The following is a 72,089-nucleotide window of genomic DNA, read 5'->3' on the forward strand; positions in this document are numbered from 1 at the left end:
TCGTTTTGTTGTGCTTATTATCACTGAAGATAATAAAGTTCAGTATGTTCGTCTGCAACGCTGCGCCTTGGTCTTCATCTCTGTTAGACGATCGTGACAGAAGATCCCACCAGAACTGGACCAAGCAGCCTAGTGAGGAGCAGAGAGGGTGGACTTGGGAACAGTGGAGGAAGAGCTTCGACTGGGTCAAGCCGAATGAGGAGCTGAATGGCGGGAATTGGAAGCAGAAGAGCGAGAGTTGGGCGAGAACCATAGAGGCCTGGCCCACGGGGAAGAGAGACTCCCATAAAATTTTTAGGGGGGGGCTCACGACGTCGGGGCAGCAGGAGGCCGCGATAGAGCGGCCCAGCGGGTTGGCAGAGGAGGCCGCCAGGTTACGGGGGCCACTGGTCGAAGAGGGGATGGAAGGTGTAGAGGCACGGCGAGAGGTACTGGGGTGTGTTGCCAGTCCGGTCCGGCCTGTTCCTGATCCCCACGTAGGGCCAGTGGTGTGTGTTCCCAGTACGGTCCGGCCTGTTCCTGCCACTCGCACCAAGTCTACGGTGCGCGTCGCCAGCTCGGCCCGGCCTGTTCCTGCTCCCCGCACCAAGCCTGTGGTGCGCTTCGTCAGCCCGGTCCGGCCCGCTCCTGCTCCCCGCACCAAGTCAGTGGTGCGCTTCGTCAGCCCGGTCCGGCCCGCTCCTGCTCCCCACACCAAGTCAGTGGTGCGTTTCGTCAACCCGGCTCGGCCCGCTCCTGCTCCCCGCACCAAGTCAGTGGTGCGTTTCGTCAGCCCGGCTCGGCCCGTTCCTGCTCCCCGCACCAAGTCAGTGGTGCGCTTCGTCAGCCCGGTCCGGCCCGCTCCTGCTCCCCGCACCAAGTCAGTGGTGCGTTTCGTCAGGCCGGCTCGGCCCGCTCCTGCTCCCCACACCAAGCCAGTGGTGTGCGTCGTCAGTCCGGCACGGCCCGTGCCTGTTCCACTGGTGGCTGGTCCGGCACCGGTCAGATGCTTCACGCCGGAGCTAGAGCAATCCGCTCCACCAGTGTGCAGTCCAGCTCCGGCCAGCGGGGCCAGACCGGACCAGGGGTACTTTGGGGGCTTGGAGAGGGAGCGGGGATCAGGCCCGGAGCCGGATCCGCCGCCTAAGCGGAGTGCCCACCCGGTCCCTCCCCTGTGGTATTTGGTGGGCGCGGTCGGAGTCCGCGCCTTTAGGGGGGGGTACTGTCACGCCCTGGCTCTGGGGACTCTAATATGTTGAGCCAGGGTGTGTAAAGTATATGTGTTTTGTTCTAGGTTTCACATTCTAGTATTGTTTGTCTATGTTGGACAGTGTGGTTCTCAATCAGAGGCAACGTGATTCAGCTGTTGCTTGTTGTCTCTGATTGAGAACCATACTTTAGCAGCCTGTTTCCCCACAGAGTTTGTGGGATCTTGTTTCGAGTTGGTTTGTGTTAGACCGTGAACTGTCACGTTATCGTTTTGTTGTGCTTATTATCACTGAAGATAATAAAGTTCAGTATGTTCGTCTGCAACGCTGCGCCTTGGTCTTCATCTCTGTTAGACGATCGTGACAATTGTGGAGGCCAGGTCATCTGCAGCACACCATCAATCTCCTTCTTGGTCAAATAGCCCTTATACAGCCTAGAGGTGTGTTGGGTCATTGTCCTGTTGAAAATCAAATGATAGTCCCACTAAGCCCAAACAGGATGGGATGGCGTATCGCTGCAGAATGCTGTGGTAGCCATGCTGGTTAAGTGTGCCTTGAATTTTAAATAAATCACAGACAGTGCCACCAGAAAAGCACCGCCACACCATAACACCTCCTCCTCCACACTTTGAGGTGGGAACTACACATGCGGAGATCATCCGTTTACCTACCCTGTGTCTCACAAAGACACAGCGGTTGGAACCAAAAATCTCCAATTTGGACTCCAGACCAAAGGACACATTTCCACCGGTCTAATGTCCATTGCTCATGTTTCTTGGCCCAAGCAGGTCTCTTCTTCTTATTGTGTCCTTTAGTAGTGGTTTCTTTGCAGCAATCCGACCATGAAGGCCTGATTCACACAGTCCCCTCTGAACAGCTGATGTTGAGATGTGTCTGTGAAGCATTTATTTGGGCTGCAATTTCTGAGGCTAATAACTCTAATGAACTTATCCTCTGCAGCAGAGGTAATTCTGGGACTTCCATTCCTGTGGCGGTCCTCATGAGAGACAGTTTCATCATAGCGCTTGATGGTTTTTGCGACTGCACTTGAAGAAACGTTCAAAGTTATTGAAATGTTCCGTATTGACTAACCTTCATGTCTTAAAGTAATGATGGGCTGTCTTTCTCTTTGCTTATTTGAGCTGTTCTTGCCATAATATGGACTTGGTCTTTTACCAAATAGGGCTATTGTCTGTATACCCCCGCCCCCCTACCTTGTCACAACACAACTGATTGGCTCAAATGCATTAAGAAGGAAACAAATTACACAAATTAACTTTTAAGAAGGCACACCTGTTAATTGAAATGCATTCCAGGTGACTACCTCATGAAGCTGGTTGAGAGAATGCCAAGAGTGTGCAAAGCTGTCATCAAGGCAAAGGGTGGCTATTTGAAGAATCTCAAATATAAAATATATTTTGATTTGTTTAACACTTTTGTGCTTACTACATGATTCCATATGTGTTATTTCATAGTTTTGATGTCTTAAGTGTTATTCTACAATGTAAATTTTTTTTTTAAATGAGTAGGTGTGTCCAAACTTTTGACTGGTAGTGTATATACTCACATAATATAAATGAATGTTTATTATGAACCATGAATCAGGCTGGGAACGAGACTACCATGTAATCAATATGTAAAAATAAAAGAATGCAACTGACTATTGGTAATTACATTTAAAAGGTGAGATAAACCTAAAGAGAAAATCAATTATGGAGTTACTGTATAACATATTCAAGTGTCAAGAAGAAATAAAACCACAATTCTGTTGTGAAATGAGGTGATGTTATGTCATTCCTGAATGAAAAAAATAAGAATCTATAAAACTCTGCAATATAGTGTTTATACCATCTCAACCTTTTTTGCACCCATTGAACTTAAACATTAAACCCAATCCAGCTGTGTTGTTCTCATCAGAGACTACAAGAGAAGAGATCTACAAGCAGTGTACCACACAGCTATGCCTTTTCATGTGGTAGAATGCTGCATTTGTAATGTGCTACAAGATGGTGCATCTAATTTAGAAGCACATTACACATTCAAATCAGGTTTTCTACGCTGGAGTCATGGCAGTTAACCTGTTTGAAATCATCTCCAATAACCATGTTGTTTCATGTGGTTAATCTTCTATGTGGGTAGCCAAGCACAAGAGCAGTCTATTTGTTAAAGAGATAATTTATCCTATTGGTTAGACATCCAGTCTCTGGGGCAACAAAACGGCATCGTAGATGGTTTTATGTTGGTGTTCTCTGTTGTGTGTCCATGTAAATAGCCAGTTTTTTGTATTTTTCGTATATATTTCCCTATCACACTTTTCATCCTTCTACTAAATATACTTTCCTGCAACCCGCCTCACTCAATGTGGAATGGATTCTATTATTTACTCACCTTTATCTAGAATCTCCAGTTAAAACTAGCTAGCCAGCTAACTAGCTACTTGCTATTAGCCACCGTTAGCGGTTTTCACCCAGAACATCAGATTTTCTGCCGGAATAACTGAATCATGGACCTTAACACCGGATCGCAACTAGCTAGCCGCAACCGAATGGATGTTGCTGTAAGCTAATCACCACTGCCCCCGAAGCAAGCACCAGTTAGCCTTGAACTAGCCTCGAGCCAGGCCCATATCCCAGCAATCTACCTCTTTGTCTACTGGACGGGAGTAGCCAGCTAACTAGATACTTGCTATTAGCCACCGTTAGCGGTTTTTTACCATTGTCCGTGGCCTGCACTACCTACCAGCCAGCTCTAGCCTGGACTATTATCGGCCAGTCTGCACTGTCTGCACAGCGTGTTATCGACCCAGAACATATCAGATTTTCTGCCGGAATCACTAAATCACTGGACCTTTAACACTGGATCATCGCAACTAGCTAGCTGCAACCAAATGGATGTTGTTGTTGGATAATCATCATTGAGCTAGCCTTGAGCTAGCCTCGAGTCAGGCACATCTCCCGGCTATCTACCTCTCTGTCAACCGGATGGGACCTCCTAGAGTCGACACGGAGCCCCCGTCGATCCATCACGACTGGTCTGCCGACGTAATCGTCTGTGGTTTCAACAGGCTTCCTGTTGCAACGACTACAAAGATCCATCTGCTAGCCCCAGCCCGCTAGCACACGCAAACAACAGCCGTGCTTCCTGCTCGCTGTGCTGTAGCACCAATTCGAACTGCTCTCGGACTCACATATTGCTGTTCACTGGACCTTATGATCACTCAGCTGCACAGCTGATGCCTGCTGGACTGTTCCTTTACACAGTACCCTGTCCTGTTTATCTGTTTAGCCTCAGCCCAAACTTTCATCGACATTAGCAGTTGTTGTCTTAGCTCTCTCTAATAACACCTGTGATTGCTTTATGCCTCTCTCCCATGTCAATATGCCTTGCCTATTGCTGTTCCAGTTAGTTCTTATTATACAATTTCACTGTAGAACCCCAAGTCCCTCTCAAACTGCCTCAAATAGTTCCTTTGATCCACTCCCCATACACGCCGAGACCGGCTCAATCGGTGCCTCCAGTGATGCTATCTCTTTCATTGTTACCTAACGCTTAGGTTTACCTCCACTACTCATATCCTTCCATATCCTTGTCTGTACATAATGCCCTGAATCTATTCTACAACGCCCGGAAATCTGCCCCCTTTATTTTCTGTACCCAACACACTAGAATACCAGTTCTTAAAGCCTTTAGCCGTATCCTTATTCTAGTTCTCCTCTGTTCCTCTGGTGATGTAGAGGCTAACCCAGGCCCTGCAGCCCCCAGTATCACTCCTACTCCCCAGGAGCTATCATTTGTTGACTTTTGTAACCGTAAAAGCCTTGGTTTTCTGCACGTTAACATCAGAAGCCTCCTTCCTAAGTTTGAGTTATTCACTGCGTTAGCACACTCTGCCAACCCTGATGTTCTAGCAGTGTCTGAATCCTGGCCTAGGAAGGCCACCAAAAATGCAGAAATGTCCATCCCCATCTACAACATTTTCCATCTAGATAGAACTGCCAACGGGGGTGGAGTTGCAATCTACTGTAGAGAGAGCCTGCAGAGCTCTATCATACTATCCAGGTCTGTGCCCAAACAGTTTGAGCTCCTACTTCTAAAAATCCACCTTTCCAGAAATAAGTCTCTCACTGTTGCCGCTTGCTACAGACCCCCCTCAGCCTCCAGCTGTGCCCTGGACACCATATGTGAATTGATTGCCCCCCATCTATCCTCAGAGTTCGTACTGCTTGGTGACCTAAACTGGGATATGCTTAACACCCCGGCCATCCTACAATCCAAACTAGATGCCCTCAATCTCACACAAATTATCAAGGAACCTACCAGGTACAACCCTAAATCCGTAAACATGGGCACCCTCATAGATATCATCCTGACTAACTTACCCTCTAAATACACCTCTGCTGTCTTCAACCAGGATCTCAGCGATCACTGCCTTATTCCCTGCATCCGTAACAGGTCAGCGGTCAAACGACCACCCCTCATCACTGTCAAACGCTCCCTAAAACACTTTAGCGAGCAGGCCTTCCTGGATGGATATCGATCTCATTCCGTCAGTAGAGGATCCCTGGTTGTTCTTTAAAAGTGCTTTCCTCTCAATCTTAAATAAGCATGCCCCATTCAAAAAATGCAGAACTAAGAACAGATATAGCCCCTGGTTCTCCTCAGACTTGACTGCCCTTGACCAGCACAAAAACATCCTGTGGCGTACTGCATTAGCATCGAAAAGCCCCCGCGATATGCAACTTTTCAGGGAAGTTAGGAACCAATATACACAAGCAGTTAGGAAAGCAAAGGCTAGCTTTTTCAAACAGAAATTTGCATCCTGTAGCACTAACTCCAAAAAGTTTTGGGACACTGTAAAGTCCATGGAGAATAAGAGCACCTCCTCCCAGCTGCCCACTGCACTGAGGCTAGGAAACACTATCACCACCGATAAATCTACAATCATCGAGAATTTCAACAAGCATTTTGCTACGGCTGGCCATGCTTTCCACCTGGCTACCACTACCCCGGCCACCAGCTCTGCACCCTCCGCTGCAACTTGCCCATGCCCCCCCCCCCCCTGCTTCTCCTTCACACAAATTCAGACAGCTGATGTTCTGAAAGAGCTGCAAAATCTGGACCCCTACAAATCATCTGGGCTAGACAATCTGGACCCTTTCTTTCTAAAAATAGCCGCTGAAATTGTCGCAACCCCTATTACTAGCCTGTTCAACCTCTCTTTCGTAACGTCTGAGATCCCCAGAGATTGGAAAGCTGCCGCGGTCATCCCCCTCTTCAAAGGGGGTGACACTCTAGATCCAAACTGTTACAGACCTATATCCATCCTGCCCTGCCTTTCGAAAGTTTTCGAAAGCCAAGTTAACAAACAGATCACCGACCAATTCGAATCCCACCGTACCTTCTCCGCTATGCAATCCGGTTTCCGAGCTGGTCATGGGTGCACCTCAGCCACGCTCAAGGTCCTAAACGATATTATAACCGTGATCGATAATAGACAGTACTGTGCAGCCGTCTTCATCGACCTGGCCAAGGCTTTCGACTCTGTCAACCACCGCATTCTTATTGGCAGATTAAATAGCCTTGGTTTCTCAAATGACTGCCTCGCCTGGTTCACCAACTACTTCTCAGATAGAGTTCAATGTGTCAAATCGGAGGGCCTGTTGTCTGGACCTATGGCAGTCTCTATGGGGGTGCCACAGGGTTCAATTCTTGGGCCGACTCTTTTCTCAGTGTATATCAATGATGTCGCTCTTGCTGCTGGTGACTCTCAGATCCACCTCTACGCAGACGACACCATTTTGTATACATCTGGCCCTTCATTGGACACTGTGTTAACAAACCTCCAAATGAGATTCAATGCCATACAACAGTCCTTCCGTAGCCTCCAACTGCTCTTAAACACTACTAAAACTAAATGCATGCTCTTCAATCGAACGCTGCTGGACCCCTACAAATCATCTGGGCTAGACAATCTGGACCCTTTCTTTCTAAAAATAGCCGCTGAAATTGTCGCAACCCCTATTACTAGCCTGTTCAACCTCTCTTTCGTAACGTCTGAGATCCCCAGAGATTGGAAAGCTGCCGCGGTCATCCCCCTCTTCAAAGGGGGTGACACTCTAGATCCAAACTGTAACAGACCTATATCCATCCTGCCCTGCCTTTCGAAAGTTTTCGAAAGCCAAGTTAACAAACAGATCACCGACCATTTCGAATCCCACCGTACCTTCTCCGCTATGCAATCCGGTTTCCGAGCTGGTCATGGGTGCACCTCAGCCACGCTCAAGGTCCTAAACGATATTATAACTGTGATCGATAATAGACAGTACTGTGCAGCCGTCTTCATCGACCTGGCCAAGGCTTTCGACTCTGTCAACCACCGCATTCTTATTGGCAGATTAAATAGCCTTGGTTTCTCAAATGACTGCCTCGCCTGGTTCACCAACTACTTCTCAGATAGAGTTCAATGTGTCAAATCGGAGGGCCTGTTGTCTGGACCTATGGCAGTCTCTATGGGGGTGCCACAGGGTTAAATTCTTGGGCCGACTCTTTTCTCAGTGTATATCAATGATGTCGCTCTTGCTGCTGGTGACTCTCAGATCCACCTCTACGCAGACGACACCATTTTGTATACATCTGGCCCTTCATTGGACACTGTGTTAACAAACCTCCAAATGAGATTCAATGCCATACAACACTCCTTCCGTAGCCTCCAACTGCTCTTAAACACTAGTAAAACTAAATGCATGCTCTTCAATCGAACGCTGCTGGCACCCGCCCACCCGACTAGAATCAATACTCTCGACGGGTCTGACCTAGAGTATGTGGACAACTACAAATACCTAGGTGTCTGGTTAGACTGTAAACTCTCCTTACAGACTCACATTAAGCATCTCCAATCCTAAATTAAATCTAGAATCGGCTTCCTATTTCACAACAAAGCCTCCTTCACTCATGCTGCCAAACATGCCCTCGTAAAACTGTCTATCCTACCGATCCTTGACTTCGGCGATGTCATTTACAAAATAGCCTCCAACACTCAGCAAATTGGATATAGTCTATCACAGTGCCATCCGTTTTGTCACCAAATCCCCATATACTATCCACCACTGTGACCTGTACGCTCTTGTTGGCTGGTCCTCACTACATATTCGTCGCCAAACCCACTGGCTCCAGGCCATCTATAAATCACTGCTAGGCAAATCTCCGCCTTATCTTAGCTCATTGGTCACCATAGCAACACCCACCCGTAGTATGCGCTCCAGCAGGTATATCTCACTGGTCATCCCCAAAGCCAACACCTCCTTTGGCCGCCATTCCTTCCAGTTCTCTGCTGCCAATGACTGGAACGAACTACAAAAATCTCTGAAGCTGGAGACTCTTATCTCCCTCACTAACTTTAAGCATCAGTTGTCAGAGCACCTTACCGATCACTGCACCTGTACACAGCCCTTCTGAAATTAGCCCACTCAACTACCTCATCCCCATATTGTTATTTATTTTGCTCATTTGCACCCCAGTATCTCTGTTTGCACATCATCTCTTGCACATCTATCATTCCAGTGTTAATACTAATTGTAATTATTTTGCATTATGGCCTATTTATTGCCTTACCTTCATAACTTGCTACATTTGCACACACTGTATATATATTTTCTGTTGTATTTTTGACTTAATGTTTTGTTTACCCCATATGTAACTCTGTGTTGTTGTTTTTATCGTACTGCTTTGCTTTATCTTGGCCAGGTCGCAGTTGTAAATGAGAACTTGTTCTCAACTGGCTTACCTGGTTAAATAAAAGGTTAAATAAAAAAATTATAAAAATAAAAAAATAAGAGAGGTGGGTTTTATTTTTATGTTTTCTGAATGTTCCTGTCTGCTTTTGCCACAGTACCACCAATGAGGTGCTTTTATGGAGGCGTAGGTTAATGTTTAATGGCATTGTAATAGTTACACATTGAGAGCTATTGCCTACATGGTGCTATGTACTGCTCAACTTGCTCAGAGGACCGTGAGAAACCCACTGGCAACCAGTCTGTTCCAGAGGCCTGAGAGACACCAAGGTAAGAGAAGGATCTGATCTTGTACTATTTGGGTGATGGACAGCTCAAAAAAATGCTATAAAGTGTGAGGACATGGAATAATTCAGTCTGATTGGTTTGTGTATTTTCATCAACTGCACCTGTGCTGCATAAGCTAAATGAAGTGTCCAGAGATGTTACATGCATTGAACGCTGTTGCTTTGAAAGGCTGAGGAATTTGCATGGCAGTAAATACATAGCACTGAAGGAAGGTATTATCTTGCTGAGAAATTCCAGTCTTTTGTGTTGCTGGTTAAATTGTGTTGGCCGCAGGCAGCACAAGCTTCACAGAGAGATGTGCTGCATTATGGTGTGCTCACGTATATTGTAGCTACAGTTCTGCAGTGAGGTAGGGTTTGATGCAGGCAACACATCAGCGCTTTGTAACAATGAACAGGTCTCTCTGTTACTGGGGAACAGTCAAGTCAATAAATTCTTCAGTGTCAATATATTTACCAAATGTCCTTAACTAAATTGCTAATAGTGGCAGTCAGTCCTTGTAAAAATTCTGCATCTCAAAGTGGAAATATTCTTCCTTAACAATGATGGGTAATTAGTAGCTTGTGATATGACATTTGTAAAATTAAATGTGTGTGGAAACATAATGTGTTACTATGTTATGTAAAGCATTGTAGATTACAATATTTAACTATGGGGATTGTGTATGTGAGTTGTGAGCATGTGCAATGGTGATAGTTATGGTCAGCTAGAACGGGTCAGATCTTTTGGCAACACTAGATGGGCAGGTTTGTGCGTGGGTGACTGTGCAGTGTTGCCCACTGTAACTGAGATGTGTCTGTATGTGAATTTATCATTCTAGATTCAACAGTAACTCACCTACACCTGGTGCTAGTATCTACTGATGAATGTGACACACTGGCGTGTTAATACACTGGGGTGTTAATTCAGTGACAAAGAGCATATCATTTTCATCGACTGTTGTTGTTAAAGTATCAAATCTGCTCTGTATTCAACACAGACACAGACATGCGCCATAAATGTTGTTTATTGCATGTTGCTTATAAAATCTTAATTAAGAAAAATGCTTATCACATGTTGCTTATTATATGCTGCTGATTGAAATGATATAAATCAATCAAAATAATATAATTTATTCGCAATTCAAAAGTAATGCTGACCAATGTTCTTCAAAGAGAAACACAGTAAACCACACAAAAAACAACACATGTTACAGAATGGGCACAGAACAAAATGATTCTTAGTTTTTTTTTATCTAATCTCTTGTTGGTCAGCCTTGGATAGTATGGGTTATGACTGGTGGATTTGTAAAAGTCACACTTGGAGAGTGCCTGTTTTTTCTCATCTTACTTTGGCCTACTTATTCTCTCTGCTATTATTACTTACACTAAGTGTACAAAACACCTTCCTAATATTGAGTTGCACCCCCTTTTACCCTCAGAATAGCCTCGATTTGTCATGGCATGGACTCTACAAGGTGTCAAAAGTGTTCCACAGGGATGCTGGCCTATGTTGACTCCAATACTTCCCACAGTTGTGTCAAGTTGGCTGGATGTCCTTTGGGTGGTGGACCATTCTTGATGCACACGGAAAACTGTTGAGCGTGAAAACCCCAGCAGCGTTGCAGTTCTTGACACACTCAAACCGGTGTGCCTGGCACCTACTACCATACCCTGTTCAAAGGTGCTTACATATTTTTCACCCTCTGAATGGGACACATACACAATCCATGTCTCAATTGTCTCAAGGCTTAACCTGTCTCGTCCCTTCATCTACAATCTTTGATGTGAATTTAAAAAGTGACATCAATAAGGGATCATAGCTTTCACCTAGATTCACCTGGTCAGTCTATGTCATGCAAAGAGCATCAAAGGGGGGACTGTAAGATTTAGACTTATGGAATACCAGGAAATACATTTGGAGATGGTTTTGGATACTAAAGTAAAGATTCCTAAAATCAAGAAGTTGCTGCCGTCAAGAAATTGTTGCAGCTCTATACAGTACTGTATGTCCAATATCTGTACAGAACAGTGCAAGCTCTGGAACATTCTCATTAAGGACATCAAAAGGCTCTTATCTGAATTGAAATTGCCAACCAGCTAGATAAAAAACAAACAACAAAAAAACACATGCAGATCTCCTTTTCAAAAGGTAGAGACTACCCTCTCACCCCATGGCACATCTGTGTGACTGTACAATACAGTATATATATATTTAACTTTCTTATCGCAACATGTCAAAGCTTGCTATTAGCGTTACTCCAAGGTCAGAATCAAACGTTATTAAACATTCTGCTGACTGGTATCAGTAATAAATATGCCTGTTTTTATTACATGTTTTAGTAAAGTGAACCTTGCCCTCAGTAGGTGGACCTCTAAGGTTACGTTTACACAGGCAGCCAAATTCAGATCTTTTGTCAATAATAGGTCTTCTGACCAATCAGATCAGATCTTTAGAAAATAATTGGGCAAGGAAATCAGAGTTGGGATGCCTGCGTAAACCCAGTCTCAGATTTCAACAAAATAAACTATACTGAACAAAAATATAAACGCAACATGCAACAATATCAACGATTTTACTGAGTTACAGTTCATACAATGAAATCAGCCAATTGAAATAAATTCATTAGTCCCTAATTTATGGATTTCACATGAATGGGCAGAGGCACAGCCAGTAAGAATTAGTTTTTTTCAGACAAAAGGGCTTTATTACAGACAGAAATAGTCCTCAGGTTCATCAGCTGTCCAGGTGGCTGGTCTCAGACGATCCTGCAGGCGAAGAAGCCGGATTAGGAGGTCCTGAGCTGGCGTGGTTTCATGTGATCTGCGGTTGTGAGACCGTTTGGACGTACTGCCAAATTCTCTAAAACGACGTTGGAGGCGGCTTATGGTAGAGAAATTCAACATTCAATTCTCTGACAACAGATCTGGTGGACATTCCTGCAGTCAGCATGCCAATTACAAGCTCCCTCAAAACTTGAGAAATCTGTGGCATTGTGTTGTGTGACAAAACTGCACATTTTAGAGTTGCCTTTTATTGTCCCCAGCACAAGGTGCACCTGTGTAATGATCATGCTGTTTAATAAGCTTCTTGATATACCACATCTATCAGGTGGATGGATTATCTTGGCAAAGGAGAAATGCTCACTAACAGGGATGTAAACAAATTTGTGCATATGGAACATTTATGGCATCTTTTATTTCACCTCATGAAACATGGGACCAACACTTTACATGCTGCGTTTATACTTTTGTTCAGTGTAGTTAGGAGAAAAGTGTATCTTGTTGGGTTGATATACTGAAAGGAGTACTATTGCGTTTACTCTCTAGATAAGGTTAGGACACACTGTTGAATAGTAGTAGTATTAGTATTTATTAGGATCCCCAATTAGCTGCTGCCGAGGAAAACAGAACTCAAAACACAACAAATAAAATACATAATATACTGTACATTGCACTACTTTTACATAATTTAGCAGATGCTCCCATCTATAGCGACCCACAGCTAGTGCATTCATCTCAAGATATCCAGGCGAGACAACCAAGTATCACATATCATTACATAGTACAATACATAATAGAATACAAAATACATAAAGGTATCTGTGTCTCTTAACAGTCCCCGTCATGCCGTAAGGAGTTATTTTATCTGGTTTTGAATCTGGTTTTATTGCTAGCTTGAGTTACCTGGGGTGACAGAGTTTCATGTAGTCATGGCTCTATTTAATACTGTGCGTTTCCCAGCCTCTGTTCTGGACCTGGGGACTGTGAAAAGACCGCTGGTTGCATATTTTGTGTGGTACAGATGAGTGTCCAAACTGTGTGCCAACTTCTTCAACAGACAGATAGGTACCTTCAACACATCAACACGTCTCACAAAGAGCAATAGTGATGCAGTCAATCTCTCCTCAACTTTGAGCCAGGAGTTATTTACATGCATGTTACTGACATTCGCCCTCCGTGTACATCTAAGTGCAATAGATGCTGCTTTGTTCTGCATCAACTGCAGTTTGCCTATGTCCTTCTTTGCCACACTTGACCACACAGCTGGGCAGTAGTCCAGGTGTGACAAAAATAAGGCCTGTAGGACCTGTCTGGTTGACTGAGATGTGAAGAAAGCAGAGCAACGCCTTATCATGGACATAACTCTTCTCATTTTAGCAACCATTGAGTCTATATGACATCTTGCCATCTAGGGTTACACCCAGCAGTTTAGTCTCCTCAACTTGCTCAATCATTATTCAATAATAGACCTAGATGAGGTTTAGGGTTGAGTGAGTGATTTGTTCCAAAAACGCTTTTAGGTTTTGAGATATTTAGCACCAGCCTATTGCTAGTTACCCATTCTAAAACTGACTGGAGCTCTATGTTAAGGGTGTCAGTTATATATTTTACACAGGTCAGTGGAAGGTCATTAGTAAAAACAGAAAACAATAATGGCCCAAGCCTTCTGCCCTGCGGTACACCACACTCAACCAAATTTGCATTAGATGGACTTCCATTAAAGAAAACCCTATGTGCTCTATTAGCTAGTTAACTCTCAATCTATGATAAGGCAGAGGATGTAAATCCATAACACTTAAGTTTTGTTAACAATAGGTTATTATCAATGATATCAAAAGCCGCACTGAAGTCTAACAAAACAGCTCCCACAATCTTATTATTATCAATTTCTTTTAGCCAATCAACAGTCATTTGTGACAGTGAGGAGTGAGGTGAGTAGTAATGGCATGGTTTCATATCTGAACAGAATGTAAGAATTCATCAACAACTCACATTGTGTAGTTGTGATGCACTGTCTTTTGTCTTTGCTCATGTGTTTTGCGATTTTGAGAGTACATTTGTGTGGGGGTGTTTCTATGTGTTTATACTTGTCTAACTCCCTTCAATTGAGATTGACTGTAATATGATGTCCTGTGTTTCCCTGACAGAAAGATGGTCCATAAGTCCATAGTTGTGGGTCTGGTGGTGCTGCTGGTGGCAGCCGTAAGCACGTTTGTGGGTGTCTTCTTTGGGCTGGGGAGCAGGTCGACCTCAAATAACCATTCCTACTCCAGGGCTGCCGTAGCAGCCGATGCTGGCCCATGCTCAGAAATCGGCAGGTAAAAACTCTCACACAAACACATACAGTATATGCAGTACTAGTCTCAAACATTGCCACACCAAGGAATTACTCATTTAAATGTTTTTGTAGACATCCAGATACAATGATCCCTGTTTCAAGGCATGCTGTTCCAAACAGGCCTAATAGCAGAAACCAAGTTTTTCTTGGTCAGAACATACAAATATGCTCCTGCTTCTGAGTCTATTTATGTTCATCCATCATCTCAAATCCTTCCCATTTTGTCATCATAATTCATTCTGTCTGTGTAAACTTCCTGCTGTCTCTTTATGAACTAGTGCATTTGTATGCAAATCAGGGCCACTGAATATAAACTTTTGTCTGCGTGGGTGTGTCTGTAAATTTCAGAGACACATTGCAGAAAGGTGGCTCTGCAGTGGATGCATCTATTGCTGCCTTGCTGTGTGTGGGGCTGATGAACGCCCACAGCATGGGCATTGGAGGAGGACTCTTCTTCACTATCTATGATGCCAAAACTGGTACAGTCTGAGCCCTAATCATTGTATTAAACCTGTAACATATTTATTGATGTCAACAAATCCAACAATGACACCTGAACTAAAAACAGGAAATGTAAAAACTTGGTGTGATGTTGTAAAGTTGATTTTGACTTCCTTCAAAGGAAAGGTAGAGACCATTAATTCCAGGGAGACGGCTCCCGCCAACGCAACAGAGGACATGTTTGGGAATAGCACCCAGTTAGCTAAGAAAGGTAATGTTTTACCAGTTACCTAACACCAGAAAATGGATGAAAGATGTACGTTTACGACGAGAGATGGCCTTGCGATAGAGTCAAAAGATACAGAGATAAGAGCGGTACAGTAACGTTTGGCAGTAGGGTTTGGCAGGAGGGTTTGGCAGTAACATTTGGCAGTAACGTTTGGCAGGAGGGTTGTCCATCGCCATACCAGGGGAGATCCGTGGGTACGAGCTGGCACACCATCGCCATGGAAATTTGCCATGGAGAGAGCTGTTCCAGCCTGCAATCCAGTTGGCACGGAAGGGCTTTCCTTTGGGCAGGGCTTTGGCCACTGCTATCTCCAAGAACAGAGAAACCATCACTGGTGACACAGCTTTATGGTGAGAATGCCAAGAAGGGAGACATGATATGGAGTGGTGATCTGAGTTACTGTACAGAGGGTCAAGTTTTCACATGAGGAGATACTTTACCTCCCCTTTTAAGATGATTTTCGCCCTTATTCCCAAACATGAGAGCTCAGTGTCTCATATGTTGTCTCTGACATCTCTGTTTTTGGTCTCTCTTTCAGTGAGGTGTTTTGTGACAAAAATGGTGCCATCCTGAAGGAAAACGACATCATCACCTTTACTAAACTCGCTGACACCTATGAAACAATAGCAAATGAGGGGCCTAATGCTTTTTACGAAGGCCCACTGGCAGAGAACCTTGTGAGGGACATTCAGTCAGCAGGTTGGCATCGCCCTTATTTCTACCAAATATTAACAAACTGCAATTTTGATTGAATTTCATTCAGGGTCTGCTGGCTGTACATGTTAACAGAAACAGTGCCTTATTGTCTGTTTACCGGTATGTGTTTCAGATGGTATCATCACACTTGATGACCTAAAGAACTACAAGCCTTTTTTGGATGAGAGTCCTCTCAATGCTAGTGTGGGGGAGTACATAATGTATGTGCCCAATGCCCCAGCCAGTGGCCCTGTCCTGTCCCTCATACTCAACATCCTGGATGGTAAGCCTTCAGCCTGATGACACAGAGTTGCATTCAAGATCAAACTGTGGCCGTTTTTTTTAAGGAGGTTTGGAAAACTATTTGAGTCACATTTGGTCACCCTGTCACTCTCGTGCTATGGTACAAGTGTATAAGAGAGGTGGCAGCTGCTCCAGATAGAAGTAATTAAGAACCAAAGATAATCGTTTTCCCAGCCATCACACCCGAGGCGCCCTGCTCTGCAGGCCTGGTACCTCGTCAGCACTGTTAACTTCGGAAAATGATGCTGAACTGTTCATTTACATTATAGCAGCCCTGGTCTATCTCATCCAATTACTGTATGCACCATATCTCTCTCTTGACAATGCATATTCAGATAGATAACCACCTTCTGTTCGGTGGTGGTGGTGCAGCTGACTGACCAGTAGTTGGGGTGTACATCTCCTCTTCTCATCCCCAGCTCTGTTTCAGCTTCACATTAATGCCTGGGGGTCTATTGGATATCTAGTCCATAGAGTTTCTCCTCCAGACTTCCTCTCTCTGCTTGTTCCCAGTACAGTAGCTATATAATATGACAGTGTCTGTCAGGGGATTAGATGGAAACTTTATTCCAGAGTATTTAAACTCCCTAATTAAACTAAACCATCGCTTCCTGTGGCTCCTCTGCCTGGCCACCCCACTTACTGTGTCTCTCTGCCTCTACTGCAAACACTAATCTGACCGATTTACCTCTAATTGGACACAGACGAGTGGTGGGGGAATCACATAACACTAGCATGCCAGGGCCCGCTCAAGCCCTTCATCCTGACAGTTCACCATGACTTCTGCTACTGCCTGTCAGCTGAAATTCATCAAACAATTCCATTCAGTTACAGTTCTCTCTCGTGTCTCCCATCCTCTACAGCTGTGAACTAAAACAGTTCTAACACTGATAGTCTGGACCTGGGAAACAGAATGAACAGAAGTTTTAAATTGATAGTAAAACCCTTTGAATGTCCACTTCACCTGATCAAATTGAATGTACTGTATTATTGTTTAATAACTGTAATGATGGTGGCTATGGCTACCCTGTTTTCAGGATACAACTTCACCTCAGACAGTGTCTCCAGCACTGAGAAGAAGGTCCTCACGTACCACCGCATGGTCGAGGCCTTCCGATTCGCTTATGCCAAGCGAAGCATGCTGGGAGATCCAAGCTTCCTCAGCATCTCTGATGTAAGTCTCACCCCCATCTTCCCCAGAGTTTATATTCAATAGTTCTCTCAATCACTTACTAATCATATTCAATCAACGGCTCATAGTACTGTATGTATTAGAATGTCATGGGTCAATAAGTTCATGTTCATTGGAGACAGAGTAAATATGGATATGAGTTCAGGTAGGCCTCCGAGCTACAGCAAAAAAATAAAAAGGTAAGAGGGATGCTCGACAACAATGACAAAAAAAATCAAACAAAAGGGCTTGCCAAGAAAAACTTCAAAAAGGACTCATTCGAAGTAGAAAGGAGTTTGAGCACTCAACAAAAAAGGAATTCATTTATTTTTCTCAGCATTAATCCATTGGATGAGCAGTTACAGGTGACTGACGTTTCAACGTCAAGCTAACGTCTTCTTTAGAGTGACCCGACAATTGCACTCAACTCCTATTTATAGCCTAGTGGCCTATTGAGACACAACAATGTGAAATTAAACATAAGTGTCAATGGCTAATAATAGCACAAAATAATAATAACAAATATCAGGTATCTCGTCGATTAATAGGCCATACCAAAATAAACAAAGTATTTACATAGGTGATATTTGTTATGGGGATGTAGCTCAGTTGGTAGAGCATGGCGTTTGCAACGCCAGGGTTGTGGGTTCGATAAAATAATGTATGTGCTAACTGTAAGTCGCTCTGGATAAGAGCGTCTGCTAAATGACTAAAATGTAAATGTAATATTTGGGTGTCTGTGAAAATGGCAGCAGAGAGACCCAAGAAATCATGGCAACATTCTAGAAACGAGGACAATGAAAAATCATAGTTTAGCCCCTATTCCTGCACCACAGGAAATGCAGATGAGCGTCGTGATTTACATAGATTCACTGAAAACCCACACTAACACACAGTTATATTAAAAGTTTTGCACTTTTAAAGTAGCCTACATTTGGCCAGCTAATAGCCTAACCACCGATCAAGCAACATTACGTACTTAATGTTCAAATCCTGTTTTCTTGGTAAGCCATTTTATTAAATATGAATATGCTCAGATAAGAGTTGATTGGATTATTGATTGAAATGGACTTCAGTCTTCCAAGAAACACTATTTGTACAGCTGCTATGTTGACATTTCTGTAAACCATTTCTGTAAACCAGTACAGCTTCATCATTCTAGACTGTTCTAAATGGTTGCTTTTATTAATGGGCATTCATTTGAATGGCAGAGACTCATTTTCCAGTCCCCTCTTCTCTTCAGCTCATCCACAACATGACCTCAGATTACTTTGCCGATTCCCTCCGTCAGAAGATAACAGACGATACCACCCATCACATGAACTACTATGAGGCAGAGTACTTTGTCCCCGAGAACCACGGGACAGCACATCTGTCTGTGGTGGCAGAGGACGGGAGTGCAGTGGCAGCCACCAGCACCATCAACCAACTGTAGGAATCAAGTTCCAGTTAAACATTTGATTAGAAAAATGAACTGGAGCTAGTCCTCATTGTCATTATTTCCTATTTCCTTGCTAGTTTTGGCTCCAAAGTCATGTCGCGCTCTACAGGAATCCTCCTCAACAATCAGATGGATGACTTCAGCTCACCCCTCATCACAAATGGCTTTGGAGTGCCTCCTTCACCAAACAACTTCATCAGACCAGGTGAGGGCTACATCTGACTACAGACGCCACACTTTTCAGTTCACCACCCGGCTCTGATAGCCAGAAATTGGTACTTGATGGTGGGTATGGATGGGCCTAATTCCCTTGTTATCTCTCCCCAGGTAAGAGGCCCTTGTCTTCTATGTGTCCAGCCATTCTCTTTGACAAGGGGAGCAAGGAAGTCAAGATGGTGGTGGGGGGCTCAGGAGGAACAAAGATCACCACGGCAACTGCCACGGTAAACCAGGCTGCAATGCCCTTTCGTTGCTGTGTGAAAATACTCATACTTTTGTCATCTGTGACTGAATTGTTGGCTGTTTATTCTGCAGGTGATTCTCAACACGCTGTTCTTTAACTATGACCTGAAGAAAGCTGTGGCAGATCCTAGAATCCACAACCAGCTGAGTCCCAACACCACACTGGGAGAGCCTGGGTTTGACGAGGTAGGTTAGATGATTGATGACAGTGAATTCACATACCCTACAGTGCATAAAAAGGAGTGTCACAATGAGTATGCTTTCCTTACAGAGGGTGATGGCAGGTCTGGCTTTGAAGAACCATGAGACAGAGTTCCTGACAGCCACAGGGGCTGTGGTTCAGGTAGTGGTGCGCCAGGGGGACCAGCTCCATGCTGAATCCGACCCCAGGAAATGGGGCTACGCTGCTGGGTACTGAGACCAACCACAGACCCCTGCTCCCACGAACTGAGGCCAACCACACACCTCTGCTCCCACAGACAGGCTGGCTGATTGGGCTTCTGATTCAGATGAAAGCCACCTCTACAATAGGGCTGTGACAATACCAGTTTCGCAATATTCTTTCCTTAGCAAAAATGAATACACAAAGAAGACCTCTCTTTGGTCCTTTAAAAACCTGTTGTATGTAAAATATTGTGTGCTGTAGCTTGGAAAATATATACGTGACTTTGGATGACAACATAGCCCTAATGTTGGAAACAAACATGATTGTTTTTCTAAAGAAGTTAATCCGCTTCGTGTTTTGTTTTCTTGCCACAATACTAACAAGTATTGCGATACTGGTATAGTCCTGGCCCTACTCTACAGACTATATTTCAAACCAGGAGAAACACATTCAGATTCCTGTCATCGCAGCAATGACCTACGACCTACAGTATGACCTTAGTCCTCTCTGGTAAACCAGGGTCACCTTTCTCCCCTCATTGGTGTCATAAGAAAGTGGAGAGAAGCTACCATCCAACGTCTCCTATCTCATCCTGTTTTTGATGACCAAGTGCCTCAGTCTGAGATCCAGATGCTGAGATAGAGCTATTCATTCTCCACTCTGCTTTACTTAGATTATTATGCAGTACTGTCTGTACCATCTCAATATTTCTTATTCAAAGTACCTCTATTCAATGTTTTACCTTTCACTGCAATGGATTTTCAGTCAGAATAGGAAGGTGCTTTCATTGAGATAGATTATTAAAAACACAGTTTGCCTTAAACCAAATGTTATTTTCTGTAAAATTATTATTATTTGTGTTGCTTTTGAGAAGACTTGCTATTTAAGATCAATAATTCACAAGCCATACCCAAAGAACAGTTGTATGATGTAATTTTTACATGACCGCAACAATCTTATAAACATTGACCAACAATGAAAACACAGGAAGACAGAAACAAAGTTTCAAATAATAAAAAGAGGGCTTACTTCAGGGTTCAATTGTTCTCATGACACGACTGCAAAGTGCAATGTTTGTTTGCATTTGTTAATTTATGTTGGTCAAATACACCATGTAGGCTATACAAATAAATAGAAAGTATTCAGACCCCTTCCCTTTTTCCACATTGTTACGTTAAAGCCTTATACTAAAATTGATTAAATAAAACACAATACCCCATAATAACAAAGCGAAAAACAGGTTTGTGTAAATGTTTGAAAATGTTTGTTTTTTTTAACAAACAGAACTACCATATTTACATAAGTATTCAGACCCTTTGCTATGAGACTCGAAATTGAGCTCAGGTGCATCCTGTTTCCATTGATCATCCTTGAGATGTTTCTACAACCTGATTGGAGTCCACCTGTGGTAAATTCAATTGATTGGACATGATTTGGAAAGGCACACACCTGTCTATATAAAGGTCCCACAGTTGACAGTGCATGTCAGAGCAAAAACCCAGTCATGAGGTCGAAGGAATTGTCCGTAGAGCTCCGAGACAGGATTGTGTTGAGGCACAGATCTGGGGATGGGTACCAAAACATTTCTGCAGCATTGAAGGTCCCCAAGAACAGTGGCCTCCATCATTCTTAAATGGAAGAAGTTTGGATCCACCAAGACTCTCCCTAGAGCTGAGATGGGAGAACCTTCCAGAAGGACAACAATCTCTGCACCACTCCACCAATCAGGCCTTTATGGTAGAGTGGCCAGACGGAAGCCACTCCTCAGTAAAAGGCACATGACAGCCCACTTGGAATTAGCCAAAAGTCACCAAAGGACTCTGACCATGAGAAACAAGATTCTCTGGTCTGATGAAAACAAGAAGAAACTATTTGGTGTGAATACCAAGGGTCACATCTGGAGGAAACCTGTCACCACCCCTACGGTGAAGCATGGTGGTGGCAGCATCATGCTGTGGGGATGTTTTTCAGCGGCAGGGACTGGGAGACTAGTCAGGTTTGAGGGAAAGATCAATGTTTCGGCATCACATTGCCTATACCATGTCAACATATTTATTGATGATAATCTTTTACCTTGTAAGTCTGAGTGTTACAACTTTTTTTACACAATTGTTTTTTTAAAATATATACAGTGCTATGAAAAGGTATTTGCCCCCTTTCTAATTGTCTCTACTTTTGCATATTTGTGATACTGAATGCTATCAGATCTTCAACCAAAACCTAATATTAAAGAAAGGGAACATAAGTGGACAAATAACAATTACATATTTATTTCATAAACAAAGTTATGCAACACCCAATTCCCCTGTGTGAAAAAGTAATTTCCCCCTTACTCAATAACTGGTTGTGCCACCTTTAGCTGCAATGACTCCAACCAAATGCTTCCTGTAGTTGTTGATCAGTCTCTCACGTCGCTGTGGAGGAATTTTGGCCCACTCTTCCATGCAGAACTGCTTTAACTCAGTGACGTGTGGGTTTTCAAGCATGAACTGCTAGTTTCAAGTCCTGCCACAACATCTCAATTGGGATTAGGTCTGGACTTTGACTAGGCCATTCCAAAAACATCCAATTTGATTATTTTTAGCAATTTTCATGTAGACTTGATTGTGTGTTTTGGATCATTGTCTTGCTGCATGATCCAGCTGCGCTTCAGCTTCAGCTCACAGACGGATGGTCTGACATTCTCCTGTAGAATTCTCTGATACAGAGCAGAATTCATGGTTCCTTCTATTAAGGCAAGTCGTCCAGGTCCTGAGGCAGTAAAGCATCCCCAAACCATCACACCACCACGCTTGACCTTTGGTATGATGTTCTTACTGTGGAATGCAGAGTTTGGTTTTCGCCAGGCATTACTGGAACCATGTCCTCCAAAAAGTTATACTTTTGAATCATCTGTCCATAGAACGTTCTTCCAAGAGTCTTGATGATCATCCAGGTGCTTTTTGGCAAACTTGAGTCAACTTTTTGGACAAGATGGGTCCCATTATGCCTGGCGAAAACCAAACACTGCATTCCACAGTAAGAACATCATACCAAAGGTCAAGTATGGTGGTGGTGTGATGGTTTGGGGATGCTTTGCTGCCTCAGGACCTGGACGACTTGCCTTAATAGAAGGAACCATGAATTCTGCTCTGTATCAGAGAATTCTACAGGAGAATGTCAGACCATCCGTCTGTGAGCTGAAGCGCATCTGGGTCATGCAGCAAGACAATGATCCAAAACACACAATCAAGTCTACATGAAAATTGCTAAAAAGCAACACATTTGAAGTTTTGGAATGGTCTAGTCAAAGTCCAGACCTAATCCCAATTGAGATGTTGTGGCAGGACTTGAAACGAGCAGTTCATGCTTGAAAACCCACACGTCACTGAGTTAAAGCAGTTCTGCATGGAAGAGTGGGCCAAAATTCCTCCACAGCGACGTGAGAGACTGATCAACAACTACAGGAAGCATTTGGTTGGAGTCATTGCAGCTAAAGGTGGCACAACCAGTTAGAGTGTAAGGGGGCAATTACTTTTCACACAGGGGAATTGGGTGTTGCATAACTCTGCATTACTGTTCATTAAATAAATGAAATCAATATGTAATTGTTGTGTTATTTGTTCACTTATGTTCCCTTTATCTAATATTAGGTTTTGGTTGAAGATCTAAAAACATTCAGTATCACAAATATGCAAAAGTAGAGAAAATTAGAAAGGGGGCAAATACTTTTCCATAGCACTGTATTGTATGTGTTTACTTGATGCATGTTATTTGGACAGTAAACATGAAACCTTGATTTATATTCTACAAAATGATATTTGGAAATTATGTCATAGAGGATAACAAGAAAACTATTCTCAGTGACACTCAGGGGTATAGTGAATGCGTAACAGACCATATACTCTATAACCAAATATAGTAAACAAAAAGGGACAAGGTCTGTTAGAAAATATTGAACCTGTGTCTATTGTCTTTGGCGTCACGTTTTGGACATAATACGTCAGACTATGGGCAAAGTGAAAATGGGAACAGCATGTGCTGCAGAGCTACACTATTGGACTCTAAAAATCATTTCCCACCAACAGAGTTCAGCAAAAGCGCATGACGTCAACAATACTGTCTCTTCTGACAGGATCATACCACATCTCTCACTGTATTATTAGAGGGAAAGGAACACAAAGCACTTAAACCTTTGGAAAGCAGGATACAAAACAGAGACAAAACTAATAGGCAAAGCTTTTAACAACTATTTTACAGCAACTATTTTACAGCTTTGGCATGCCCTGGACAGAGAACATGCTGTATTGGAGAGTTGATTAACTAAATTAAGCATTTCCACGAGTGTTCGAGATGGTCTGATTCACGAGAGCCTTACTATCATTCAGCTAAACCTGATGAAACACTCCGCCACATACCAAAGACTGAGCTCCTTTACGCCAAATGATCCCACATGAACACCAGACACCAGCACCTAACACTGGCTAGCAGATTTGCATGTTTTCATAATTCACATCTAGTGCCTTGGAGGATCCACTTCGGAGAATATTAATCTTTCATAAGCTCCACTATTGAAACACATCTCATTACTATTGCCTTTGTCTCCATCGGGGGGAAAAAGCTGTTCTCACTTCTTTTAGGGCAAACAGAATAAGTAGAACTAATTAGTATTAATCTCAGATACAACATGCTGAAAGTTAACACAGGTTGAAGTTTTAATAGACCTGGAGGGGGACCAATATAAATCTGTACATTTGTGACAACAGGCCCTGGTGAGGTCAATTAAATACATAAAAAGCTAACACAATACTCTCACTGCATCGACATCAGTGTACATTACTTTTCACATTTTGGTCATATGGGTCATTATAGCATTCGTAAGATTGCACACTATCACTATCTCACCAGTATTCATTCAGACCCTCTAACCAATTTACTTGCTATTTCAGATGTTGATTCTATTACAATGTACTGTGAAGGGGGCTGCAAAAAGCCTGTTTTATCTTAATTAATGTGTGAGTCAGAGTATTGCTACTACACTCCACAGAACGACTAATAAATTAACTCGGAGGATTGTGTTGTTACATGTTCTGCATGAATCCGACAGGTTCTTGTGGTCACAGCATGAGCCCCATGTTACCACAGGCTGACAGGCTGTACTAACCTTCTGTTCCCATGTCAGTTCCTTCAGGACCTCACTTGTGCTATATTGTATGTGTACTGTATGCGTCCTCAAGAACAAACATGTACTGTATGTACTTGGTTAAATTTGAAACTCCATCCATTTGAGTGCCAAAGTCAGAGGCCCCAAAAAAGCCCAAACTCTTTTGTCAAGAGGCACATTTGATTCTTCTTAAGGCTCATGGACTGTTGGTTTAGAAAAATAGTTAATATATAAAGATAACTATAAAAATAAATCTCACTAAAATGATGATGATCCCCTTGGACCTACTGCAGTAACCTGAGGCCTACTATTTGTCTGTAGACCTGAGTAAGGGCATACCTGGTCTTGGTAACCTCTTAGTGTCCTGGTTTTCTATTGGTCAGTAGCCAGCAGCTTTGCCCTGCTTCCTGCCGTCTGACACGGCTGTGATACATCTGTCCTCCTTGGCCACAGCATTGACCACGTTAAAGAAGTATGGGTAGTCCATCACTCTGTGTCCAATTACCTTAAGGGCCTCTATCACAGACTGAAAGCACAGACAGACAGTTAGTCAGGGTGAAAATAAGCACCACTCGCAGTCCCTTACTCATCCCACTTCATGATTTGATTGCGATGAAGCAACACTTATTCAGTGTACATTTCTCAAATGGTCACTGCTCTCAGGCAGTCAATTGCAGTGACCTTTGCTGTCATTTTCATTGGTTAAGAACAGGGGAGAATTACCTTATCAAAGCCAGGCTCAAACTTCACGTTGTTGTTGCCGTCGACAAACACTACAGGAGCAGCAATGGCATCTTTCAAACTCATCCTCAACCAAAGGTGGTTCATGATTGACTGAAAGGAGAGTGAGAGAAAGAGAGCGAGATACGCATTTGATGAGGCCCTATGGATCCCTTTCTCAGTTTTTCAGATGGTGATGGGTTGAGAAGGAACGGTCAGACTTGTGAAATTGGTAGAAATTGAATCTAGACTCACCAGGGCCATGGCGGTGGTGATCATGCTGCCCCCTGATCCCCCAATTACAAGGGTATTTTTCCCAGAGCTGGAGCTCAGTATAGCTGGAGCCATTGAAGAGGGAGGTTGTTCACCTGTGAGAAATTAGATATAATCATTACACAGATATCACCCATAGACATATATAATAGGATATCACCCCATGAATACCAGTTAGAGGTTAGACCTAAGTGATACATTCATTTAAAAACATTTAATCTACCTGCACTGACTCCCTCTGCTCTAAAACAGAAGTCAGCCAGCTCATTGTTAAGGATGATGCCTGTTCTAGGAGAGTAAATTGCTGCACCAAAACTGCAAGGAGAGAAAGGAAGACCGTTTTGTTAGCCGAGTCAAGAGTATACAACTCCAAAAGCTGCAGTGTTAGCTGGTTTGTTTGCCGTCAGGACTGTCGTCATATTCATATTTAGAAGGAGATTGTGTTCTAATACAGTAGACAGTGTTCTATTTAGAGGGATGTAGCTACTGTTCTGCAATGTTCTCTATCTAAGTGAGGGTAGAGATTCACATTTGGTTGATGGTGCTTGTGACAGAGACTGCAGATCCATCTTCAGCCAGGACTGACACGTGTGTGGTCCCAAAGCGGTCAGGGGAAGGTGTGATGTTGTAGTAGGAGTCGTTATATGTACGGTTTTTACTGATCATTACCCTGATCCGATCAGCAAAATCTGAGTCCACCATATACGATGCATCCTATATATAAAAATTAAAAAATCACCTATTAGTGAGTGAAAGTACAGAATACACTTAAAGACAGGCAGTTCTCTCAGATCCTTACTTTTTTAGTGTTGAAGACAGGATCGCGGACGCGTCTCCTCTGTCCGTTAGCAAATTTAGCTGCCTCTATGTAGCGGTGATAGGTCAGGACTTTCTGGTCCCCCTCCATGGACCTGGAGGTGAAATGGAACCCTGGGAAAGGTCACAAACAGCCATTCAAATCTCTACTACCTGGTGAAGAGACATTTTGGAAAAGTTCAATGACTGTGAGCTACCACGATGACTTGAGAAAGTATTTTATTATGCACCTTTAATGATGTTGAGAATAAAGGCAAGCATGGCTCCCCCTGCTGGAGGTGGAGGGATGTGCATCTGGTAATCTCCCAGAGGAACTGTCCAGGCATCTTCCACTCTGACTCGGAATGACTTCAGATCCTCCATGGTTAGAGTCCCACCTAAAACATAATGGGGAGCAAAATATGTCTAACCAAGTTAGCACAGACAAGAAAATATAACAAGCTGGCGTTTTCATATACATTTTTGAGTCTCTCTCTCTCTCTCACACACACAAACCTCACCCACCTGCTGCTTTTACATCTTGGATCAAGTCAAGTCCAATTTGGCCATTGTAAAAGGCATCCGCTCCTTGTTCTGCAATGGTTTCCATGGTTTCCGCCAGCTTAGGGAACTTCAATGTGTCCCCCATGCCCAGCACCGTTTTGTTCTTGTTGCAGAACACCTCACTGGAAGAGGGGAATGCATTAATTATACCATAGCAACCATAAACAGGGAAAAGACCAGAGAACAAACATAAACATGCACATGTAGCCAATGCCATAGCCTATTATATGGATGTAATGCGACTTCACTGGATTACAGGGATAGAACAGAGAATTAGCTACCGTCAACAAACAAACATTAGATCTCTGTTTACGACCTAGTTTCATAAAAATCTCCCTTCCTAAGCAGCGTGTGCAAACCCATTAGCATCTCAAATGATCCCTGAGTATATGTGAATCCCCCTCTCCATCTGCTGGGGTGCCAAGGGCACTTTCTCTATGCAGATCCTGTGCTACTGCTTACACTTCTGTTCTGTAAGAGGAGGAGAGAGGGGAGGAGAGCGGGAGGGAGAGGAGCTAAGGGGAGACGACCCCCTTTGATGTTAATCCCAGGGCTGGGCTTTAGGAAAGCCTCTGCAGTCTGTCTGTGTATAATATCACACAACCATACGGATGAGAACTTGGTCTGAGCCAACGGATAAAGCAGAACGAGCTTATTATTAGCTTCATTGCTAGTGTAAAAGGACTGGATATCTGGACTTTTCTGACAGATACTTTGAAACAACTTTGCTGACTTTTCATTTGGACAAATGCCTGTTTGAGGTAGGAGTATGGTTAGAATGAAAACAAAATCGAACACATTTGAGTTCCTGTGTGTAAGTGTGAGATGTTGTACTACCAGAGTGATGTTGCTTTCACCCGGTTTTCTATGATTGTGATGTTAAGGAGGCGTCCCAGGTAGGGCGGCAGAGGGAATCCCTCTCTGGCCAGTCTAATGGTGGGCTCAAACAGCTTGGCCCAGGGCAGCTTCCCATACTGTCTGTGAACCACCTCATACCCACGCAACTCTCCAGGAACACCAATCCATTGACTACCTACCAGGGGCCACAGAGACAGAAGAGGCGTAAAACACAAGCAAAAAGAGACGTGATGCCACAATCCAGGACAGAGAGCAAGAGTAGAAATGAAAGGGATACCGAAATGGGCTTGTGGTTTGTTCACATTTGATGTTAGAAAGGCTAAAAGACATTACTATTTTAGTGGTCTTGGAGTTATTTGAATCAGTTATTGTTGTCATGCAATGTTTACACATTCATACTGTATATTGATCCATCCATCAATCCATTCATTCATTAATTCCTCCATCGATTGGCAAGTCTACCTACCTGTGATAAATTTGAAAGATGTGGGACAGCCCTTCAGCAGGTCAGCTTTGAATAACTGTGGGACAGTCTCTCTCGAACTGAAGGTTTTCACCTTACCTGAGAATAGATAGATAGAGATGTAGAGGATACACAATTCCACCAAACATTATTGGCTGAACCCTGCACAGTACAGTAACACAGAAGCAAAAAACAGTAAAGAACATACTCACCAATTTCGTCCCTAACAGTGAATATAGAGCCTCCTCCCAGGCCCATGCTCTGAGGATTGACCAGTGAGGTGCACAACAGAGCTGCAATGGCGCCATCTACTGCCGACCCTCCTTGTAGCAGTATGTCTCTGGAAACACAGCACACATTGCACTCAGTATAACTTAAATGCTCCACTATAAAACAATACTTGACAGTATAACACTGACTGTGCGTGCATAGGCTACACACACACACTTCAGTTTCCTGTAGTTGAGTAATTTTACTGTTGACCTGAGACTTATTTTAAGTTCTAGGGAAAGTCAGAATGACAAATCACATGCCAAGAGGCAAGTTTGGGCCATGCACAATGTCTCACCCCCAGAGTTCAGCCAACAGAGGAAACCGACTATTTCTGACTACCACTCATTATATCTAACACGTTACTTTTATATGGATCCCTGTTTTCACTTTGGTCGCTGGAGGATTTTCTTTTTTGACAAACAGAAGTTGTTTGATCAGGGTTACAATAAAGATGGTCATAATCACTGAGGATGACAAACATTTGCCAACTGATGAATTTGCCTGGGGGTCATTGAATGAAAAGAACAAGTTACTCTTTCAGATAGAAAGCAAAGAGGACCCAGTCAAATAATCTAATATACCTATATAACCTCTCTCTATGGGAGCAAAATTCAAAACACAATACTTTTCTCCTCAGTCTAAGAACACAAGTTCAAGTGAAGTATTCACTGGAATTCTGTTTCTACTGTTGTCTCGCCATTTCCTGTTAATGGAACAGTATTATTGGCATGGGCTCACTGGTGAAACAGATCCTACATCTACACGAGCAAACAAAACAATAAGAACACCGGCTCTTCCCATGATAAATACTGACTAAGTGAATCCAGGTGAAAGCCAGGACCCCTTATTGACATCTGGCAGGACATTTCCGGGTCATTAAAATAGGGTCACACAAATATTATGATACAGCTATTAAAAGCCTTGTGTCCTTTCTCCTTTCCTGTCTTTGTTAAACAACAATATAGGGGACAGTAGAGGGGATCTGCCATGGTGCCAACACACAGCTTGTTTGGTTTGTACATGTACACTCAGCGGGAATGTCCCGCCAGACAGAAGTATGTCCAACTATAAATGTCCTTAGATCCTCTCTCCTCCAGTCAGGTGGTGCATGTTGGGTAATCTGGACCCCTTGAGTGTCTTCATGCCTCATTGATTGCTAAAGATAAAGATAGTTTCACATGACTGAAGAAGGAAATGGATTGCTGAAGAGTGACAATTTTTGTAGTAGTATTAGTATTTTTGTAGTAGTATAGTATTAGTATCTAGCTGCAGCACCGCAGCAACTTGTCACTAAAACCTATAATATCACCATTTACTGGCTGTGGTTAATCCTTACCACATACATGTGAACTCATTTATCCAGAGCAATTTAAAGCAGGGGTTCCCAAACTTTTTTTCTTCCAACTTACCTACCTCCCTTCCCTCTCTCTCTTTCCTTATCTCATTTCCTAGCTTCCTTTTCCTCCCTACCTCCCTTTCCTGTCCTGTCCTAGCTCCCTTTAATTGCTTCCTTACCTCCTTTTCTTTCCTATAATTATTTACTCACTCCCTCTCTTTTCCAACTTTCCTAGCTTCCTTTCCTCCTTTCCTAGGATTAACCACAGCCAGAGGAAAGGAAAGGAAGTTAGGAAAGTGAGCTAGGAAAGGAGATATGGAAGGAGGAAAGGAAAGGAAGGTAGGGAAGGAGGAGAAGGGAGGTAGGGAAGGAAAGGAAGCGAGGTAAGGATGGAAAAGAAAGGGAGCTAGAAAGTGAGGAAAGGAAAAAAGGAAAGGAATCTAGGAAAGACATGGAAGAGTTCACATGTATGTGGTAGGGATTAACCATGGCCAGTAGATGGCGATAGTATTGGTTTTAGTGACAGGCTGGTTTTAGTCACATGTTGCTCCGTGCCTGCAGCTGGATGCATCTCGCCAAAAGGGGAAATATTATGACCTATAACACAGAAAAGCAAGGTGTGTGTGCTACCGCTACCTGCTCAGCTAACAAAGCTGCATGTTTTCTGTTGCTGGGGAGCTAACTTCAAGCTTGATTTCATGCTACTTATTTAGGGTCATGGTAGCCCTCGCCCTCATTAACAAAATGGTAATGCCAAGTTGGGAATTATTTACATTTTAGTCATTTCAGACACTCTTATCCAGAGCGACTTACAGTTAGTGCATACATTTTTCATACTGACCCCGGTGGGAATCGAACCCACAACCCTGGCGTTACAAGCGCCATGCTCTACCAACTGAGCTACAGGAGGCCTAGATTATATCAAAGGAATATAAAGCTCAAGCCACTGAGTACACGAAAAATGTCAGCGTGTTTAAAATACATGGGGAAAAGTCACCTGATAAAAAAACATGAATGTTTATTATAGGCATAAATGTTCTGAATTTACAGACATTGCCGTTGACTGGCACACTTGATTTTTTTTGTTGTAATACAAGTAAAGCTATAGATATGATCATTTACAGTTGAAGTCACTTGGGTTCAAAGCAATGAATAGTTCTACAGCACATAATCTCCATGACAGCCTATGAAATCTCTTAATCTGCTTACTGTTCACAAGTCTACATTTTATATCTCACAGCACCTTGGCTACCGGTTGAAAATAAATAGTTTACACAGATTATAATCACTGCATTAAAGATTGAGTATCCCTGCTAAAATGAAATTTCAATTTATGTTGTACAGTACAGGATATTGAAGCTATAGAGATCAGTTGAGCCATTTTACCAAACACATATTGATAAGTGAAAACTTCAAATAAGATGTTTAAAAGAAATCACAAACTGTACCTTCTTAGAAAAAAAGGTGCTATCTAGAACCTAAACGGGTTCTTCAGCTGTCCCAATAGGAGAACCCTTTGAATAACTATTCTTGGTTTCAGGTAGAACCCTTTTCGGTTCCATGTAAAACTCTGTTAAGGGTTCTACCTGGAACCAAAATGGGTTCTAACTGGAACCAAAAAGTATTATCCAATGGGGACAGCTGAAGAACCCCTTTGGAACCCTTTTTTCTAAGAGTGTATCTAAGCAAAGCGACCGTACTCTACTTTACCTGCCAATGTCTGAGCAAAGTTGAGAGTCCGTAGAAACCGCCGCGTTCTTGAAGGTGTCCTCGGAGCATCCTCGGTCGATAAATACATCGAAGACTATGCAGAGACAAATGGAAATTATAGCACCCAATAAACCGATACAGAGACAGCAACCAACCTGCCAGGGCTTATATTTGGCCATGCTTTCAGGAGAAAAACTTTTCTAAGAACAATTGTCCCAAAGAGCGCGTGGTACAGTAGCCATGCGCCCTCCTATTTATACACCAAATCCCCCCCCCCCCCCACATGAAAAAAAAAAAAAAAATCAGTGCTCAAGAAGTTAAAGTGAACGTGGTTCTCTCTTGAGCCATGCCAGATACTAGATGACATTGTAGGGAATGTGGCATATTATACATTTAATAGGCTTATCATCCATGTTTTAAACCAGGGTGTTCAACCGGGGGTCCGCAGACGGAGGAGGGTCCGCGAAAAATATAAAAATATATATGAATATCGCTAGCAACAACAGAATAAACAACATTTGAATTACATATCTACAATAGAAAAGAGGAGAATATCTGATGTCAACTATTTCTTAACTACTAATATTGCGCAAATTACAGTAGGGTGGCTTGGGGCCAAACGCCCCCCTCCTCCTCCTCCTCCTCCTCCTCCTCCTCCTGTTATTCTCACATAATTGTTTCCTGTGTGTCACTACTCTTGCTCAACAAAAAATCTGTCTCATCTGAACTTTTTAAGTCACTACAACAAAATGATTTTGAGGTACATAGATCTAATATTTTGTCATTTAGAATAAGTTATATATACAGAACCAGTCAAAAGTTTGGACACATGTCACGGATTCCCCCGGTACTGCTGCTCATTCCGTTCACCAGCTCCGGAGTTCTACGTCACCAGCCTTCTAGGCATCACTGACCTGGTTCATTACCACCCACCCCAGACTGTCTCATTACGCACACCTGGTTCCCATTCCCCCTGATTAGTAGGCGTGTGCCCTCTGTTCCCCATTGCCCTTCTCAATTATTGTAAATTATTGTATAATGTCCGTTGGTCTCGTGAGTACCGTGTATTGTGCTCTAGTTATTACGGGTCTCCTCCGGTGTATTGTTTAGAGGTTTACACCTCGCTTGGGTGGAGTAATAAAAAACCCTAATACGTCTTCCTGCGCCTGTCTTCTAATCATTATACAACTTGACAACACAGCTACTCATTCAAGGGTTTTCTTATTTTTTTAAAACTATTTTCTACATTGTAAAATAATAGTGAAGACATCAAAACTATGAAATAACACATATGGAATGACGTAGTAACCAAGAAAGTATTAAACAAATCAAAATATATTTTGGATTCTTCAAAGTAGCCACCCTTTGCCTTGATGACATCTTTGCACACTCTTGGCATTCTCTCAACCAGCTTCACCTGGAATGCTTTTCCAACAGTCTTAAAGGAGTTCCCACATATGCTGTTGGCTGCTTTTCCTTCACTCTGCGGTCCAACTCATCCCAAACCATCTCAATTGGGTTAAGATCGGGTGATTGTGGAGGCCAGGTCATCTGATGCAGCACTCCAGCACTCCATCACAAATTATAGTCCCACTAAACGCAAACCAGATGGGATGGCGTATCGCTGCAGAATGCTGTGGTAGCCATGCTGGTTAAGTGTGCCTTGAATTCTAAATAAATCACTGACAGTGTCCCCAGCAAAGCACCATCACACCTCCTCCTCCATTCTTCACGGTGGGAACCACACATGCGGAGATCATCTGTTTACCTACCCTGTGTCTCACAAAGACACAGCGTTTGGAACCATAAATCTCCAATTTGGACTCCAGACCAAAGGACACATTTCCACCGGTCTAATGTCCATTGCTTGTGTTTCTTGGCTAAAGCACATCTCTTCTTCTTATTGGTGTCCTTTAGTAGTGGTTTCTTTGCAGCAATTCGACCATGAAGGCCTGATTCACACAGTTTCCTCTGAACAGTTGATGTTGAGATGTGTCTGTTACTTGAACTCTGTGAAGCATTTATTTGGGCTGCAACTTCTGAGGCTGGTAACTCTAATGAACTTATCCTCTACAGCAGAGGTAACTCTGGGTCTTTCATTCCTGTGGCGGTCCTCATGAGAGCCAGTTTCATCATAGCGCTTGATGGTTTTTGCGACTGCCTTGATAAGTTCCTTTCCTGAGGATGACTCACCCCTCACAGTTCTGGGGAATTTCAACCTCCCTACGTCTACATTTGACTCATTTCTCTCTTCCTCCTTCTTTCCACTCCTCTCCTCTTTTGACCTCACCCTCTCACCGTCCCCCCCTACTCACAAGGCAGGCAATACGCTTGACCTCATCTTTACTAGATGCTGTTCTTCTACTAATCTCACTGCAACTCCCCTCCAAGTCTCCGACCACTACTTTGTATCCTTTTCTCTCTCCCTCTCCTCCAACACTACTCACTCTGCCCCTACACAGATGGTAATGCGCCGTCGCAACCTTCGCTCTCTCTCTCCCACTACTCTCTCCTCTTCCATCCTATCATCTCTTCCCTCTGCTCAATCCTTCTCCCTCCAATCTCCTGATTCTGCCTCCTCAACCCTCCTCTCCTCCCTTTCTGCATGATTTGACTCTCTATGTCCCCTATCCTCCCGGCCGGCTCGGTCCTCCCCTCCAGCTCCGTGGCTTGATGACTCATTGCGAGCTCACAGAACAGAGCTCCGGGCAGCTGAGCGGAAATGGAAGAAAACTAGACTCCCTGCTGACCTGGCATCTTTTCACTCCCTCCTCTCTACATTTTCTTCATCTGTTTCTGCTGCTAAGGCCACTTTCTACCACTCTAAATTCCAAGCATCTGCCTCTAACCCTAGGAAGCTCTTTGCCACATTCTCCTCCCTGCTGAATCCCCCCCCCCTCTCTGTGGATGACTTCGTCAACCATTTTGAAAAGAAGGTTGACGACATCCGATCCTCGTTTGTTAAGTCAAATGACACTGCTGGTCCTGCTCACACTGCCCTACCCTATGCTTTGACTTCTTTCTCCCCTCTCTCTCCAGATAAAATCTTGCGACTTGTGACGGCAGGCCGCCCAACAACCTGCCCGCTTGACCCTATCCCCTACTCTCTTCTCCAGACCATCTCCGGTGACCTTCTCCCTTACCTCACCTCGCTGATCAACTCATCCTTGACCGCTGGCTATGTCCCTTCCGTCTTCAAGAGAGCGAGAGTTGCACCCCTTCTCAAAAAAACAACACTCGATCCCTCTGATGTCAACAACTACAGACCAGTATCCCTTCTTTCTTTTCTCTCCAAAACTATTGAGCGTGCCGTCTTTAGCCAACTCTCTTGCTATCTCTCTCAGAATGACCTACTTGATCCAAACCAGTCAGGTTTCAAGACTGGTCATTCAACTGAGACTGCTCTTCTCTGTGTCACAGAGGCTCTCCGCACTGCTAAAGCTAACTCTCTCTCCTCTGCTCTTGTCCTTCTAGACCTGTCTGCTGCCTTTGATACTGTGAACCATCAGATCCTCCTCTCCACCCTCTCCGAGCTGGGCATCTCCGGCGCGGCTCACTCTTGGATTGCGTCCTACCTGACCGGTCGCTCCTACCAAGTGGCGTGGCGAGAAGCTGTCTCCGCACCACGTGCTCTCACCACTGGTGTCCCCCAGGGCTCAGTTCTAGGCCCTCTCCTATTCTCGCTATACACCAAGTCACTTGGCTCTGTCATATCCTCACATGGCCTCTCCTATCATTGCTACGCTGACGACACACAACTAATCTTCTCCTTTCCCCCTTCTGATAACCAGGTGGCGAATCGCATCTCTGCATGTCTGGCAGACATATCAGTATGGATGACGGATCACCACCTCAAGCTGAACCTCTGCAAGACGGAGCTGCTCTTCCTCCCGGGGAAGGACTGCCCGTTCCATGATCTCGCCATCACGGTTGACAACTCCATTGTGTCCTCCTCCCAGAGTGCGAAGAGCCTTGGCGTGACCCTGGACAACACCTTGTCGTTCTCCGCTAACATCAAGGCGGTGACCCGATCCTGTAGGTTCATGCTCTACAACATTCGGAGAGTACGACCCTGCCTTACACAGGAAGCGGCACAGGTCCTAATCCAGGCACTTGTCATCTCCCGTCTGGATTACTGCAACTCGCTGTTGGCTGGGCTCCCTGCCTGTGCCATTAAACCCCTACAACTCATCCAGAATGACGCAGCCCATCTGGTGTTCAACCTTCCCAAGTTCTCTCATGTCACCCCGCTCCTCCGCACACTCCACTGGCTTCCAGTTGAAGCTCGCATCTGCTACAAGTCCATGGTGCTTGCCTACGGAGCTGTGAGGGGAACGGCACCTCCGTACCTTCAGGCTCTGATCAGTCCCTACACCCAAACGAGGGCACTGCGTTCATCCACCTCTGGCCTGCTGGCTCCCCTACCTCTGCGGAAGCATAGTTCCCGCTCAGCCCAGTCAAAACTGTTCGCTGCTCTGGCACCCCAATGGTGGAACAAGCTCCCTCACGACGCCAGGACAGCGGTGTCACTCACCAGCTTCCGGAGACATTTGAAACCCCACCTCTTTAAGGAATACCTGGGATAGGATAAAGTAATCCTTCAACCCCCCCCCCCCCCCCTTTACTCCAACCCCCCCCCCCCCCAAAAAAAAAAAAAAAATTACTAAAAAATTGTAAAGTGGTTGTCCCACTGGCTATAAGGTGAATGCACCTATTTGTAAGTCGCTCTGGATAAGAGCGTCTGCTAAATCACGTAAATGTAAATGTAAAAATGTATATTTCATAGTTTTGATGTCTTCACTATTATTCTACAATATAGAAAATAGTAAAAATAAAGAACAACCCTTGAATGAGTAGGTGTGTCCAAACTTTGACTGGTACTGAATGTAATCTAATGAAGTTAGAGCTATAAACCTTTTTATATATACCAGTAGGGGCGCCCTGTTTCAAACATTTGAACTAGGCCTAATTGAAATAGTTGTAGTAAATAACTTAATGTAAAGAATAAATACAAAATAATTCTGCATTTTAGCAACTTTTTAAAGTTTCATTCATTGGTTGCTGAGTGCAACAAGTGCTCTCCAATTGCTATCTACATTTGTAATATGCTTACTATTGCTAGGCATCAGTTAGCCTCTGTTTGCTATTTTGTTCAGCAAGCAGTATATTATGTATGTACTTCGTATGTGCTGTACGTGCTTTGTGTGAACAGACTAAGAGAGTATATATATATACAGTGGGGAAAAAAGTATTTAGTCAGCCACCAATTGTGCAAGTTCTCCCACTTAAAAAGATGAGAGAGGCCTGTCATTTTCATCATAGGTACACGTCAACTATGACAGACAAATTGAGATTTTTTTTCTCCAGAAAATCACATTGTAGGATTTTTAATGAATTTATTTGCAAATTATGGTGGAAAATAAGTATTTGGTCACCTACAAACAAGCAAGATTTCTGGCTCTCACAGACCTGTAACTTCTACTTTAAGAGGCTCCTCTGTCCTCCACTCGTTACCTGTATTAATGGCACATGTTTGAACTTGTTATCAGTATAAAAGACACCTGTCCACAACCTCAAACCGTCACACTCCAAACTCCACTATGGTCAAGACCAAAGAGCTGTCAAGGGACAGCAGAAACAAAATTGTAGACCTGCACCAGGCTGGGAAGACTGAATCTGCAATAGGTAAGCAGCTTGGTTTGAAGAAATCAACTGTGGGAGCAATTATTAGGAAATGGAAGACATACAAGACCACTGATAATCTCCCTCGATCTGGGGCTCCACGCAAGATCTCACCCCGTGGGGTCAAAATGATCACAAGAACGGTGAGCAAAAATCCCAGAACCACACGGGGGGACCTAGTGAATGACCTGCAGAGAGCTGGGACCAAAGTAACAAAGCCTACCATCAGTAACACACTACGCCGCCAGGGACTCAAATCCTGCATTGCCAGACGTGTCCCCCTGCTTAAGCCAGTACATGTCCAGGCCCGTCTGAAGTTTGCTAGAGTGCATTTGGATGATCCAGAAGAGGATTGGGAGAATGTCATATGGTCAGATGAAACCAAAATAGAACTTTTTGGTAAAAACTCAACTCATCGTGTTTGGAGGACAAAAAATGCTGAGTTGCATCCAAAGAACACCATACCTACTGTGAAGCATGGGGGTGGAAACTTCATACTTTGGGGCTGTTTTTCTGCAAAGGGACCAGGACAACTGATCAGTGTAAAGGAAAGAATGAATGGGGCCATGTATCGTGAGATTTTGAGTGAAAACCTCCTTCCATCAGCAAGGGCATTGAAGATGAAACGTGGCTGGGTCTTTCAGCATGACAATGATCCCAAACACACCGCCCGGGCAACGAAGGAGTGGCTTCGTAAGAAGCATTTCAAGGTCCTGGAGTGGCCTAGCCAGTCTCCAGATCTCAACCCCATAGAAAATCTTTGGAGGGAGTTGAAAGTCCGTGTTACCCAGCGACAGCCCCAAAACATCACTGCTCTAGAGGAGATCTGCATGGAGGAATGGGCCAAAATACCAGCAACAGTGTGTGAAAACCTTGTGAAGACTTACAGAAAATGTTTGACCTGTGTCATTGCCAACAAAGGGTATATAACAAAGTATTGAGAAACTTTTGTTATTGACCAAATACTTATTTTCCACCATAATTTGCAAATAAATTCATAAAAAATCCTACAATGTGATTTTCTGGAGAAAGAAAATCTCATTTTGTCTGTCATAGTTGACGTGTACCTATGATGAAAATTACAGGCCTCTCTCATCTTTTTAAGTGGGAGAACTTGCACAATTGGTGGCTGACTAAATACTTTTTTTCCCCACTGTATATATATTCCACACTATGAGGTTGGAATAATACAGTGAAATTGGGAGAATTGTCATAATGCACTTTTAGTGTAAGAGCTGTTTGAAAAGACCGCCTGACATTTCAGCTTGTTTGGCTGGGTGGGGTTTTGTATAAGTTAATAGACCACCTCTCTGCCAATAAAAGCTAGTTTTCAGGTTACATATCCCTTCCATTAGGTTCCTCCAATTAAGCCCCTGTCTCAGACCACTCCCAGACAGTCCTAGAAAAATTATTGCTTGAGAAATTGCATTTTGCTAAGAAGCTATTTTTGTTTCTTTTTGACCATTTTAATTAAAAAACAATAATTGTAAGGTACTTAATTGTTACCCAGAAATGATTTGATTGTAAGGTTCTGTATTCGTTTTCTTAGTTCACCTTTTGTTCTTGTACGTAGCCCTGTTTCTTTGTGTTCTTGTACATAGCCATGTTTCTTTGTGTTCTTGAACGTAGCCCTGTCTTTCATTTTTGTTCATTGATTTCACCTGTGTTAGTTACACACCTGGTGTCATCAGCTCCTTATTTAGTTCAATTCTTTCTGTTTGTGCCTTGTGAGGCATTGTTTGTTTTGACTCTACTAAGCCTTTTTATAGCTTGTTTGTGAGAACCAGTTATAGCCTTCAGTCCTAGTTTTTGATTCTCCTGCCTGTGACCACGATTCCTTCCTTTTGAGATGACGAATAAACACCTGCCACGCTCTGCGCGTGAATCTACACCTTTTTTCTCCCCGAGTATTCATTACATTGATATTGAGATACAAATGTCTGCATTGGACCTTTAATAGGACATTGGGCCACCACTAGCCAGAACAACTTCAATGCACCTTGGCATAGATTCTACAATTGTCCGGGACTCTATTGGAGGGATGCGACACCATTTTTCCATGAGAAATTCATTTGGTGTTTTGTTGATGGTGGTGGAAAACGCTGTCTTAGAATCTCCCGTAAGGGTTCAATTGGGTTGAGATCTGGTGACTGAGACGGCCTTGACATATGATTTACATATTTTCATGCTCATCAAACCATTCAGTGACCACTCGTGCCCTGTGGATGGGTGCATTGTCATCCTATGGGGGCGTAGCCAAAGTAATGGCCTGCCCAGCATTTTTATTCATTACCCTAAGCGGATGTTAATTGCTTAATTAACTCAGGAATCGCACCTGCTTTCAATATACTTTGAATCCTTCATTTATGCAAGTGTTTCCATTATTTGGGCGGTTACCTGTGCTGTATTTCTCTGTTGGACGGCTCTTAATGGGATCTGGACAGCAGGGGGAGATGGTGTGTAGCTTTTTAATTGGAACATCCACAAGATGGTGATCTGCACCTTACAATTTAAGGCTGACATTTGTACATTGTGATTGTAGGAATTAGTTCAACAAAAATCACCCAATTTAAGTTAATATTGTAATTAATCTCCTACAATAGTATAATTACAAAGTGAATTGCCCCTGTGTTAACCTTGTATCATTAAAACCAGGGCATCTGCAAGCCCAATGCATTATTTATCATTCAAAAGAACACCCAGAGACTGGGTAGGAGTATGTGTTTTAGCAGAGAGACAAAGGTCTTTGTGATTCTATAAATAACGCTAGTTATTATTCTGTTCTCTTTGCGTCATTCCAAATCTCCACCAACCCCCCTTTCTTTCCCACCTCTCTTTCAGTTTTCAGGATTCAGTCCCCTTTCACGTCTTCCGTTAATCGTAAATAATATACCACCTTCTCCTCTCTTCAACACTTCAAAATGTTGTTTGCTCTTTTGTTTTTCTGGGCATTTTGGATTTTTAAAAAAACGAGATGCCAACAAGCATTACTTTAGAGTGTACTTGGAAGCAGATAAACAGCCAAACAGATAAGTGAGCAAAAATCTGCTTTTTGTCCATTGAGGCAGAAATATAGTTCCGAAAGAAATTTGACCAATTGAGTCACTCCTGGAAAGAAAGAGAGAGAGGGGGAAAGATTAGAACACATGGCAGGGGAGAAACAGAGTACACAAAACAGAGTGAAATAAGTAACAAGCTATTGGAGGACTAAAAATGATTTTAAGTCGAAGTAAAAGTGAATGGTTCATTAAATTATAACTCATAATACTCTACAAAAGCAACTAAAACCCTCTAAGCTAATATGTAAATTATATTGCAGTGTTTATTATTTGTGAGCACATGCAGGCACTTAGTAATAATGTCACTTTCAGTTACAGTGTCTTTCCAACCCGTAGATATTTGCCTCTACCTGAGAAGCAGAGTATCAGATAAGAGTATTCATTCAATTTCTGTCCTCATTAAGTATGCCATCAGCTGCTGTTTGGTTAATTATTAAAGCAACTGATAAATTTTTCAGGGGTACCAAACTGTGCCAGGGCACCGGGTTAATGGGGGTGCAAGATGTGGTCAGAGATAAGAGACAGACAGCAGTGAGAGGGTTACATGGACAACAACGAACACCATTTCACACACCATCCACCACACATATCTCTATGTCCAATAACACACATACAGTGAGCTCCAAAAGTATTTGGAAAGTGACAATGTTGTTGTTTTGGCTCTGTACTCCAGCACTGAAATTATACAATGACTATAAGGTTAAAGTGCAGACTGTCATCTTTAATTTGAAGGTATTTTTATCCATATTGTGTGGATCGTTTAGAAATTACAACACTTTTTGTACATAGTCCACCCATTTTAGGGGACCAAAAGTATTGGAACAAATAGAAATGAATGGTAAATAATGTATTGTGTCATTTTGGAGTTGCCAAATAAGAATATAATATGTTTCTAAACACGTCTACATTAATGTGGATGCTACTATGATTACGGATAATCCTGAATGAATCGTGAACAGTGCTGACTGAGAGTTTTGCAGACACACAAATATCATAACCCTAAAACATGCCATTACAATAACAGGGGAGGTTAGCATTTTTGGGGGGTTATGATAGTTGTGCGTCTGTAACTTTCTCACTCATCATTATTCACAATTCATTCAGGATTATCCGTAATCATAGTAGCATCCACATTAATGTAGAATAGTTTAGAAACATACTTTATTGGGACCAAATACTTAACTTTTACTACTTCAATACACATATACTGTATTAATATTATTATTATTATACTTAGTGGAAATGTCTTAACAAATCTTTTTCTCAGAGTTTAAGTCCAACATAAAACATTTCAACTATAAATAGAAAGTCTCAATAATCCTATATAAACTTGTAAGCATCAAGCTAATCTGATAGGAAGCATGCTGTTCTTGCCATTCCAAAAGAAAACACATGAAAAAAATAACGTGAAAAGAAAGCATGAAAAGATACAGTGGGGAGAACAAGTATTTGATACACTGCCGATTTTGCAGGTTTTCCTACTTACAAAGCATGTAGAGGTCTGTAATTTTTATCATAGGTACACTTCAACTGTGAGAGACGGAATCTAAAACAAACATCCAGAAAATCACATTGTATGATTTTTAAGTAATTAATTAGCATTTTATTGCATGACATAAGTATTTGATACATCAGAAAAGCAGAACTTAATATTTGGTACAGAAACCTTTGTTTGCAATTACAGAGATCATACGTTTCCTGTAGGTCTTGACCAGGTTTGCACACACTGCAGCAGGGATTTTGGCCCACTCCTCCATACAGACCTTCTCCAGATCCTTCAGGTTTCGGGGCTGTCGCTGGGCAATACAGACTTTCAGCTCTCTCCAAAGATTTTATATTGGGTTCAGGTCTAGAGACTGGCTAGGCCACTCCAGGACCTTGAGATGCTTCTTACGGAGCCACTCCTTAGTTGCCCTGGCTGTGTGTTTCGGGTCGTTGTCATGCTGCAAGACCCAGCCACGACCCATCTTCAATGCTCTTACTGAGGGAAGGAGGTTGTTGGCCAAGATCTCGCGATACATGGCCCCATCCATCCTCCCCTCAATACGGTGCAGTCGTCCTGTCCCCTTTGCAGAAAAGCATCCCCAAAGAATGATGTTTCCACCTCCATGCTTCACAGTTGGGATGGTGTTCTTGGGGTTGTACTCATCCTTCTTCTTCCTCCAAACACGGCGAGTGGAGTTTAGACCAAAAAGCTCTATCTTTGTCTCATCAGACCACATGACCTTCTCCCATTCCTCCTCTGGATCATCCAGATGGTCATTGGCAAACTTCAGACGGGCCTGGACATGCGCTGGCTTGAGCAGGGGGACCTTGCGTGCGCTGCAGGATTTTAATCCATGACGGCATAGTGTGTTACTAATGGTTTTCTTTGAGACTGTGGTCCCAGCTCTCTTCAGGTCATTGACCAGGTCCTGCCGTGTAGTTCTGGGCTGATCCCTCACCTTCCTCATGATCATTGATGCCCCACGAGGTGAGATCTTGCATGGAGCCCCAGACCGAGGGTGATTGACCGTCAACTTGAACTTCTTCCATTTTCTAATAATTGCGCCAACAGTTGTTGCCTTCTCACCAAGCTGCTTGCCTATTGTCCTGTAGCCCATCCCAGCCTTGTGCAGGTCTACAATTTTATCCCTGATGTCCTTACACAGCGCTCTGGTCTTGGCCATTGTGGAGAGGTTGGAGTCTGTTTGATTGAGTGTGTGGACAGGTGTCTTTTATACAGGTAACGAGTTCAAACAGGTGCAGTTAATACAGGTAATGAGTGGAGAACAGGAGGGCTTCTTAAAGAAAAACTAACAGGTCTTTGAGAGCCGGAATTCTTACTGGTTGGTAGGTGATCAAATACTTACAGTGGGGAAAAAAAGTATTTAGTCAGCCACCAATTGTGCAAGTTCTCCCATTTAAAAAGATGAGAGAGGCCTGTAATTTTCATCGTAGGTACACGTCAACTATGACAGACAAAATGAGAAAAGAAAATCCAGAAAATCACATTGTAGGATTTTTAATGAATTTATTTGCAAATTATGGTGGAAAATAAGTATTTGGTCAATAACAACAGTTTCTCAATACTTTGTTATATACCCTTTGTTGGCAATGACACAGGTCAAACGTTTTCTGTAAGTCTTCACAAGGTTTTCACACACTGTTGCTGGTATTTTGGCCCATTCCTCCATGCAGATCTCCTCTAGAGCAGTGATGTTTTGGGGCTGTCGCTGGGCAACACGGACTTTCAATTCCCTCCAAAGATTTTCTATGGGGTTGAGATCTGGGGGCTGGCTAGGCCACTCCAGGACCTTGAAATGCTTCTTACGAAGCCACTCCTTCGTTGCCCGGGCGGTGTGTTTGGGATCATTGTCATGCTGAAAGACCCAGCCACGTTTCATCTTCAATGCCCTTGCTGATGGAAGGAGGTTTTCACTCAAAATCTCATGATACATGGCCCCATTCATTATTTCCTTTATACGGATCAGTCGTCCTGGTCCCTTTGCAGAAAAACAGCCCCAAAGCATGATGTTTCCACCCCGATGCTTCACAGTAGGTATGGTGTTCTTTGGATGCAACTCAGCATTCTTTGTCCTCCAAACACGACGAGTTGAGTTTTTACCAAAAAGTTCTATTTTGGTTTCATCTGACCATATGACATTCTCCCAATCCTCTTCTGGATCATCCAAATGCACTCTAGCAAACTTCAGACGGGCCTGGACATGTACTGGCTTAAGCAAGGGGACACGTCTAGCACTGCAGGATTTGAGTCCCTGGCGGCGTAGTGTGTTACTGATGGTAGGCTTTGTTACTTTGGTCCCAGCTCTCTGCAGGTCATTCACTAGGTCCCCCTGTGTGGTTCTGGGATTTTTGCTCACCATTCTTGTGATAATTTTGACCCCACGGGGTGAGATCTTGCGTGGAGCCCCAGATCGAGGGAGATTATCAGTGGTCTTGTATGTCTTCCATTTCCTAATAATTGCTCCCACAGTTGATTTCTTCAAACCAAGCTGCTTACCTATTGCAGATTCAGTCTTCCCAGCCTGGTGCAGGTCTACAATTTTGTTTCTGGTGTTCTTTGACAGCTCTTTGGTCTTGGCCATAGTGGAGTTTGGAGTGTGACTGTTTGAGGTTGTGGACAGGTGTCTTTTATACTGATAACAAGTTCAAACAGGTGCCATTAATACAGGTAACAAGTGGAGGACAGAGGAGCCTCTTAAAGAAGAAGTTACAGGTCTGTGAGAGCCAGAAATCTTGCTTGTTTGTAGGTGACCAAATACTTATTTTCCACCATAATTTGCAAATAAATTCATTAAAAATCCTACAATGTGATTTTCTGATTTTTTTTTCTCAATTTGTCTGTCATAGTTGACGTGTACCTATGATGAAAATTACAGGCCTCTCTCATCTTTTTAAGTGGGAGAACTTGCACAATTGGTGGCTGACTAAATACTTTTTTCCCCACTGTATGTCATGCAATAAAATGCTAATGAATTACTTAAAAATCATACAATGTGTTTTTCTGGATTTTTGTTTTAGATTCAGTCTCTCAGTTGAAGTGTACCTATGATAAAAATTACAGACCTCTACATGCTTTGTAAGTAGGAAAACCTGCAAAATCGGCAGTGTATCAAATACTTGTTCTCCCCACTGTATGTGTGAACACCTGGGAACAAATCCCGTGAAAAATGTAAAAAAAAACGTTCTATTTTCACGAGTCAGACACAGGGTTTTCAGACACATTTGTGACGTTTCACATGAATTTTTCAAATGTGAACAAATCACATGTGAAAAATACAGACATGAGTTTTTGAACATTTCACATGTAATATTATACATTTCACATGTGCTTTTGTAACTGGCAGGATTAGAACCTGGTTGTCCAATGGGAGAAGCTAATGGCTTGACCATTCGACCAAGAGGGGCAAAACTAATTTTGAAGTCGAAAATGGCCCTACCTATTCACGTGACCATGAGCAACCAAGTCCACTACACTTTCACATGTGTATTTTCACATTTTAATGTCAACTAGGGCTGTCAAACGATAACAAATGTAATCGAGGATATCGCAGGATTTGCTGTGATTAATCACGCTTAATTGCAAATTCATAATTTGCTAAAATGTAGCTGTAATTTACAATTGATTTTATACAAAAAGCATTACAAGGATATTGCCATTTTGATTTTGTCCAAAGTAACTGTTAGCAAAATCTGGTTAAAAAAACATCTGGAAAATTGTGCACTAAAATTACAAAATCTTAACTTGAGTTAACTCTGAGTTAACTCCGACGGCGCTAATTTGATCATGTTAAAAAGGGTAAATAAGGAGACAGAGGGCTAGCTTCTCTGTTCTTTTCACTGGGCTTCTTCCAACAGTCGCTGACAAACGTATGAAGAAGAGAGGTGTGTGCCTGCAGCAGTAACACTCGGAATGGCTCAGAAATGATTATTTTTAACGCACTTTAATTATTATACTCCGGTAGGCTGAATTACCTTTATACAGAATGGCATTACAGAATTTGCAATTCCATATGTGGAAACATTGCTACTGCAACATGTGAACTTGCAATTTCACGTGTGAAGTTGAGATTTTCACATGGAGTTTTCTTACATGTGAAACTGCAAATTTGATTTTTACATGTGATTGATTTTCACATGTGAACTTGCAATTCCACATGTGAAGGTGAGATTTTCATATGAGAAAGTATTTCACATGTGAAATCGCAGATCCGATTTTCACGTGGAAGTTTTAACATGTGAAACCACAAATTTCCCATGTGCAACTGCAATTCACATGTGAGAAAACATGTTTTTCTTCTCACATGTGAAAAGGTGGTGTTAACATGTGAACACTAAATGAAATAGGATGTAGGGCGGCAGGTAGCTTAGTAGGTAAGAGCGTTGTGCCAGTAACCGAAAGGTCGCTGGTTCTAGTCCCTGAGCCGACTAGGTGAAAAATCTGTCGATGTGCCCTTAAGCAAGGCACTTAACCCTAATTGCTCCTGTAAGTTGCTCTGGATAAGAGTGTCTGCTAAAATGTAATACTTGCAAAAATATGGTTTCACGTTAAATTTAAGGTCAACATGTGAAAATTAGATTTCACATGTGAAAATGCGATTTCACTTGTGAAATAACAAATGTGACGTGTTTTTTTGTAAGGGTGAACATGTCACGCCATAGGGAGATACAGCGAGCTCCAAAAGTATTGTCAGCTTTAAAAGACTGTCAGCTTTAATTTGAGGGTATTTTCATCCATAACAATGCTTCCAACAGTTGTGTCAAGTTGGCTAGATGTCCTTTGGGTGGTGGACCATTCTTGATGAACACAGGAAACTGTTGAGCGTGAAAAACCCAGCAGCATTGCAGTTCTTGACACAAGCCAGTGCGCCTGGCACCTACTACCATACCCCGTTCAAAGGCACTTAAATATTTTGTCGTGCCCATTCACCCTCTGAATGGCACACATACACAATCCATGTCTCAATTGTTTCAAGGCTTTAAAATCCTTCTTTAACCTGTCTTCTCCATCTACACTGATTGAAGTCATGGAAAGAGCAGGTGTTCATAATGTTTTGTACACTCAGTGTAGATTAACACAGTGGATAAAACAGACTGTTCTAAAATAAACTTGGATGTTTACTGAGCTGGAGACAGTTTCACGTTATTCAGTTTCTCTGTGTGTGGAATGTAAATGGGCCATATTGCAGCCTCAGGCTCATGTCCCCTGCTGCTGGAGCCCAACATTTTATTTAGTTATATTTTCGAGAGAGAGAGAGAGCGAGAACAGATTTGATTAAAATTACAATGTCTAAACATGTTATTATATTAAGTTTGAATACCTATAACTGCTCCTCCACAAAAATATCAGGCCTACATGCAATGCCTATAGAAAGTCTACAACCCCTTAAACTTTTTTCACATTTTGTTGCATTACAAAGTGTCTCAATCCACCGCATCAGCCGATGTCACACTTCCGCATCTGTGGTGAAAGGTGACAGAGCTAGAGCGGTGTTTGTCAGACCATGAGACATCCCGAAAATCGGTCTTCTCACAAAATTGTCTGTAGCGTCCAAATGGTTTGGCCTACAAACTATTATGAGAGACTCTAAAGATGAGACTCTCACGAACACGATGGTGTTCTTGTTTTGCTCTACGACCCCCACAACCGTCTTGGGACTCGTCTGAAGTCGGTAGAGCCGATCTGCCAACTTCTGTCTGTAACGTCCAAACAGTTTGGGCTACACACTAATATGTGTGTAGCCCAAACTCTGTGGCAAGGTGAGACTCTCCTGAACAGGTACGTGTCGGTTGTTTTGAAAAAATGAATGGAAGTATACTGTGCATTCAGAAAGTATTCAGACCCCTTGACTTTTTCCACATTTGTTACGTTACAACCTTACACTAAAATGGATTAAAATATTTTTTTCCTCATCAATCTGCACACAATACCCCATAATGACAAAGCGAAAACAGGTTTTTACAAATATTGGCTTATTTATAATGAAAAAAACAAAACAGAAATACCTTATTCACATAAGTATTCAGACCCTTTGCTATGAGACTCGAAATTGAGCTTAGGTGCATCCTGTTTCCATTGATCATCCTTGAGATGTTTCTCTAACTTGATTGGAGTCCACCTGTGGTAAATTCAATTGATTGGACATGATTTGGAAAGGCACACACCTGTCTATATAAGGTCCCACAGTTGACAGTGCATGTCAGAGCAAAAACAAAGCCATGAGGTCGAAGGAATTGTCCATAGAGCTCTGAGACAGGATTGTGTCGAGGCACAGATCTGGAAAGGGTACCAGAAAATGTCTGCAGCATTAAAGGTCCCCAAGAACACAGTGGCCTCCATCATTCTTAAATGGAAGACTTTTGGAACCACCAAGACTCTTCCTAGAGCTAGCCGCCCAGCCAAACTGAGCAATCGGGGGAGAAGGGCCTTGGTCAGGGAGGTGACCAAGAACCCGATGGTCACTCTGACCCGATGGTCACTCTGACAGAGATGGGAAAACCTTCCAGAAGGACTATCATCTCTGCAGCGCTCCACCAATCAGGCCTTTATGGTAGAGTGGCAAGATGGAAGCCACTCCTCAGTAAAAGGCACATGACAGCCCGCTTGGGGTTTGCTAAAAGGTACCTAAAGGACTCTCAGACCATAAGAAACAAGTTTCTCTGGTTTGATGAAACCAAGATTGAACTCTTTGGCCTGAATGCCAAACGTCATGTCTGGAGGAAACCTGGTACCATCCCTACGGTGAAGCATGGTGGTGGCAGCATCATGCTGTGGGGATGTTTTTCAGCGGCAGGGACTGGGAGACTAGTAAGGATCAAGGGAAAGATTAATGGAGCAATGTACAAAGAGATCCTTGATGAAAACCAGCTCCAGAGCTCTCAGGACCTCAGACTGGGGCAAAGGTTCACCTTCCAACAGGACAACGACCATAAGCACACAGCCAAGACAACACAGGAGTGGCTTCAGGACAAGTCACTGTATGTCCTTGAGTGGCCCAGCCAGAGCCCGGACTTGAAACCGATCGAACATCTCTGGAGTGACATGAAAATAGCTGTGCAGCTGACAGAGCTTGAGAGGCTCTGCAGAGAAGAATGGGAGAAACTCTGCATATACAGGTGTGCCAAGCTTGTAGCATCATACCCAAGAAGACTCGAGGCTAGTATCGCTGCCAAAAGTGCTTCAACAAAGTAATGAGTAAAGGGTCTGAATACTTATGTAAATGTAATATTTCCGTTTTTTTATTTACTTTTTTTGCAAAAGTTTCTAAAAACCTATTTTTGCTTTGTCATTATGGGGTATTGTGTGTAGATTGATGAGAGAAAAAAACTATTTAATCAATTTTAGAATAAGGCTGTAACGTAACATAATGTGGAAAAAGTCAAGGGGTCTGAATGCAAAAATAAGTGGCAAAAATAAGGGGTTAAATACATGTCATTTTTTTTCTTCTGATCTTTCTTATATCTCTCAGATATAGGACAAACACTTCGGAACAAACTTCCTTTAGATTTGTTCTGTTGTTCCATGTAGTGAACCTGTTATTCAATGCGTTTGTATGGGCTAATAGCAGTAAGGCCAAATACATTTCTTCATCAAACATTTTTATTATATATTTTTTTTTACTGCCACCCCCGTGCTTCACGGTTGGGATGGTGTTCTTCGGCTTGCAAGTCGCTCCCTTTTCCTCCAAACATAACGATGGTCATTATGGCCAAACAGTTCTATTTTTCTTTCATCAGACCAGAGGACATTTCTCCAAAAAGTAAGATCTTTGTCCCTATGTGCAGTTGCAAACCGTAGTCTGGCTTTTTTATGGCCGTTTTGGAGCAGTGGCTTCTTCCTTGCTGAGCGGCCTTTCAGGTTATGTCGATATAGGACTCGTTTTACTGTGGATATAGATACTTTTGTACCTGTTTCCTCCAGCATCTTCACAAGGTCCTTTGCTGTTGTTCTGGGATTGATTTGCACTTTTCGCAACAAAGTGCGTTCATCTCTAGGAGACAGAACGCGTCTCCTTCCTGAGCGGTATGATGGCTGCGTTGTCCCATGGTGTTTATACTTGCGTACTATTGTTTGTACAGATGAACGTGGTACCTTCAGGCGTTTGGAAATTGCTCCCAAGGATGAACCAGACAGAAAAAAAATTCTGAGGTCTTGGCTGATTTCTTTTGATTTTTCCATGATGTCAAGCAAAGAGGCACTGAATTTGAATGTAGGCCATGAAATACGTCCACAGGTACACCTCCAATTGACTCAAATGATGTCAATTAGCCTATCAGAAGTTTCTAAAGCCATGACATAATTTTCTGGAATTTTCCAAGCTGTTTAAAGGCACAGTCAACTTAGTGTATGTAAACTTCTGACCCTCTGGAATTGTGATATAGTCAATTATAAGTGAAATAATCTGTCTGTTAACAATTGTTGGAAAAATGACTTGTGTCATGCACAAAGTTGACGTCCTAAACGACTTGCCAAAACTATAGTTCATTAACAAGAAATTTGTGGAGTGGTTGAAAAACGATTTTTAATAACTCCAACCTACTTTCGTAGGCAAGAACCATGGTCTTGTCGTGGATGCAAGCTTCGACTGGAAGCCAGTGGAGTGTGCGGAGGAGCGGGGTGACATGGGAGAACTTGGGAAGTTTGAACACCAGGTGGGCTGCAGTGTTCTGGATAAGTTACAGGGGTTTGATGGCACAAGCGGGGAGCCCAGCTAACAGAGAGTTGCAGTAGTCTAGATGGGAGATGACAAGAGCCTGGATTAGGACTGCACACTCAAACACAGTTAGGAGGGAGAGGTTGTATGTCTAATTGGGTCTATATATAAAAATCCTTCACATATGTACTTCTGCCCTGAATCCCTGGACATCTGCTCTGAGAGTAAAGACCACGGGCATGCAGATGGGTCTGCAAGACTGTCACGTTTTACTGCAACTATCTGGCTACACTTTCAGCACTTACTATCACTAACATAGTTTTTCTTTCATTATGTAATGATGCAAACATAAACAGAAATAGGTTATACGTTTCTTATCTGAAGAACTGCTATTGATAAAGAGCTTCAGATCTACTGTCCCCCACCTATTGTATCTTCTGGTCTCTCATTAAATACTTATGGTCAAGAATGTATAGTGAATTCCATCATTTTCATCATTTTTACACACTCATACTGAGTAAATGGTGCTGTTCAAATGCACTTTACATTAAGGTGGCCTTTATAAAGGCTTTGCAAAAGTTGCAGACAGATAGTTTATAGAGTGTGTATTAATCAGTAATAAACAGTTATAACTCATTGATTGAATTATAACAGCCACATATAACTCCATTATTTTCAGCAAGCATAAACAATAACACAATATCAACCAATGATACACAAACCCTTCATAAAAGGTGAAGTGCTAAGTCATTTTACATATTGTATGCACTGTAAAAAAGATTCAGTCAAAATTGAGATTCAGTCAAAATTACTCGTTTTATCTAGCCAAGTCAACTAAATCTGTTGAGTTTAAATTTTTTTAAGTTGAGTTGACTTCAACTCACTCAAAATGTCAAAACATATTAAATCAAGTTGAGTTACCAAAAAACGGTGTTTACCATGAAGTAAAATCAACTGAAGAAACATAACAGTTGTGGTGACAAAAGATGTCAAGTTAAGATAACTGCAACATATAAAATAGTCTTAACTTTTAAAATCAAGTTGCGTTAGCGAAAAACTAGGTGTTCACTCAACTTAGAAATTCAAAACCAAGAAGTCAAATCAACTGAAGCAACGAACAGCTGTATTGACAAGAAACTTCACATTCAGATTACCAAAATTTACATTTAGGAAATTTAGCAGGCACTTTTATCCAGAGCGACGTCAACATTCAACGAAGTTAGATAAACAACCATGTTAAAAGGAACAAGTTAAACGTTTCTGTAATGGTTACAGAGCATGTCGTTGTAGTTAAAGTGGTCTGTTGGTTAGTTGACATTACTGAGTGCACTGCCAGTTTTGAAACTGCAGAAAATGCTCACACATGAGCAAAAGACATATGGGAGCATAATGTTCCCTACTGAAATCTCTATTATATTATTTCAAAGATTTCAGCCCAGTTCAGAAATGTGTAATTTTCAATGTAGTTGTTTTGGATGTTGACACAACTTAAAATTTGAAGGCAGCATTGTAACAAACTTTGGTAAGTTGAAACAACTAATAGTTTTGTTTTTCTGATGAGCAAATACTTGTCCTTTCCACTAAATAATTTGTCAAAACAACTTAAGTAGCTTTGTTAGCACAACTAAAACAATCAGTTGAAGCACATTGATTTGACTAAAAGTATCATGTTCACTCAACAAGCTATTAAATCCAAATGTGTCAGTTCCACTTACAGGTTGAAGTAACTTTAGATTAAGCTAACTCAACATGAAGTCCTGATTGGACTTGACATTACATTTAAGGCAGCATTGTAACAATCTTTTGTAAGTTGAATCAACAAATATGTTTTTACAGTGTGGAGATTGGGTGAAGGTACAATGTTACATAAGACTTTCAGCTTGAGAGCATCTGTTTACCCTAGAGAGAAAGTAGAGGCAGGGAGAGGACACAGGGGGAGAGGCCAGAGAATGACAGAGGCAACTGTAAAAAGAGCAATCTGCCAACAGGAGTGGTAATAGCCTATTTAGACATTGTGAATGAAAATTAATATACAGTATATATATTTTTTTGGGGAGGCCATTGAGCAATAGGGTTTCACCAGCTCGATCATTTGAAAATGTTTAGTGTAGGCTAGGCTATACAGAATGTATGGAAAGCTGGGATATGGTTAGATAGGACTGGGGAGGGGGAGTTTGGCTCGGAATTTCATACAGGCTGTCAACTTTCTACTGTGGTAGGCTACAATGGCAATTCCCAATGGTCCTCGGAGAGATACTAGACAAAAGATGGAGCGGAGAGAAGATACAATTCCTTCCCTGCAGTATGACTCATTTTGAAATTGAGAATATTGTGATGATATTAATGTATACTGAACAAAAAGACATTCCTGCAGTCAGCATGCCATCAAAACTGTGTTGTGTGACAAAACTGCACATTTTAGAGTGTCCTGCACATTTTAGAGTGTTCTTTTATTGCCCCCAGCACAAGGTGCACCTGTGTAATGCTCATGCTGTTTAATCAGTTTCTTCATATGCCAGACCTGTCAGGTGGATGGATTATCTTGGCAAATGAGAAATGCTCACTAACATGGATGTAAACAAATTTGTGCACAACATTTGAGAGAAATAAGCTTTTTGGGCAAATGAAAAATTTCTGGGATTTTTTATTTCAGCTCATGATACTAGGGACCAACACTTTACATGTTGCGTTTATATTTTTGTTCAGTATATTTCACTTTGACATTAATAGGCCTTATGTATTTGTCCAAGAGATGCAGTCCCACTTAGGTAGCCTATAATCAATAACTGACCAAAATACTTGTACAGTGATTGTTCAGTGTTCTGCCAAGTCAGTGGAATAAAACCGATTTCGTACCCCTCTCACCTTTTTATCTTGCCTCACATCATTTGATGGTCAACCTCACGGCTCCCCTGGTCGGGATGAATGATTAAGGCAGTGACAAATGTTGATGATATGCGGCTCTTTTACTGTTCATTATAATCTGTGGTGACGCGGAATTTAACGATTTTTGCGCGAGGACAGTGCGCAGCACGGTTTATAGCAGGCAACTATAAATCCCCCTCCTAAGGCACTCAAATTCACTGATGCCTTATGCGCGTGTATACTATAGAAGCGACTGATTCGTCACTTTGCCTGACACGTAAGGACATCTTTATAATTGCGCGAGCAGGTGGCATTCAGAACTTTATAATTTCACAAGTGAGAGTGTGGGTGTGTGTTCTTAGTTTGCATTGTAGCCTAGGCTAGAGACACGCGAATAGGCTACTCAGAGGTGATCCAACAGGCTGCCCTGACTACACACTGGCTAAATGCTCAGCACCAGCACACAGGTGCATCTGTCTTCACAAGACCTTCAGTCTAGTCCTGGTATCTGCACACAGTAATACATTAAGGTAAAGGGAACGGCATCCGGCAATGAGCTCCTCTCTTCCCAAGAGCGAATCTACCACATCTCTGCTGAGAGCTTCGGCCGTGCCAGTGAGTCGGAGGTCCGAACATTCTGAGCATCATGGGTCGCGCAGCCACCGCAGTCACATTCATCAACCCGACGGAGGTAAAGATGTACCTGACGAGCCGTGTTGGACCGATGAGCGCGAGGCAAGAGCGCACAGACCCCTTTGTCAACCGAGGCATGCCGGTGGCAGGACAGACAGGAATGGCTGTGATAAACGTGGACATTCCCACCAACAAAGCAGCCACTACGATGACGGCTACAGCCAGGAAGAAATTAGAGAGCGGATGGATCGGAGTGGGAAAGACCGCAGTAAGTCGTCTAGACACCCACACCACCACCACCACAACACCTCAAGAGGTGACCTGCCGCCGGCGCATCACCACGGCAACGCACGTCCGGGCCGGAGGTCCTCGCCAACTCCATCCTATACAAAAAAATCCGACGATACTGCGTACTTTTTTGAATCAAAGGACATAATATATACTGGGTCGTCCACGAGTTTAAACTGTGACCCACCGGCAACGTCCACGCCAGTGCCTGGCCACGTTACCAGCCGCACCTCCAAAAGACTCAGCACAGCTCCATCCGAACATGACTCCAATCTGCACCCGATAGTGAAATCAGTCTTCGGGCAGGTACGTAGTAGCCCCGTGTCTAGACAGAACTACAACACATGATTACTCTCGAACAAACATTCAAAGTCAGCACAAGGATTCAACAAGTAGACGGGATTAATAGTCAGTATGAATACATTTACCCGCATTGACAAAAAACGGCGCACGACAGAAGTTCCCTTTTTATTCAATATGAATTTATGTATTATTTTAATTCAAGGGTCATTTCGAATTGTCATTTTAGACAACCTTTATAGGCTACACTGTCACTATACTGTAAAACTGACTGTCTCTAACAAAATGCAAAAATATTCAACTTAATTTTTACCGTTGTCCCGCTAATACATTGGCTTAAACCGCACTCTTATGCACGAATAAACGGGTAGGTGTTTTGTTGTGTAACAAAAATATGGGGAAAAACACGTTTAAAGGTCCAATGCAGCTGTTAATAAAAAAAAAAATCCATATAAAATAATTTCTGGGTAACAATTAAGTACATTACTGTGATTGTTTTCAATTAAAATGGTCAAAAATAAACAAAAATAGCTTCTTAGCAAAGAGCAATTTCTCAAGCAATAATTTTGCTAGGACTGTCTGGGAGTGGTCTGAGTTGGGAGGGAAAAATTGAAAATGAGCTGTTATTGGCAGAGAGGTTTGGAACTCTCTTTCTTATTGGTCTTTTGACAAATTTACAGCCAGTCACTAGGCAGGCCAAAACTGCATCCCACCAAAACAGGCTGAAATTTCAGGTGGTCTTTTCTCTTACACTAAAAAGGCATTATCATCATTTTCACAATTTCACAGTATTGTTCCAACCTCATAGTGTGGAAATATATATAAAACACAGGAAAATCACGTTTTTGACTGCACTGCACCTTTAACAGTAATTCATAACACAGAAATGTAGAATGTGTGACAACAGAGAAGGTATTATGGATTTTTCCAACTGCACAGTGCACTACACAATGTCTCAAACTTGTCCCCAAGATTCCAATGCCTTATTGTATTTGAAACAAAACAGTTTGAGACATATGAATAGTAGCCTATAAGTTAGATGATATAGCTCAGACAGCTCAGACGTGTGATATACACACCTAGAGAACATTTGAATTCTTCACGGTGTCAGGTTGGTCTGGAAGGGTCAAAGGTGAGGGACAGGTAGAGCAGCAACCCAAGCCAAAATGTGACCGGACACCCATTCACCCCTGTTGACCATATAAAAAATGTATGTGCGTTTTGAGTCCAAATGTAACTTCTGTGTATCTGATAATTAGTTGGATGGAGGGGTTGGCAGACTATCATTTATAGCGATATGAATATGGATACTCTCATCATGTCTGTTACCTGCAAAGGCAGGTGGATAAACTTTCCAATTCTGTGGAAATTGTAGCTGTGCTGAACACTCACATGCGCACACACACACACACACACACACACACACACACACACACACACACACACACACACACACACACACACACACACACACAGCTATTTGTGGTAAGTCACACTCACATCAAGTGTAAAAAAGAAAGTGACACTGAACAGTTACCAACAGATGGAGAGGTGAGGGTGGATTATAAAAGAAGGGTGCTTCTCCATCTCTTCATTCCTGCATTCCATCTCCTCTACCATCTATTAATACGAAAGCCATCCTCAAAGTCCTCATAAAATAGCCTCATTCCTATTCCTCTGTTGCTCTTCAAATAGGCTATCCAGTTTTTCTTTCTGTGGCTTTGAGATATTTGTCTCAGTGCTGAAGGAGATATAAAGCTCAGGAGGCAATACTTTCCCCATGTGTTAATGTGTGCCAGAAATAACTTCACTCAATCCAGGCCAGAGCTCTAATCAGTCACAGGAGTTCCAGGCAGCAAACCCCAATTTATACAGCACTGCTGTGCTCTATACTGCCTATCTCAATCTGCTCCACAGTGAGACAGTAGCCCTCTATCACTCTATCCAATCATTATGCTTTGAAATGGGATTACAGAAGGACCTCTAATGACAATATCTGTTAACACTTGCTTGCCTGTGAAATTGCTCAGCTGGAGGAGTTTTCATGTAGAAAAAGTGTGCAAGGTGACTGTGTCATTTGATGCTAGTTACTGTAAATCAGAGACTAGTCACAAAGCTCTCAGACTATTTCAATAGTATCAGATCTATAACTGGATATGCAGTATGGTTGTGTCCAATTAAGTAATAGCAAAATTTCAATGCAACTGAGAGTTGTGTTGTGGTGCCTAGATATTGCAAGATGTTCTGTTTGTCTGATACAAAGGTGTGTGTGTGTGTTTGCACAAAGGTGCATGTTTAGATCTTTGGTTGTGATACTCTATTAGGTGACACTGCCTTTCACATTTACATGTCATATCTTATCTTTTTATTGGCACAAGTATACTTTGAATAAATGTTTTGATATGTGTGTGAGTGAGAATATACCCACTGACATTCTATATTTCATATTTTCATCAAGGTCTGCATTCAATCCCTACAGAACCTATTCTCTGCCAGTGGAAGCTAAATATAGCGTTCCCAAGACCTGATTATAAGAGAGTTAAGGAGAGCAGCCTTTTGTGTGGTGGTAGAAACATTTAAATCCTTTGGCTAATGCGCTACCTGACAAAGCCAGTTTGCAAATTGGTGACTAAAGCAGGGATTCCTGCATAAGCAAAAATATTATCTCAAGCATCTATATAAATAGCATGCTTTCATTTTCATCAGAAGGAATTACTGAAATAGAGGGGCTATGAGGAAAGGTGGGGGGGGGTCATGAGAATAATAAGTGTGTAATGATTCATGATTCCTATCAATAAAGGAACATCTTGATCTAAATACAATATCCCTGTCTAGACTTATGAATAAATAAAACAACACACATTTTGGTCAGTTATGATAACATCATCATTACACTCTCAATTCATGGGGAACATAATTATCACAAACATTACTGCTTTCATATTTTCAATTAATTCCTATTGTTCTTAGCAGACTGTATGTCGATGTAGTCATACATGAATTATATGTAGTCTAAATTATCCAGCTCTATCCATTTATAGACCAATCCCAGGTAACAGCAGCACCTTGGTCAAGGACAGAACAGCAGTGGGTCTGTGTCCCACCTGGAATTATCACAAGTGACCTTCTGCCTGGTTTCTTAGTCACTATTGGGTCAAACTCTTCTTTTAGTCTATTCACAGCTTTCACTGTGGTATGGAGTACTTTATTTGACCTAAAGATACCTGTTCTGAGGAAGGGAAAATATTATTTGGAAGTCTGGGAAGAGCAGTAAATAGATGATAGTCTCTCACCAATGAAAAATCACCTCTGAGATGACACCACCAGATGGAGGTGGCTGCTCACAATATGTTAGTCAGAGAGTGTGCGTCTGTTTGTAAGATTTGTGTCAAGCATTTGTATTACTATAAACCATGGATACAAACACAAACCATTTTCAATGTATTCAAAGTGGTGTATCTGTGTGTGCATCAGTGTTTGATAACAGGTTCTGCAGTTTACCCAGCTTGAGTTAATAAGTTACACTCATTATTAAACTGTGTTGTGTGTTATTGATTTTGACAATCACACATTGGCAAATCCACAGTTCTCAGGTACAGGAGTGAGAGGGATAAATAGGAGGAAGGATCCGAGGCAGGTGGGTAGGCAGGCATGCTAACAGACCTAGGTTATGTAAGGAAAACACAGGACTCTTATTTTTCCTCGTCAGCTCCCTGTTCTCACAGCATCTGACAGCTCTCTGGTAAAATCACAGCTGAGACTTCCTTTTCCCTTGCTCCCTTTTCCTGCTATTGGTCTCCCCCCCTGCTCACTACATTCCCTTGTCACTCTTCCGCTAAATCATTTCCTCTTTCCCTCTATGGACCTCTCTCTCTCTCTCTCTCCTTTGTCAGTCTCATTCCTTTCCCTTTTTTATTGGTTCTCTGACCCTCTTTCCATCCCTCCCACCCTTCCTCTCCATCCCTCCCTCCTTCCCTCTCTCATGCCAGGGTCATACTGACCTTGATGAGGTCTGAAAGGGAAAGAGGAAAGAGGGGGGCAGAGAAAATGGAGAGAGAGCATGGATGACAGAAAATAGAGAGAAAAATGCAAGGCCTGGGTGGTAAAGGGAATGGAAAAGGAGGTGTGGATAAGCTGCTATGATGTAGGTATTGTCGTATGAACCACGTCATTTCTGTTTTCAATAGGTTTATAGCCCAAATACTATTTATAGCCACGGATGGGTATTTATACAGTCCATTAACGGATGGTTGTGAAGGAGCTAGATGTTTTCACTATTCAGTTAAATCCTCATTGAAATTTGAAGGATTAGACCGTGAAATCCAAGAGACTGTGTGTAATGACATGTGTGTCTGTGCGCATGTGCGTGCATGCGTGTGTTTGTGTGTGCGTATTAATAATTAATATTCATGGAAAACCTAAGGCTGTCCGTAGCCACTGAAAGAGGAAATCAGAGAGAGATTGAGAGAGAGATTGAGAGAGAGAGAGAGAGAGAGAGCGAGAGAGAGAGAGAGAGAGAGAGAGAGAGAGAGAGAGAGAGAGAGAGAGAGAGAGAGAGAGAGAGAGAGAGAGAGAGAGAGAGAGAGAGAGAGGTTAGAGCAGACGAGAGGCAGAAGAAAAAGAGAAGAGGAATATTGGCTGAGGTTGTCTAAAATACTTGAAATGTTGACAGCAAACTACTCCCCCTCCATTCTCCTTTAAAAAATGGAAAATGTTAATGAGCTTCTCTCTTCACTATCCCTATCACGGAATAAATTAGTTTCAAATGAAAGATGATAGTTTCATTGCCATAAAATAACAACCATTTCAACCTAATAAATTATTCAGACTTTAATTAAAACGACTGTTATATTTTACCTCAGGAGATGACATGTCACCATAGCCTCTCTCTGCCTGGGGTGCTTTTACAGGTCACTGACTGAATCCTCCTCTGGTGATCTTCACATACAGAGCTGTGAAGCTGTGAACATGCTACAAGGTCATCATCCCAATTCAACTGGTTTCTCAGGCTCAGCTCTCTTCCATAAGGAGACAGACATAAGGGTTATCCATTCTTCAATATTTACCCCCAGATTAAACTTAAATACAAAGTATAAAGTACATTATTAATCTAATTTATCAGAAGAACATCTGTATCTGAAATGTGAATATTGATGTGAGTCAATGTAGCATTATAATATACAGTAATAACTATAGGTAATTGGATGAGGCACAACATTTCTACTGTGCGACTAATATCTTCATCGTTGTACGGAGGTTACAGAATGGGCCCAAACTTACATACAGTACTGTAGTATAGTACATGGGGTATGGTACATGGGGTATGGTACATGGGGTATGGTACATGGGGTAAGTACATACATGGAATGAGAAAAGACATGCCATGACGGAATCATGAGAGATGATGTTATCAGCCCTCCCAGTCCCAGTCCCCTCTAGCGTGTGTGCATGTGTGTGAATGTGTGCTGCTTGTGGAAATACTAATGCATGCTTTCCTTTGTGTGATGACTGTGGGTGTCCATGGACTTGTTATTAGAACACATTATATAGGGATTTTTGCATGCATTGATGAGTGTATATCAGGATGTGTGTGAATGCAGTGAGCATGATTGTTTATGTGAATTTGCACCATTATGTAGGTTTAGTGAGCTGTGTGTGTGTTGTGCCTTTGCACACACTGGGCTGGCATTATGAGAGACGACGGCTCCTGATTCTGATTTCTGATGTGTTCTGATGTTCACAATGAGCCTCCGGTGAGGGGAAACCGAGAGGCAGAGTGAGAATAAATGAATGGAAGAGAGAGGATAGACGAGAGATAGGACCTTGGTGGGTAACTATGGGAAACAATTGACAAAGTCAAACAGGAAATTATGATGTTGATTATGTGAACAGTGGCAGCCACTGCAGGTGATTGCAGGGATTGCTATCAGCATCAGCATCCCTGTGACGTTTGCTGCCTAAAAGCTGAGACCCCTGTGGCTATCTAGCAAGTATATGCAGTGATTTGTGGTGTGTGTTTGCGTGTGTGTGTGGTCCATCATTCACATGCCTTTTATGTTCATTTGGTGCATATTTTGTAGAGCTTTGACTTTGATCTCAATACTGTCCCTTCTAGCTTAGCATGACTTTATGATTTGCGAACTCTTCTGTGTGTGTACATGTGTGTGTAAGAGAGAGGGGGAGGAAGGTAGCCTATCAGTTAAGAGTGTTGGGTCAGTAACCGAGAGGTCGCTGGTTAGAATCCCCGAGCCGACTAGGTGAAAGATCAGTCGATGTGCTCTTGAGCAAGGCACTTAACCTTATTGCTCCTGTAAGTTGCTCTGGAAAAGAGCATCTGCAAAATGACTAAAATGTAAATGAGGAGAGAGAGGGGAGGGAGAGGGAGAGAGAGAGGAGAGAGGAGAGAGGTTGAGGAGAAAAAGAGAGGGGGAAGAGAGAGCGTGTGTTATATTTTTAGCTCTGCAGCCCCACATCTGTGTGTGTTTAATCGAGTGTATGCGTGTGTTTGTGTATTTGGATTAGTGTCTCCAGTGTCTTGCTCGGGGGAAGGTAATATGTTAATGAGCTTCTTTACCACTGTCTTTTTGCAGAGATGGTTTAAATCTGTGCAACAGAGTGAGGGAGAGAGATGGGAGAGGGAGGGGAAAAAAGAGAGAGAGACTGAGGGAGAGAGAGAGAGGATGGTGAGCGAATGAATAAGCAATCTTGCATTTTGTGCTTTGAGCGCTTGCATCTCTCTAAGACATGCCTGCCTCCTCTCCCTCTCATGTCTTTGTCACTTTGATCTTTCATTCTTTGTTGTATTTCTTTGCTTTCCTCCATTTAAGATTACCTCTCCTCTTCCCTCTCACCCCGTGACTCCCAGTGTCATTCCCTCTAGGTCCTCTGTTGATCCTGTGCAACCTCACTCTCCCGCTCTTTCTCTCTGCGTGTCTCTCTCTCCCTAAATTCCCTCGTCTTAGCTTGTGACCCACTGAACCCCCTTTCCTTTAACCCCCTTTCTCTTTATCCCATGCATGCATAGAAACACATGCACATGCAAACACACACGCAAACACGTGCACACACACCACACAGGCATACTAACACAGACACGTGCACACACACCACATACCGAGAGGGACTTCACCATGGGGAACTCAGTCAAATCTCACTTCTCCAAGAAGGTAAGGTTTTCTGTACTGTGTTCTGGCTGTGGTCCACCTGAATGAACCCCTGACTGTCTGTGGTGCATGTCTGTCTCACTATGTGTCCTTAATTTAGCTGGAGGCAATTGGACCACACTGGACCTTTTTGACCCTGGGATTGTGTCACAGGTTGGTGGCACCTAAATTGGGGAGAACGGGCTCGTGGAATGGAGTAGGTGACTGGAGTGGAGTAGGTGGTATCAAATACATCAAACACATGGTTTCCAGGTGTTTCATGCCATTCCATTTGCTCCGTTCCGGCCATTATTATGAGCCGTTCTCCCCTCAGCAGCCTCCACTGGATTGTGTACAGTAGTATTGGACTGTGAGAGACTTGGTTTTGGAGCACACTGCTGTACTGACTGTGGGGCATCTCAGTCAGTCTTCTGGTCTGAGGAGCAGTGCTCTCGCTCTTACAGGCTAGTTGTGAATATTAGAGGAGACAGGACAACCTAGTGTCTCATGCTGTTGTCTCATCCACCCCACTGAACCACTGTAACTAAAATAGTCTGCTGACCAGTCTAGAATACCGACTGTGAAGCTTGAAATAATTTGTGGACTGGATGGCGACAATACAACTCTACCGTGCATTAGGACTGTATTGTGTCTGTTTTTCCAGATTTCTTTGTCATAGATATATACCAGATGGACATATAACTGTTATTCCCTACTGAATGTCAGTTGTGCTGGAGTGACTGTGTTGGAGTCCTCAGTGTAGCCAATGATGCTCAACCGTCACTCAGCTGGAGTTGACAGTGTCTAGTTGTGTCCTGGAACCTGCCAGCTGGGATGAGTGGTGTCAATGAGCAGGCTCATGTCAAGATCAACCACATGAGTCAAACTGGCGTTACCACTTCACCTCTTTAGAGGGGATTCAGTGGCGCAGACAAACCAACAGGTAGCGCTATCCTGTTTAACCCTGCCTGCAGAAGCGCCATGAACCGTAACCTGATTTTAGCAGACACTTTGTGTACACAGGTTGTTTTTGCAAACGGTTGATGTTCATTGTTCTATACATGGACTACAAACTGGATTTGACTGAGCGGCGTATATCTATAGAATGGATATATTGGGTTTAGTTTTAAGGTATCTGCCAGCGCTACATGCTTAGTCTGTGTACAACAATGACAGCCACAGCTCTTTAGCTATCTAGTACAAAGATAACTGCACAATAAAGACATGATTTCATGTTCAGTGGGAGCACTGGTTCACCATGCATCAGGGATATAAATCCCCTTCAGCAGCTGTACATCCTTGAGCGTCTACAGTACAATACGACAAGCAACTGTTGAAGCCATCTGGTAGATAGGGAGGTTACTGCTTGACCGCGTCTCACACTCAAATATTGCTTTAGCTGCCATTTCAATGTAATAATGTTTTTACATATGTCTCTGCATTAGTAGTGATTTTGGTGACACACTGGACCTTCAGATAATCAGCACTGCTTTGTGCATCACTTTGTGCACTGTAGCAGGGCAGGAGCTGGCACTAGAAATTCCACAGCAACAGATGGAGTATGAAGGTCATCCAAAAAATCCCACCAAGCGAATTAAAACCCAACCAAGGGAGGGAAGGAAGGATAGTGGGCAGGGATAGAGAGAGAGCTCTCTCGCTGCTGAGAAAGGCTAATTTTGGGGGAAACAAACAATGGAGGGAAATAGAGTTATGTCCTTAATTTGCCTGCTCAGTGTTCCTTGTATAGTGACACTTTTGCCATAAGCCTGTCAGCATTCCAGTCTCTGAACACAGCTCAGCTCTGCCCACTGAAGGCACTCTTTTCTGTTTGTCATTAGACTGCAGAAAGTTTGGCCCTTATTTGCCTTGGTGCAGATTAATATTTGTAAAGGTTTCTAATGGTGGCCGATGTTCCCCTCCTCTTTAATTAACCTGTGGCTCTGTCTGTAATTGGGGCTGTGCCTTGTGTGGCCTGCCGCTGCCCCCTGGTCCACAGACTAATTGGTCATTATAATGTAATGGCTGGATGGATTTGATTCCTTCCATCATTGGGACAATGGCTAATTGGAACAAGCACGAATAAGCCATCCATCTCTTTTATATGCAAGTGGCTTTCCTGTGATTAATAAAACCCTGGATTTAAAGAGTAAATGGACTTTAGACAAAATTATGCATTGACAACCCTACATTGTAACCAGTAATGAGTGTGACCATTGTTGGGGTAGCTGTCACAGGGAACACTGTACCACTATTACACTGTGCCTATGTCAAAAGCAGAATGGCTTGCAGATATTTCTTTGGGTCTTCCTGCGTGCCCTCTCTTGGATTGGTCTGATTGTCTTAGTTAGCTGTTGTGTCTCTTTGATTATATAAATCTGGCAGTGTTCTGAGTCAAATAAGTGTCCTCAGCTTCACAGAGAGCATCCTTGGGACGGATGGATGGGTGGCATCCATTGCCCCATTCACTGAACCCAACCCCTGACTGTGTTCCTTTCACATGACTGACACCCTGACCAACCCCATTACCATCCTGACCTCTGACCTCACAGGGTCTAACAGACCTCAGCCTCTCTACCTCCACCTCCATCCACCCACCCTCATGCCAGCTAGCCTCTTGTTGTTGTCTGACTCCATGTTGTCCATCCACAAGCTGAGTCACAGTCTGTGTCCCTGTCTCTGCCCCTGCGCCTGCGCCTCTATCTCCTGGCCCCACACCCTGGATATCTGTGGCCCCAGGACCAGAAGAAGAACTACAGAGCAGTGCAGTCCTGTGAGGAGGGGACTGGGGGTGCCTATCTTGAGCCACTAGTGGCTATGGCCCAGAATGGAGGCAACATGCACAACATACTGGGGCCTGCCTGCATCTTTCTACGCAAGGGCTTCGCTGAGAGCCGGCAGGCTGTACGTAAGTCCAGACACAAACAGACACATGCCTATTATGCATGCAGAGACACATTTACAGTATGTAGCTGCACGTAATAAAACAGCTATGTTCACAAAAGCACACAATCATACAGACATTCTGTCTTTGTCTGCTTCCTTTTCACCCACGTTGACCAATACACTCCTTATGGACTGAAAGAAGAAGGTAATGGACTCAAAATATTTGCAGTAACCTACGTATAGAATGCCTGCCAGTTGGTGTGAAGATAAGTGTATATGTATGTGACTGTGTGTGTATGTGATGGCACTCATTGCCATTTGTGTAACGCTGATAGATTGTAAGTCCTTGTGGTACACCTAGTATTACTCTGACAGAATGCTATACTGAGTACTAAAGTCTGCGTGGATGTCTTCATCTGTCTCACTCTCACTGTGATCAGTGTCAAGGCCTTGTCGTTAAGGGAAATGTGCACTGACCTCTCCTTGGTAGACTAGCATCGTTCATAGCCTGTCCTGATGATGTGCTCTGTTCTGGGGATGTAGGGGTGGAGGCGGGGCCTAGACTTTCAACTTGAGAGAGAACAAAAGGAACTCCTTCAGTCCATGTTCCCCACAACTCACCACCAACCTTCAAAGGTGGCATAAGTAGATAGGCTACTCAGACAAGCATCAAACAAATTCTCTAAACTAAGTTGCATTTGGGTAGCCTGACGACTCACACTAAATTATTCCGCTGTTCTGTCGTTCGCTACATACTTTAGTCTGAGACTGCCATCATTGAAGTAATTTGTCACGAGGGGCGTTGTACAAAACAAAGACATCAACGATTGGATTGTCTCTAACCAATCAGAGTAGCAAAGCCAATGACGCGTTTTCAAACCGTTGCTTTACCCACGTGTGTTCTGGCCCAACCAATCGGTTTCTGGACCAATCCGACGGCTCCGAATGTGTTCGCACTCGGTGAAGGGTTGGGGAGCTACTCAGATCCAGACTTATTGCGGAGAAGGAACTAACGTCGGTGGGCGTGGCGTAGCATTTGTCCGGAGCAAGGAGTCTGGGTAGCCAGGCAAGCGTTTGGGTTCATCATTACATGATTTAAAACAAGAAAGGGGTTGCACACATGACGAAGGTACTCTATGACATATTATACTGAACAAAAATATAAACGCAACATGTAAAGTGTTGGTCCCATGTTTCATGAGCTGAAATAAAAGATCCCAGAAATGTTCCATACGCACAAAAAGCTTATTTCTCTCAAACTTTGTGCACACATTTGTTTACATCCCTTTTAGTGAGCATTTCTCCTTTGCCAAGATAATCCATACCCCTGACAGGTGTGGCATATCAAGAAGCTGATTAAACAGCATGATCATTTCACAGGTGCATCTTGTGCTGGGGACAATAAAAGGCCACTCTAAAATGTCCAGTTTTGTCACTCAACACAATGCCACAGATTGCAATTGGCATACTGACTGCAGGAATGTCCACCAGAGCTGTTGCCAGATAATTTAATGTTAATTTCTCTACCATAAGCCGCCTCCAACGTCGTTTCAGAGAATTTGGCAATTTGGCAGTACGTCCAACTGGCCTCACAACCGCAGACCATGCCAGCCCAGGACCTCCACATCCGGCTTCTTCAGCTGCGGGATCGTCTGAGACCAGCCACCTGGACAGCTGAAGAATATGAGGAGTATTTCTGACTGAAATAAAGCCCTTTTGTGGGGAAAAACGAATTCTGATTGGCTGGGACTGGCTCCTCAGTGGGTTGGCCTGGCTCCCAAGTGGGTGGTCCTATGCCCTCCCAGGCCCACCCATGGCTGTGCCCCTGCCCAGTCATGTGAAATCCATAGACTAAGGCCTAATGAATTTATTTCTATTGACTGATTTCCTTATATGAACTGTAACTCAGTAAAATCTTTGAACTTGTCACGTTGTGTTTATATTTTTGTTGAATTTATAATATCTGACAAGAGTTTTGTAGCATTATGAGTCATCACTTGTAGAATGACACTTGCTGAATCCTAACCCTGTCTTGTGATTCTTTACAGGATAGAGAGCTGAGGCCGGAGGAAATGGATGGTAAGTCTCATTATACAGGAGCATACAGCTTAAATTACAAAGAGCCTTCATATTGCATGGTATTACATAGTCCAGATCGGGCTGTAGCATTCCTCACTGGTTTAGATGCATATAAACAAAGGGTCTGCCTGACCTTGGTAAACTTTCATTCTCATATTGAATGCCTTTAAGTGCCTTTCCATGGACTCATTGTGAAATATTTTCTGCCAGAAAACATCATAGATCATGCGTACTGTTCCAAGCTTACACAAGCTTACCTCTCACTCTCATGTTCATTATAACACTACACTCATTGTAGTAGTAACAATAAAACAACAATGATTTTGATAATGTGGTTGAAAAACCCAATTGATATTTCCCTATTTGTGCCTCTCTCTCAGAGTTGCGTGAGGCTTTTAAAGAGTTTGACAAAGACAAAGATGGCTTCATCGGCTGCAAAGACCTGGGCAACTGCATGAGAACCATGGGCTACATGCCTACTGAGATGGAGCTGATAGAACTGAGCCAACAGATCAATATGAACTGTGAGTAACTCTGTGTGTGTGTCTAGTAAGATAGGGAGAATGTCGTGAGCGTAAATGTCCGCTCCTGCATCTGTCTCTAGCCTTTTCCTTTTTTAACTCTCTTTTATTATTCTCCCTCTCTCTCTCTCTCTCTCTCTCTCTCTCTCTCTCTCTCTCTCTCTCTCTCTCTCTCTCTCTCTCTCTCTCTCTCTCTCTCTCTCTCTCTCTCTCTCTCTACCTACCTCTCTCTATCTCTCTCTCTACCTCTCTCTCTCTCTCTCTCTACCTCTCTTTACCTCTCTTTACCTCTCTCTCTCTACCTCTCTCTCTCTACCTCTCTCTCTCTCTACCTCTCTCTCTCTCTCTCTCTCTCTACCTCTCTCTCTCTACCTCTCTCTCTCTCTCTCTCTCTATCTCTCTCTCTCTCTCACTCTTCCCTCCGCTAACACACACTCAAAGACTTTCACTCACCATTACACACAGGCCTCTGAACATTCAAGGTCCAATATCTCTGACGTAGATCCCTTTAACAATTAACCCTGAAAGGAACATAAAATCACATCCATCCTATAAATACTCTATGGGCTTTGGGAACATTGATGGCTTAATATGATGCTGTACATATGACAGTAGCTTAAATCTTGCCAGCCTTGTCTTTCTGTCCTCTTTTGCATGTTTCTGTCATTGTGCAAATGTCCCTGTAGATGTATTCTGTATAAATGAATGATTCCTCTATCTCACAAAGTGGGAGGACATGTTGACTTTGAGGACTTTGTGGAGCTGATGGGGCCAAAACTTCTTGCTGAAACAGCAGATATGATCGGGGTCAAGGAGCTGAGGGATGCTTTTAAAGAGGTAAGAATAAGGGATGGAGAGAAAGAAGGGTGGGTTGGAATGAGAAAAGAATAAGAGAGAGAGAAAGTGATGGGAATAGAGTGAGAGGGAAAGGAAGATAATTAAAATAGAAATGAGATAATAGAGAAAGAAATAACCAAATCCAAAGGGGTTGAAAGAAAGCTAGAAAGATTTAAGGTAAAATAAAGTTGATTAAATGAGGAGAAGCACTACTTACATGGGGAACTCAATAGTCATTTGGGAGAGATGACGGTATTGGGAAAGGGCAGAATACAATATTGCATGATTAACTAGTTCATTATTAATTACTCTTTCAGTTTGACACCAATGGTGATGACAAGATCAGCACATCAGAACTCAGAGAAGCAATGAAAAAACTTCTGGGTCAACAGGTAAGAAAAGTAGTTTTTCTGTTTGTGAGTTTTTCCATCTTTCACTCAACCTGTCCACGCATCTGTCTGATCCTGTCACTGTAGCCTACATCTGAGTAGTGTTATTTCTTGGTTCTTTCCCTGTTCTGCTAGGTTGGTCACAGAGACCTAGAGGACATCCTGCGGGACATTGACCTGAATGGAGACGGCCACGTAGACTTTGAAGGTGAGCTATCTAAGTGGGTTCTAAGATACCTCCTTGTAGGATGTTATTTGACAGGTATTATCTTTGTTATTTTTCGTTGTATGAAACATCCCAGTGGGAGCCTACCAGTTGAATCAACGTTGTGTCCACGTCATTTCAACGTGGATTTGCAAAAAGTCATCAATGTAAAGGAATTTCGGGAATGTCTTTTTTTCACCCAACTTTTAACCTAAATCCAATGACATGGTTCAAATTGTTGTTGATTTCACGTTGAATTGAGAACTAAATCAAATGTAAATCAAAACTAGACGTTGAACTGACGTCTGTGCCCAGTAGGATGATATTGCAGCACCTGAGAAATCCCTCTCATGGTCCACTGTTCATATCCAACCAACCCCTTCGGGATTGCCGATATTGCTCAAAGTGAGCTCCCTCATACTGTGTTCAATAAAGCAAGCTAGAAAATCTTGTGGAGACTATTCCCTTCGGACACTTTCACACACTCAAATACAAACACAGTGCACAAACACTCTCTGTCTGCCTACCGCTCACACACTCTCTCCATCACACACACACTCTATCTCCAACTGCACACTCACATTATCTCTCACACACACATACAAGCACATACACATGCATAGACACGCTGCCTCAGTGCCAATCCCCCCACACACACAGTTTGAGTCAGGATACTCCAGCACCATGCTGAGAGTGAGGTGGGAGGAAGAAGGGAGTCGGGCTATCTGTCAGATTATCTCCACACCAAAGGATTATGTCACCTCATAGATGACCAAGAGAACAAGGAAAACATACTACCGGTGGGACAAAAATAGCAATGTGCTGCTATTCTTACTAGAACCATTACACACTAAATCCATCAATGTTTATGATCCCCAGTGCTCATTTAGAAATATAATTGTTGCTATGAAAATATATTTATTTTTATTGGCTGATTGCAGCACATACAGTTCTTCAAAGCGCCATGATCTTCAGTACCATGCATTTAGGGGATCAGCCGCTACACTTGAAGTAAATCATGTTTGTTCTCTATCTCTGTGGTTTTATTCATCTTACCCCTCAGAGTTTGTACGGATGATGTCTCGCTGAGTGACAGGTTAAGCACCTGTAGGTCATGATACTGACTGGCCCCTTTCCTGGTAAGAGAGGAAGAGATGAAGAGAAGGAGAAGAGATGCCAGAGCCCTTACCAACGGACCACTTACCTCTGACTTCTGAACAACAGAAGGGGAAAACGACATATCAACCCTGCCCTGCTACTGCCACATCCGAAGAGAGCACAGAAGCTGACGGAACAACATCAGCGATCATTATGATGTATGCTGCTGTCTCTAAGAGCAAAACAGAACAACGGCCAGCCTCCCACAATTTTACATTGTACATTTGCTATATTAGAGAAAACATTTGTAGGTGTTTACAGGGGCTAAAGAGCAATGTGATGTTTGAGCTACTTACACTCATTGCCATGGTTGGTTAAGGCTGTAGCAAAGTAAAGGAGACATATTGACATTTTTAACACTTTCTTATGCCAGCGTCTCCCATAACTAGCCTAAAGCAGTATATTCCCCTCTGGGGCTTTGTAATCCTAAGATAAACTTTTGAATGGCAATATTATTTCAATGTATCTACTGTCAAAATATGTATTGTTCGTGTGTGTACGTGTTTGTTTGAGTGTACCTCAATTCTCCCATATTGTAAGATTCCATATGTCTTAAGCTACTGTAGAGTTAGTGTCAAACCCATGGTATATGCTAGCCAACTGTCTCTATCTTGAATTACATCTCATGTATTAGCACTGATGCACTTCTTTAGATTTTATTATTATCAAACACATATCGAGTTACATTATACAAGCTTTGAACATAGATGGGCAACTGCTTTGATAAAGGAAAGAGCAGTTTCATGAAAACTGAAGACTCTGGGGAATGGGGTAACAATCATAATTAAACTGTTTACGTCTGGCCAACCCAATACCCAATAATTTGCACATTGTTATGCATGAATACTGAGAATGCATGCTCCACTTTTGATTTAACCAGACACACTGTCACACTGTCACTCCATACAAATCAACAATGTGCACCACAGACAAACATACACACTGTAATTTATTGTGGTGATCAACAAAACACTGAAACCTGTGTCTCTCTATGTGTGTGTGAGATCAGTGTGTATCTCTGTACTGATGAGAGTGTGTTTCTGTTTGAGTGTAGAACTTGTGAGTTTTTGTGTGTCTCCCTTATGCAGTCTTATTTGTGACTTTGAATTTGTCTTGTGCGATTCTATGCATGCCAAATACTAAAACAATGTGTAGCGTAGTAGATGAAAATAAAGAGCTTTATTGCAATTATACACTGTGTGTGTGACCTTGTCTATCTGCATTCAGAGCAGAGAGCAATCAGACTGGACCTGGGATATACACTGAGTGGTGCATCGTGGGAGGACTGAGAGGGAGGCATCGCGCCGGGGTCCAGACCGGACCAGGTGTGCTACGGGGAGGCAGGAAAGGAGAGGAGTGTACTGCGTCCGAAGCCGGAGCCACCACCGAGGCTAGATGCCTACCCGGACCCTCCCCTATTGAGTCAGGTTTTTGTGGCCGGAGTCCGCACTTTTGGGGGGGGGGGGGGGGGGGTACTGTCACGACCCTGACCTTGAGAACCCTGTTATTCTCTAGGTAGTTTGGTCTCTCTGATTGGGGATCATACTTAGGCAGCCATTTTGCCTACCTATGTTGTGGGATCTTGTTTCTGTTTAGGCTTGTTGCTGTTAGCCTTTAGAACTTCACGTTCTGTTGCTTTTGTTATTTTGTCAAGTGTTTGTTTAATAAATTAAACATGTACGCATACTACGCTGCACCTTGGTCCGACCATTTATACAACGGACGTGACACAATGCCATATTAGAATGGCAATTTGCATAGCATTTTTACTAATCTCAACAATATTACATAAATTACTTTACATCAGCTTTTATAGTTAGGCCTAGTTAAGGATTGTTAAATGAGGACTGATGTCAAATTTGAACAAATTATGCATTTATTTTGGGTCCAAACATGAATATTCAATTACATTGAAATTAAGGCATTTTCGGATGGTGTATATAGTTCAATGTCCTTCAATTTCAAATGATCCATGTTCTTCCATCATGTTTTCCACATGTTCAGACTACATTTTGAGATAATATGTGACAAAGTGCAGTTTTTCTATTACTATTATAAGCATTATTTTATAGATTATCTGTAGTCTGAATATTGATTAATTGACACCAAGGCGAATGTAGTTTAACCAATTTATATTGCATAAATTATTTTATTTTATTTTGTGGCACTCGCTTGGAGGGCTGTAAGAAAACTCAAAATCAGT

General features: G+C 42.7%; 3 protein-coding genes across 3 annotated transcripts; 2 read left to right on the top strand and 1 right to left on the bottom strand.

The window, feature by feature from the left end:
- Positions 1-14,178: 14,178 nt before the first annotated feature.
- LOC311128307 (glutathione hydrolase 1 proenzyme-like) lies at positions 14,179-19,586 on the top strand (the record flags this gene model as incomplete). The annotated part of the gene is made up of 12 exons (XM_084160397.1): positions 14,179-14,345; positions 14,714-14,844; positions 14,988-15,077; positions 15,253-15,445; positions 15,634-15,794; positions 15,925-16,074; positions 17,132-17,268; positions 18,509-18,696; positions 18,784-18,911; positions 19,034-19,149; positions 19,241-19,354; positions 19,440-19,586. 12 exons carry the CDS (start codon positions 14,179-14,181, stop codon positions 19,584-19,586), a joined length of 1,722 nt encoding a protein of 573 aa, XP_084016523.1.
- A 4,637-nt stretch (positions 19,587-24,223) lies between these two features.
- LOC311128304 (glutathione hydrolase 5 proenzyme-like) lies at positions 24,224-31,916 on the bottom strand. The gene is made up of 12 exons (XM_084160394.1): positions 31,689-31,916; positions 28,582-28,709; positions 28,369-28,468; positions 27,886-28,077; positions 27,010-27,170; positions 26,736-26,882; positions 26,489-26,619; positions 26,219-26,403; positions 25,913-26,004; positions 25,672-25,784; positions 25,420-25,530; positions 24,224-25,222 (listed from the first exon to the last, which is right to left on the bottom strand). Exons 1-12 carry the CDS (start codon positions 31,865-31,867, stop codon positions 25,076-25,078), a joined length of 1,686 nt encoding a protein of 561 aa, XP_084016520.1. The 5' UTR covers positions 31,868-31,916; the 3' UTR covers positions 24,224-25,075.
- A 22,181-nt stretch (positions 31,917-54,097) lies between these two features.
- On the top strand, positions 54,098-71,079 carry LOC311127438 (calcium-binding protein 1-like; the record flags this gene model as incomplete). Its single annotated transcript, XM_084159280.1, has 9 exons — positions 54,098-54,449; positions 54,578-54,678; positions 64,551-64,715; positions 66,746-66,776; positions 67,157-67,300; positions 68,025-68,134; positions 68,452-68,526; positions 68,659-68,731; positions 69,792-71,079. The coding sequence occupies 9 exons, from the start codon at positions 54,098-54,100 to the stop codon at positions 69,815-69,817; spliced, it is 1,077 nt and encodes a 358-aa protein (XP_084015406.1). The 3' UTR covers positions 69,818-71,079.
- Between the last annotated feature and the right edge of the window lie 1,010 nt (positions 71,080-72,089).

This window comes from Coregonus lavaretus (assembly GCF_964263955.1).
Source record: "Coregonus lavaretus genome assembly, chromosome: 4".
In the NCBI taxonomy this organism is placed as follows: domain Eukaryota; kingdom Metazoa; phylum Chordata; class Actinopteri; order Salmoniformes; family Salmonidae; genus Coregonus; species Coregonus lavaretus.

What these genes read in the sequence shown, in the direction of transcription:
- LOC311128304 (XM_084160394.1), bottom strand. Translation starts at nt 31,867, where the DNA reads ATGGCCAAATATAAGCCCTGGCAGGTTGGTTGCTGTCTCTGTATCGGT. An exon ending in TATTCTCAACATCATTAAAG is followed by an intron (nt 26,620 to 26,735) that starts GTGCATAATAAA and finishes GACCTTTCCCAG; the next exon opens with GGTTCCATTTCACCTCCAGG. An exon ending in CTGTCTTCAACACTAAAAAA is followed by an intron (nt 26,404 to 26,488) that starts GTAAGGATCTGA and finishes TTTTATATATAG; the next exon opens with GATGCATCGTATATGGTGGA.